Source organism: Dryobates pubescens, chromosome Z (assembly GCF_014839835.1).
Source record: "Dryobates pubescens isolate bDryPub1 chromosome Z, bDryPub1.pri, whole genome shotgun sequence".
In the NCBI taxonomy this organism is placed as follows: Eukaryota; Metazoa; Chordata; class Aves; order Piciformes; family Picidae; genus Dryobates; species Dryobates pubescens.
The window spans coordinates 39,161,671-39,232,877 of record NC_071657.1 but is presented as its reverse complement, the minus strand read 5'-3'; the positions used below and the strand labels follow the sequence as shown (position 1 = coordinate 39,232,877).

The following is a 71,207-nucleotide window of genomic DNA, read 5'->3' as shown; positions in this document are numbered from 1 at the left end:
TCAACCCACAGTGCAACATAGGAAAATGATCTAGGAGAGCATTCAGCTCATGTATTGTACAAGGAATTAAATACCTGTGAAAACTGAAGTAAGCTACTTTAAAGGTTGTGTGTTCAACCCACAGTGCAACATAGGAAAATGATCTAGGAGAGCATTCAGCTCATGTATTGTACAAAGAATTAAATACATAGTGGCTACAAAATGCTTTGCATTATCTCTTGGAAATCAGCAAGTGGTAATCTTGTCCTGTTTTGATGTTACTTGCAAGAGCAGACATGCTTCTTCAAATTTTCTGTGGTTTTCTATTCATGTAAGGAGCATTGACAGTTATATATTCATACTGTATGAAAGAATTAACAGTGAATATTCCTGTTGCTGCTTTAGGATGATCTTACACTGCAAGTTGTATGTGCAAGCTGTCAAGAAAATTTAAGAGGATTTGACAGTTTTCAAGTCCTCAGTATTGTAACATCTGCATATAGCTTTTGCTTTTCTTTAGTTCTCCGGTATATAAGAATATCCATTTAGCAGCTTCCTGGGTGATTTTTAGCAGAATTAACTCTCTGGATGTGTGGACACTTTCTCTAGATTGGGCAACTGGAAAGTAGTTGCGCCACTTGTTTTTCTTCTAGTTAGTGATTTGGAGGAAGACTGTCCTGAATGTGGCTATTTTTCCTTTTTCTTACAAAGCAAAATTGTACAGGAATTCTACAGAGATTTTTTACTCTTGCCTAACATTCTGACTTTTCGCAAGGATTGATGAGGGAAATATTTTTGCACTCGAAGTCAGTTATGCAATGCTGACTTCTCATGGGTTTTTGCACATGCGTTTTTAGGTAGAATTTGGACTCTGTTTCACAGCAATATTGTATTGATAAACTCTAATATGTCCAAACAAATATATTGTGCAAATAAATAGCTAAGAGTGGTACTCTGTCAGGAAATACTTTCAAGTGGTGTTTTTTTCCTGTAAACCAAGTAATCATACTTTAGAGGTATCACCTACAGAGTAGTTGAGTAGCTGGATTATGATTGAAATGTGGTCTCAGGAAAGCAAGCACCTATAAAGAAACCTTTTCAGAAGACCTTACTTAGAACAGCTGTATTAGCTGGTAGTGTGACACATTTAGCATTCTGTTAAGATGAAGAGGCGAATAATTAAAACAACCTAAATGTAAAGATCAGGTAAGCAAGAAATTAAATGAGTAAGATTTTGAACATTACAAGAAGACACAGCCTTCCCAAACCTGAGCAGTCCAGGTCCCTTCTGTGTTGGCAAGAGCACTGTGTTTTGACTTTGTGCCTTGCATCAAGAGAAGGAAGTGAGATCTTGCATTATCTCATAAGCTGATGTAGGAGCAAGTAATAAATCTCACTTTCACTCAGAACATCTCCACAAGCAGAATCATATTACTTGCTTGTGGCAGATGTCAGATTCTGGGCAGGATCATAGCCATACTTCAGTTTGTCACTTTCAAGGAATAGAGAAAATATCCTGTCATAACTGATTGTATTGTCTTGCTCCTGTGATCTTCCCTTTGAAAGTCCAGAAAAAGAGCAGAAGGCTCCTTCATTAGATGGAAGGTGGAGGGTACAAGATGCAAGCAACTATTAAGTTCAGAAATCTGAGGAGCAGTATGTCTTTTGCCAGATGTCTTTTTGGTGTTAATTTTAAAGCAGTGAAACAGAACCCAAGATTTTAGAGCTTAATGTGGGGGTGGGGGGTGCTATTGATTTTGAGTTGCAGTTGACTAAGTATTAGAGGCTTTATGTATGTCAATAGACAGAAGCTGTCATTATTAGCCACAGCAGCCTCACATTTCTTCCATCTGGTATAGTGAATCCCTGGAGGTTTTGTCTGCCGCTAGCTTCATTCCACTATATTTGCAAATGTTGAGGACTTAACCTGTCTTTGTCCTCTATCTTTCTTTGACTTGATTTGTGTGGAATCATTGAACTATTGGTTCACAAAATGTATGGTTGGTTTTTTTTGTTGGTGTGTGTGTTGGGGTTTTTGTTTATTTTGTTGTTGTTACCTGTCAGCTCATTGAATTAGGTAATGAGTTATGTTGATGGAAGAGCTCTGGAGAACTTGACAAACCACAGTCCCATGGGACCTTGAAGCAACACTTGGCAGTATAGCCAAGGCAACTTCTCAGAGAGATTTTTCTGGTGTCAGATTGTAGTCAGTAGGTTGGTAGGAGCTCATGGTTACTGCTGTAATTGAAGTCCTCATCTATGGCCCAGATTCCAACATCTGCTTTTAGGTTTTGCCAAGGTAATGTAGGACTGTCATGAATTAGATCTTGTCAGTAGTTGGCTCTGATGGCAAATGAGGAATTTCCTCTCCTGCTGTTCATTTCCTCTGCTGTGTGTATCAAGTGATTTGGAGAGCTGCATATCCTTCAGTCTCCTTTGCTCTGCATGTTGTTTACAGAGTGAAAGCAGGTTCCATTTGTCAGATAAAAAATTCCTGCTGCTGTCTTGTTGCTTCAGATCTCAGACTGATCCATGCAACATGAAAAGCATTGCTAATAGACAGAAATCCAGGACAGCTGGGAAGCCTTTCCTGTCTGTTGGTGACTTTGTTCACAGTAGAGAGGACTTTTACTATCACAGGTGAAGTTAGAATATTGCTTCTCAGAGCAGCGTGGTTATTTTGATAGTTACAAAAGTGGTCATTTATCAGCACTTTGAAGAGCTGTTAGCTGCTGTAGCATGACACAGATCTGCAGTACTGCAAAAGCAAGTTTTTTCCACAGGCATAGGATAGTTTATTCTGCAAATGAAACTTCAATCTCTAATAATTATCCCTGACTTGAAGAGAAAATCAACATAAAGACCAATTCTTAGTCTGTTAACACGCTTGTGTTGTTAGCATGATCATGCAGATAAGCAGAATGTTAAGAGAAAATTCCAAATGGTGTAGTATTTATGGAGTTGTAGTAAGATCATCAGACTTTTGAGTTAGATTTTAATATAATACTTATCATGTAATTTAAATGTTTGTAAAGCAGAGATTATAAGATTCAGTCACCAAATATTGCTAAGAAGGAGACAAAATATATTTCATGAGGGTGTCAGTGGTTTTGAGAGATATTTAAGAACTTTTATTTCATATTATCAGTAAAATCCTGGAACAGATATGAACATGCCATTAAAAGCGCTGTAAGTGGTGTTATTGTAGTCTGCTTTCTATTCTCTGGTTGTACGAGTTACAGAAGTGCAAAGTGGTGTTACAGCAGCTCTGAGAAGTGATATGTTGAAAGGCTCCTTTGAAAAGCCTAAAGGAAATTCCATGGAGATGCAGAAAGAAAAACAATATTTAGCAGTAGAAGCCTGTAAGTTGTTAAGTTAGGGAAGCTGCAGGGAGAGAAATCTGGAGGTACTTATTTCAAGGCAGAAGCTTAGTTGAAATATTTGGGAACTTCAAATTTGAAACTGCATTGTTCTGATAGCTTTGGTGATTGTGTTACAAAGTACTGCTTACAGACAGCAGATTGTGGCTGCATAAAGCCTGGTCCGTTTGAGGACAAAATGTTCGGAACAGGAAAAAAGTTGTTACTCAGAGAGGACATGTTGCTGAGGTTGGTTGGTTTTGGTTTGTTGTTATTTTCACTGGATTTGACATGTGTGAGCATTGCTCTGAATTAAAAGTTCCTCAGTTGGTAGGTACCTCCAGAGCTGGCTGGGTTAGTGAAAAAGGTTGATACCCTTTCTCTGGCTTTGATGTTCTGGTTTGTCCTCAGTTCTATATCTTAAAAACCAGAAGTGGACAGTGAGAAGTTAAGGAATATTTTAAGGGACATAACCACTTGTAATGAAGTAGAGATAATAAGATTAGGCACTGAATATTGAAGGGAAATGCCTAAGAAATAATCCCCCAGGCCGGCAATGAGCCTTCACTTATAGATGGAATATTTTGGGCTGACAAGAGAAGGAAGAGAAAATCACTCCTATATAGATATGTCATCTGTTGCCTCTTTCTGAAGATGCTGCAGAAGAAACATGGGTTATGCTGAGTAAATTTACCTTCATATTGTGCATCTCTGTTGTTTTCTAAACTGTTGCTGCCTCAACAGATAGCTTTAAAATACATTGATTAATTGTGAGGGGTTTTCAAAGAGAAACAAATTGGCAGTTTAGGGTTTATTTTTTGTTGTTGTTTTGGGTTGGGTTGGGGGTGGGGGGGAGGGCTTGTTTGGTTTTAGAATAAGATTAGAATTTCTAGTCAGAAATGGCACTTTCAGATGAATTTGTTACATCCGTGAAAGAGAATATAGTGTTCTGAGTTTACAATACCTCTCAGTAGTAATGTTGACATAGAGAAACCTACAATGCCATTTCTGTTTGTGTGCAACAGGACTCTTGAAGGCATAGTAAGTAATAGACAGGTGGTACTAGAGAGGAAGGCTGAATTCGTTTATGCACAACAGGACAGATACATGCTTATGTAGCTTGAACTCTCTGTAGACTAACTACAGTGATCTCTCTGCTAGACATCATGAATGCTGTAGCATTATGTACCCAAGCAATGCCGAGCAAGCTTGGCAGACAATGATTACTCAAAATACACTCCTGAGGTCTGCTTTGAATGTGTTGAATGTATGTGGTTGTTTTTATGTTTTTTAATTTGTATTCCATTTGATTCCTGTCTCCATGCTTCTGGTTGGATTTCAACTGTAGTTAGCTCCCAGGATGGTGAATGACAAGGAAAGAAAGGAGGCTATGCAAGCTGCAGGACTTGTAGCATAAATACAGAGTCTTTGCAATAAGTCCTCAAGTTTAGTTATAAATGTCTTTCCTTATCCTACTTAATTTGGATTTTCCTGTCAAAGGAACTGTTCTTAGAATAATTTTTGACCAGTGCAATACTTAAAAGGAAGTGGGGAGAAAAACCATTTGCATCCTTTGTCAGTCAGGTGAAGTTGTTTTGCTCTACGTAACATCACAGTGAGTGCAGTGTGAAAATGAGAAGGAGCAGTTACTGCTGTGCCATGCTGTGTGGGGATATTTGTGTTACTTCACCACAGCTGTCTTAGAAATGCATTCAATCTATCTAGTTACACTTGCCAAGAAAGGGTGCCTCAGCAAAGATGGAGGAATATACCAACCTCCCTAGTTCTCTTCTGCACTTAGATGCACTTCCACAGCATTGTAACGTGATTTTTGGGCTGCTCAGAGGTTCATAATCAGCTCTTTGGCAATTAACAAGAACATGTATAATTTTCTTGCGATTCAAATATGTATTTGCATGCAATTAATAAAACTTGTAGTGTGGCGGTGGTGCTGTTGTAGCCTCATGGGCAGAATGAGCTTTAATGAAACATAAATGCTGAAAGCCTTTGGTGGTGCTCAGAGCTCAAACTCAGACATAGTCATCATGACCCTGATTGTCCTTTGCTGTGTAACCACAGGCAGTATGGGACAGTCACCTTTCACTTGCTTTGGTTTCTTAAACTGTTGTACTCGCAGCAGAAATGCCTTAGACATTTTCATTGCTGTGTAAGCTTAGTTGCCAGAGCTGTGTTAGTTAAGAAGAGCACCCTGGAGGTCTTCACTCAGAAGTGCTTAAATTTGTCTGAATTATGTGTAACTTTAAATAATGTGTAAGTCTGATTTTGTTGCTCTTTCCAATTATCAGCATGTAACCTTCCTGTTAATTTGAAGAGTTGCTTTGGCAAAGATGTTTTCCCCCTGAATTTGCACAACTCCAAGTAGAGAGAGCCTTACTAAACTGCTCTGAAAAATACCTGTTTTGTTCTTTTCTCTGGTTGTTTTATTTTTAACAGTGATATGTTATGTGCTTTTTAACTTTCTTCTTTATTCTTTTATTTGCAGTGATGTGGTTGCATGACCTGCAGCATTATTGTAACAGGGACTGTTCAGTGCATGACTTGCTTTTCTGTCCAGACTGCATAACCAAAACTTAACCAGTTCTACACTTAAGACTCATGGCCATCTGATTTCAAAGGGGATCTACTTGCAGAGAAGCCTGCCATCCTGGGGAGTGGCTTTCCCATTTCCTGCTTCTATTTACTCTTTCTCTTCACAAAAAGCCTCCTATGAGGCTAGGAGAGAGAAAATGCAGTGTTCAGAACTCGACAGGAGGTGTGCTGCAAACTGACAGAGCAGTGTCAGCTCTCCATTTTACCTCTGCCTAGCCACTCCTTTAATTCTGATTAACAGTATTAACTCACAGACTTCCTGCAACATTTTCATACACCGAACTATAAAATCCTAGCCTTGCTGAGTTCCTAAAAACACCTTTTGGTTGCTGTTAAACTCCTTCAGTTGCACCTGCACCCTTAATGGATCCACTTGGAGTCTTTAAATACTTTGAGTAAAGCACAGGAGGTGATTTAGCAGGAGAAATGACTAAGGAATTGCTGCTTGGCCATCCCAGGCAAGCTACCAGGCTGTCTTGTTCACAGACACTGCCTGCTTCCTTACTCTGTATATACACAGTAGATTGTGGCTGTTGTACTTTTTCTCTCTACACTATAGCTGTGTTGTCAGTTCCCTTCAGAAACTTTTCTTTTCAATCTGTGTGCAGCTGTTAAAACAATCTGAGGAAAGAACGTGAATGGAGATCCGTTCGAAAGCCGTCTACACTTTCACACAGACTGTCCTTGCCAGTTACTGATGTGGGTCATTTATCTTTTACCTGTGCTGTTTTATTAACATTTTTTTTCCTTCTTATCACAATCTTAGCTATTTAACTTCCAATTGCACTAGCTTGGCTGTTTCTTTGTATTACGAAGTTTAGCTCTAAGATTTGCCATATGTAGACAGTGTAACTCAACATGCTGTGTACTGCCTATATTAATTTAAATGTTACTTATTTAATATTCTTAAATATCTGCATATTTGTACTGCTGTATCTTTGTTTTGTATTGGATATCCAGTACTGGCAAGATTCAGAAGGTGAGGGAATGCTGTAGTGTTCTAAGTTAAGAGGTTTATTGTATCAGAGTTAGTATGTAACAGACAGGACAGGGGCTTTTAAGCTGTAGGGCTTGCTGGAACATCTGAAAGGGGTCTGAGTTAAGAGTACCATAACTGGTTTGGTTAAAGTCCAATGCTAGAGAAACCCCAATCTTGCTCACTTGGATCTTAATCCTGCAAAAATATAAACATTTGTGTACCCTGCTTGCTCCAAGGATGGCTTTGCTTTTCGGGACAGTATCATAACCACTGGCCCTGTTTTCCATATGACCTCCCCTATGCTGCAGAAATGTGTCCACTAGTCTCTGGAGTCACTTCTCATCACAAACCATGGTGCATGCCTTGTCCTGTCAAGTGGGGCTCTGTGCAAAGCTTCACCTTGTGCACTGAAATTTCTGAACGTGTTCAGTCCTCAGGGATCTGGATACCCACTGTGGGTGGCCTTGTGCCTGATGACTTGGAGAAAACACAGACCACATCCCCACCTCTGTTTCCAGCAAAGGGAAGGGCAGGCAGGAACAGGCTCCAAGTACACAGGAGAGGGAAGGACAAGCATTGACAATCTGGTGAGATGTGTGAAGTGTCCCTTTATGGGTACCATACCAGATGGGCGAGCCTGTGGCTGCCAGGTGCTCTGGCTGACAGCAGTCTGGAAAGACACCTGGAAGGGGATATAGCTTTCGTGGTCCACCAGGACCTGGGACAGTGAAGTCTAATGTGACCTTCAGGGAAGATCTGGGGTTTGGTGGTGACAAGTCAGGTATTCCTGCAGCAGCACTTCCATCAGACTGAGTCCAGTCGAGAGCTAACATTTTTGTGTCTTTCCAGACCCTAGCCATCGATCCCTTCCCTTATGTGTCCAGGCAAGTGTTACTAGAAATACCTGTTTCTGTTGGGTGTTAAAGGCATGAATTGTTTCTCATTTGCAAGTACTACTCCAGTGGGGATTGGACACTGCCACAAGTCAGGCTGGGTGTGGGATCCCTGAACCAGGGGCTCTGTGCGGGGTGGGAGGGGATGGCTTTTTTTGTGCACCCACCTGCTCAGGTGTCCCAAGGTGAAGCTGAGCAGTACCTCATTCCTCAAGTGGTCTGTGCAAATTAGGACTTAAGTAGCAGTTGTTCTTGAGCCTGAAGACATTTGTATGTGAGTGTGTTTAGCTAGACAAGACACTGAGCTCATTAATTCAAGAGAGATGTCAGGTGGTGCCAGTAACTTCCAGCAAGTGAGCTGGCTACTTTCATTAGATTAGTCTAGCACCTCTGCCATGAAGTGATTGTGAGTTCACAACCCAGAGGTGATCTCCAGCATGTCTCTGATCTACTAACTTCATTTGTGCTGCATAGGAAACTTTTACTTTAATAGCAGCTTGTTTGACAGTCCTGAATTAAGTGTCAACAAATTATCAAAGTAACTGTTTGTGAAGTTGCCAGTGATACATTTTCTGTAAAAGAATGGATTCCTAGAGTGTCAAAATGTTAATTTCCTATTTCAGTTAATCTATAAATTGTGTAACTGCCAGAGTGGTAGCAGTATTGATATACATATCTGTATATAGACACACGAAAAACACAAACCCAAAACCTCAGTAATGATCATTGGAATCAAAATGTTTAATTTTTTCCCCCTAGTCAAATACACTAAAGATCCAAGGTGACAAAAGAGTGTACAGTTGTTAAACAAGTTGTAAATAAATGCTTATATAAAAGGTGAATGTCTGCCTTCCCTTTATTTGGTATTTGGTTGTTAACTATGGCAAATTATGCGCACATTAAAGTCACTGGTTTGAGCCTATTCTGCTGAATGTGGCAATGGCTGCAGGTTGGGGGCTTTTGCAGGAAGTTGGTGATTAACAGGGCCCCCAGCAAAGTGGAGATAAGATGGGTTAGTACCCAACAGGGGCAATACTGACCTTGCCTTTAAGTGCACTTGGAACTATTCCCTGAGGAAGCTGTACAAAGCACCAGCTACATGGGGCCTGCTTCAGTAGTCCTGGATACAAAACAGGCATCTTGGAACTGCACCCTTCCTGGGGCTGTGCAAAGGAGGGGGGATGGCAGATAGGCAGCAACTGGGGTACACCAGAAACAACCAACCTGATTTTTGAGAGAAAGCATCTTACCTCCTTGCCCTGTCACAGCAAGCCCCAGGGAGTTTACCTCTGAAGGGGACAAGTGGCCCAAGTTTAGCTACAGAGGTAGTTAAATGTGTGGACAAAAAGACACTGCTGATAGAGACAGAAACAATTGTCCTTCCTTTCTGCACTGCTAAACTGCTTTGCCATCCACAGTGGGAGAAGGTGGCAGTGTGAGACAGGGGTAGGTGGCTTTAGTTGTGATATGGAAGGCAACAGGCACCAAGGGATATTAAGCCCTTGAGTGTCATGCCTGGTGCTGGAGCTGAGAGGGATACCTGAAGACCCTGATGCTGCCTTTCAGGGATGCTTTGCAGAAGGAAGAGGAGAGCAAAGTAGGAGCATCCCCTGGTGCCAGCTCAGCCCAGGTATCACTGTGGCACTAATGGAAGAGTGCTGGGGGGGAGGGTACGTGAGCCTCGTGAGTGGTGGACAGTGCTCTCCTGTGGCACAGGCAGTATAAGGGGGAGGCAGGGTTTTCAGACCTGCAGCAGCAGCAGTGATTTGCTTTGGTCATGTGCCTTCCATACTCTGACAGTCACTGATCTTCACCTCGATCATTAATTCAGCATCTCCTTTTTATAACCACCATCTCTGCTGTAGTGTTGTGCTCCCACTGCCACCCTCTCATTTTTTATGTACTTTTCCACCTTCCCAGTCTAACCACCCCAACCCTGCAGTGCAGTGGTCCTGCCTCTCCCATCCTCTGTCTCTCACTCCTTCACATCAACTACATGGCTGTGGTCACCTCAATACACGCTTTACTCCTTTATTCCCTACGGGGTGGGGTGAACTGTGGCCAGCTTGGTGGTGTCTCAACAAGGAGCAGGACTGCAGCTGGTCTTCCATTAGTACACCTGCACACCTGCAGCTGCAGAGCCCCCGACTTTACCATGCTATCCTGTGTGTAGCCTGGCATCATACCAGATGTTCTTGCAGGAGGTAACTGCCACTACTGTGGCAGAAGCGTGAGTTAGAAGCTGCAGTTTCCCTTGACAGTTCCTCTTTAATGTTTTTGGTTGGTGGGGTTTTTTGATTGGCAGGTAACTCTGAGTGCTTTCCTGTGCACACAAGCACCTACAAATACATCTTGGTGCACATGATCCTGTCTCAAGCGCCTTTTTACAACAAAACAGAGCCAAGTTCCTTGTATCCACTGTGCTCTGCAGGGAGGCTGGCACCAGCCTGGCTGAAAGGACTGCAGAGCCGCCAGGGTAGGCACAGGACACAGTGCAGCAGAGGGGTTTCCACCCATGCTTAGCACATGGACTTCATTATTTTTCCTTAGGAGCTGAAAGAATGGCCTCAAAACAGCAAGGTGTCCAATTTATTTGGCAAAGCAGACAGATCAATGAAGCAAAGGTCAGCTATATCTGAGAAGAGGAAAGAAAGGTGATGTGCTTGGCGGGGGGTGGGGGGGTGGGGTGGAGAGGGTGTGTTCACATACCAAATGAATGCATTGCTTCTGTATTTCAGGTCTTCTGAGCCCCAGAGGGCAGCAGAGCAGCTCTGCTTCCTGGGACTTGTGGCTGGTAACAGAGAATTGTCTTTGCTCCTTCCCAAGAAGCATCTCAAAACTGCAAAACGTGTGTGTATCTAGATGTTGGCTTCTGGGCAGTCTACCTGGCATCACCACTGAACACCACGAAGGAAGATCTTGCAAACCTTTCACTGGGCAAGAGCAGGGAAACAAAAAAAATCCCTTCTAAGAACTCAACCAGCCCCTATCCCCTAAACATCCCAGGAAACTGATGAAGTCAGTCACAACAGCCACATATAAAACTTAGAAGTAGATGGTAGTTATTGTGGTTCATTGTCTGTCATCTCATCTCATGGAAGTGATATTGACCCAAAGAGAAAAAAAACTAGCAATCGCAATGGACAGACAGTACACAGTGCACTTCCAAGTAAGCTTACCAGGGACAGGCTGGTGGGACTTGCTCCCAAACACCTTCTAAATAAGTCTGCATTTATCTTCAACTGCTATTAGACGCTGGCAACAAGCCTATGCCCTTCTGTCTGAAACCTCCCCCTGAGAGGATCTCTGGCATGCCTCACTAGCTGCAGACCGATGCCACAAAAGCTGGCAGGCATGCTGCTGACAGCACAGCAAGACGCTGTGTGCCAGCTCACACCAGTGCTACACCCTGCAAGCAGCCAGAGGCCTGTCCCAGCCCAGCTATGAACCCCCACAGCAAAGCTGGCATTCAGCATCACCACTTCTGTCGGGGCTCCCCCAAGCTGCATTAAGAATCTAGAAGCACACATCAGTATTTGGCACAGGTATCCTGGCACTCCAAGCTTTTTCCAAGTGCCAAATACTAAGGTTTCCCTTTTCTAAAATCATAGCATTTGTGTGTTGGGATGTGGTGCTAGGGGTGTTTTGGGGGTTTTCTTTTGTCCCCTTACAGGGTGAAGGCAATGACCCGCAAAGTTCCTGAAGGCTGCTTTCATTGTAGGCCAAAGTACCATCCTGACAAAGCTGACTCTGTAAAGGAAAAACCATCTTGCAGCAGGAATCAGCAAATTACTAAACACCTCTCTAGGAGCCACTTTGTGTTATTTCCAAACATGAAAAAAAAAACAACAAAACCCTAAACCAAACCTACTGAAAATTTCTAAGAGTTAATGTGACACTCCAGAACACCTGTAAATCCAAGCCATATTAGGTTCATTCTCTAAACAGAGATGGGCAAAGCCAGTTTGCATCATCTTCAAAACAAGTGGGGTTTGAAGGTCCTGTCATGCAAGTGTCCTCTGCAGAGCAGCCATAAACCAGTTCTTAATTGCATCTTACCCTGAAGAGCCCACATTTAATCCATCTTGCCCTAGAGCAACTTGAATCCACCTACCTGTGAGAGTGTCAGATTTCATCACCTGCTACAGCACATGGCTTTAAAACGTGTTTACTACAGGGACTGGTTTTGTATACGGTCCGAATTTAACGGGCTGCAGAAGTTCCTGGGATAAAACTGTCTGGATAATACATCACAACCAAAGAATATCAACAGAGCAACAGTCTTGAAAATGCTTTATTGAACTGCATGTCTTATTGTAATGTGCAGAAGATGTGTTCGTAAAGACTACAGCTTGAAAATTTTTCTGAAAATCCTCAACAATCAATAAAAAAAGTCCCTACTGGGGATAACTCTCAGGATAAGCAGAGGCCTCATGTAAAGTTTTCCCTTGAAGCATTTTCTGTTGCAGAGACTAGAAGAAAACAAAGCTAGTACTGCTGTGTGTGGAAACAACTGGGATTTGAGTTTTATTTATTTTTAAAAGGAAAAAAAAAAAAGAAGAGGAATGGAAGTGGAGTCCGTCGGGCTGCTGCTTTTGCTGCTGTCGTTTTGGATTAGCATAGATGTCAGTCCTGCTTAGAACACCACCTGGTGTTCAAGCCTGTGAATTTGCTCTAAAGCACTAGCAATGCTGCAAAGATGGAAGGAGAAAGAGAGAGTGGGCGTGAGGTGAAAAACATCTGGACAGACACCAATATGACATCACCCTAGTTTAAATTTTCATCAGAAGCTGTGTGCACTTTTATAATCCAGCTTTTCTTTCTTTAAAGCAAAACAACACAACACCAAAAAACCCAAACCCAAACATTCTGTCCTTGTCTTGGGGCTGTTACAGGCTTCTACGCACAGGAACACCATACTCCCCCTTTCCAAACTGGCAGGGTTAGCGGTGTAGGCATGTAGGTGGCTTTTTCAATTTCTTTCTGTACCAGCAAAAATAGCTCTAAGAAACAATAAATAGAAGGTGCTAACGTTAGCATTAAAAATTCCATTGTAATACACTGACAATCTGGGCATCCAACTCCTCAGGCTCCCCTGATAGTGAAAGGCATCTGCAGACTAGGAAGCAAATACATAAATAACTCAAAATACAACTGAGACCGTGAAAGGCTTTTTAAACTACGACAACATGATCCAAGTTAACTTGGTTCCTAAACAGTGATTATAATGAATTGCCTACAGCTGAATAAAACAGATCTAACAGTTTAAAAAAAAAATAAATAACAACCATGGGGAGGGGGGAACCAAAAGAGAGAAAAAACTTTAAACAAGTGAACACCGTTTGACTTCAGGGCACACAAAAGCCCCCTTCAGTAATTCCAGCCCTGGCCTTACTGTTGTGTCTCCTACAGACGCATAACATGAAGTTCAGCGCCACACCGAGGTGATGGCTAGCAGGGCGATATTAAGGTCACATACAGCAAAAGGCCGCCCCCTGGTCACCACAGCAGATCCATCCTGTGCAAGGACAGCTCAAAGGCGTCATTCTGTCACACAGTATTTGAAAGCTAGTGCTGACAAGCAATTTGTGGCCAGAAAGTAATGTTTCTCTCAACGTAACCTCTGAGTAATGGGAAAGCTTCGTCTCTTATAATTTTACTCTTTGCATTTAATTTTTTTTCCAAAGACAAGGTCACTAATAATTCATGCACGCTGCAAAAAACGTCATGCAGTAGTTAAGGTAAACCATCCAAGCAGTTTTTATTCATTAATATTCATAAATACACACAGCAGCTTCATTAGAGATTTTTCATTTTTTGTTTCCTCTTCAGTTTGAATGTGGAGTATTAAGAGAGCCTTTTGCATGTCAAGGTACAGGACACAGAGCTTTTTGCTCTGCACTGCAACCTACATTTACCTGCTTAAAGTAAAAATTAGTTAAGTGGAAATGATTATCATATATATCTTTTCTCTCTTTCTTTTGAATGTACACAATGTAACAAGAGTGACAGACCTGAAATTACAATCACCAAAACAAACCCAAGATAGTTGTTGTCCACTTTCATTGGCAAATACAGCACAGAGGACACTGTCTGCAAAGTGGGATGTCATCAAAGAGGAGGTGGAGGAGGCTCATTTCCTTTATTACTCTCTTTTAAGTTTAGGTTTTCTAAAGCAACATCTAGAGGCATAATATCTACACAGCCCATAGCACCAAAATCTGCAATCTCCCCCCGCTCATCCTCATCTGAGGAAGAACTTTCTTCCCGCATCAAAGTGGACAGTAGAAGCTCCTGAACAAACAGACTGCAGTCTGCCCGTTCACTTTCCATCGACTGACGCTCTGCTTCCGACATCTTCGGGTCATTCAACCTGCACAGCAGCAAGGGAAGAGAACACAGGCAGTTGGTGAAAGCCCATTTCACTGGTAACACTACTGACAAGTGCCAAAAGGCAGTAAAAATCCACTCCATCAGGACAGTCCTACTTGCCCTTTGGCAACCTCTGACACCTGAGCGCAGCAGTCCTGTATTGCTGAAACAGCGAACTGAAGCTTAAAGCTAAAGAACAATAATAAAAATCCCTATTTGTAAGATTTCCTGCTATCCAGGACTCTCTTAGGGAGGGCTGTTACAGCTTCCCAGACAATCACAATGTGCCCTTTTTTTTTTTTCCTCCTAGATCAGCCTCTAAGTTTGCACATGCTATTGTGTGAGGTTCACCCAGGACAGGGTGAGTTTGCTTCATGAGCAGTTGATAGGGGATGCACCCAGGACAGCTATTCCAGTGGGCTATTGCACACCATAGGTGCTGTGAGGGGGGCACTGGTGTGGGTGGGTGCATTAGGTGCTGGTGCTGTATTTCATGTTACTCGTTTTCACACATGGCTTCTTTACTGTTGTAATTCCTGCAGTTCCCTCTTGTGTTGTCCTGTTAAATTCTCCTTACCTCAACCTGCAGGATTTTGCATTTTGCTCCCGATTTCTCCTTCCCATTGTATCAGGGGGAGGGAGGCAGTTGTGTGAGTGGCTGCATGGGGCTTTAAACCACAACAGCCACAAAATGTGTTACTGCAGGCATAAAGCCTAGAGATTCCCAAAGTGTAACAGAGCCAGGTTTCCTGATAGACAAGGAGACTGCTTGTTCTGAAAGACTCCGAAAATCTGTAAACATTTGCAGGTACTTTAAGTTTTTGAAATAATGAGTTTCTGATTGAAAGATGTCACTTATTATAAGGCACATGGTAAAAAACACGTTGGCTGAAATCCAGGTCTATTGGCACAGCAGCTGTTCAAATGCCCAGACTCTTGCACAACATCAAAAAGAAAACCAAGACTAGGTACAGGGAATTAGAGCAGGGGGGTGTGTGATGTATTTTAGTTCAGGTCAACAGTAAACTTTCTAGAAGAACAGGGGGTGACTCCTCTTTAAAATAATCCTGGGACCTAAGCATAATTTCTAAGATAAAGGATGCCATTAACAGAATACTTATTGGCTTTGCTATCCAATCACAAAAAATAAGTAGTAAATAAAATAATTAGCATGTATAAATTCCTGTTCCACCTCCAGCTTTTACAAGACATATTTCCAGTTAATACTATTGTATGTCTTCCCCTCCATTACAGCTCAAATGTATATGCACTTCTTTTGTTGAAAGTAGTAGGGAAATCAAGCACAATTTAGTCAAGAAACATTCCCTTTGTTCCTAGGTACAGCAACTAATTTACCCATTTGCCCACTGCTTAGGAGCAAAAGACAGTAGGTTTGAAAAGATGTTACAAACACAAACAAAAGCACAGTGTGCTGGCTACAAACCTGATAAAGAATCTGGCAGAAGGCCCCTGCCTGGAGTCGAACCTTTTTCAGCCAAAACTCCAAACCAGCCCGCTTTTCAAGGTTGTCAGAAATCCATACTCAGGTCCAAACCTTTAAACGTGTTCCCAGGTGCAAACAACAATGCACAGCACGCTCGCCTCTCCTTTTTGCAAACACTATTCCACCACTGGATACTTCTGAAGCCAGGTCCTGGAGCTGGCTTCACAAAACCAGAATAACTCCCTTTTAAGCAGCTACAAACTGCTGCCCCTGGATACCAAATAACTGGTTCTCCTTTGGAGCTAGAAACGTGGATGAAGCAAGTTTTAAATACCATCACGTCTACCATGAGGATGTTCTATCATTCATTAGCTGGCTAACTTTGAGATGTATTTAATCAGACACTTGCCTGCTAGGGTGTGTGCCTAGTAGTTTGGTTCCATTGACCTTTATGTCTTTATCAAGACTAAGGCAAACCAGAAATAGTGAAAGGTAAAAGCACAGAACAAGTTACCTTGTAAGAAGAAACTGGGAGTTCTGGACAGTCTGCTGACTGTTTTCTGTGTTAGATGTGTTGGTGGTTGTTGTAGATTGTGTCATAGTGGTGTTGATATTGATCGTGTTAGTACGTCTAGTTGCATTGCGCGCAGTCTCCAGTTGTTGTCTTGCCGCTTGTGCATGTTGTCGTTCCAACTGCAGTTGCATCTGCAGCTGCTGTAACTGAGAAGCAGAAGGGCCCGAGGAGTTCAGCTGTCCTCCTGCAGAACGCCTCACGCCTGATAGCTGAGATAAAAGCTCTGCCAGAGAAAAGAAAGTTTCTATGATAAAAACCTCAAGTGAGCTCTACACAACAGAATGAATACACCCTGAATCCCAGTGCATCCATTCCTTTTTTCAGTGAATAGCTGAACAGCCCATGGAGATCCTGGAAGAAAGTTCTAGCATTCACTGTCTCACATGACAAAGACAACTGAGTCATCTATCCAGATGTATTCCAAGTAAGTCCAAGTTTAATTCCTCCAAAACAACAGAAGAGCCACTCTGTAAGGAACGCCTGTCCTCTGCTGCAATCCTCCTGAAGCTTTGAGTCAAAATAGCAATTTACTAAGGATCAACTTCATTTTGGCTTTGGTTGGTGACTTTTCCTCTCAGTGGAAGTTCCCTCGAAACACAGGCTTCACTTTCCCTACATCTCAGAGGGAAACTACTGCAGCAAAGAAGAATATAGTACTGTTGCTTTGAGTATTTCTACTAAATAAGCATGGCCTGTCATTCAAACTGAAATAGGCAAGCATTTTTACTGTAGGGGTTTTTTTTCCTCCAAAAGAACAGAGAAGGCCTACAAATAAAAAACCCTATCCATAAACCCTCCAGCTCAGAGGGATGGAATGCTTAAAGGATGTTTCATTCACTATTTTTTAAAATAAAAATTACTGCTCAGTGCATCAGTGCAGAATTTCTACTGCACCCTATGTAGCGGCAATTCTTACATCACTTCCTGCTGCAGGTGATGTAAAGGCAGAGAAAAAGGTGGACAGTATTGTTCCTGCCCCTCACCTCTACATGAAGTTACTCCATAGGTCATGACAATTTTCCTTTCATTGCATTGACAACATATAATCCTTCCAAACAGAGCTTTCTCTGAGGAATTAAAGCAAAATGCAGTTGTTTTCAGTGTCAGGAACTTGGTATGGTCAAATAATTTTTAACAGCACTGACAGCAATACCAAGATTAAATAACTTGTTCTCCATTGTAACTACTGGAACGTGCCACAGAAGGAAGAAAAAAGTAACAGATGCTATAATAATTTTAAACAGAAAAATTCTAGTGGACTTTCCTATTCATTACTCCAGTAAAATGGAAGATAAAAAGCTTGCAGACAGGATTTAGATGTATTTATTCCCACTGTAAGCTAAAGCTTAAGAGTATGGTGAAACATTATTTGGAAGATGTGAGCTTGAGACATAGTCTTGGTATTAAAAAGGACATCCAGCTCAGGGTGCAAGTGAACTCTAAATGCAAAACCAAAGTTTCTATCAGGAAAGATGCAGCAGAATGTCATTTTATTATCCCACATTTGATGCTGCTAGGTGAGGTCCTGTGAAGCTGAAAAACCTCAGCAGCCACTCCACATTCAACTGAGCTGAACTAGCTGCCCTTCTAAAAGAAAGGCAAGGTCTTCCAACTAGAGGCTTCACAAACATCCTCACTCCTTGAACAAATTCCAGTCCTTTTCAGACCGTCCTGTGACCTCACACTGTTTTCTTCTCTGGATTAAATACTTCTTCCTAGCTAATTTTAATGAGTTAAATCAGGTCACAGAAGGCCAGTGAGCACCAGAGCCAGAAGGTGGCAGGAAAGGGGACCATGATTAAGGAAGGCAGTGGAGCCAGAGCTCCCCTTTCAGAGGAAAGGCCTCATTAATCTGGCTGACTGACTACCTCCCTTTGAAGAAGTCACAACATGACAGTAGGAAGCTCCAGTTATGCCTTCCTGGCATCTGAAGTAAAGATGTATTATGCAGAAATTCAGGTTTCCTTAACATGCTGGGATGGTCAAAGACCACTACATAAAAACACTTTGATTTCTCCTTAGGTAAAGGCTATTTGCTTTCAGAATTGTCTTCATTCTCCATTTTTAATTTCCTGGGGGGGAAAAAAGTTATTTTCACATCAAAGCTAAACACAAGCAAAACAAGTTATTCCTGCGAATCCTAGTGACACAGCTTTATCACCTTCCGGTGTCGAAAATGGGACACCCTTCCCCATCTCACAGTGTTTTCTAAACTTGACCAAAATACCTAGCAAATACTTGCAGTAGTACACTCACACAAGAATTTAGAAGTACACCTAAACCAATAATAATTAGAAATCCACAATATTGGCAAATCTGGCATTTGAACAGAAGCCTGGATGCAAACCGAACACTTGAAATGTCCATTAACATGCAAATTCAGCTAATTTAACCTTGAGACAGATTGTCTCCTCTGTAAACCCCTGTATCCACGTGGCAAATTACAATGAGAGGTACTACTGCAGGTGATGGAAGCTGGACACCATTAGTGGTCAAAAATGTACAAGACCTGTGCGCAGATAAAGTTTGGGAATAAGCCTCACACTGTTTAGAATTAAAAGCACAAGCTGCAGGCAGTTGTTTCAGCATTTCCATGCAAAGGAGGTGCAACAACCCAGTGAAGTGTGCTGCTCAGCTGCAAGCAGCCACCAGCTACACTAGCATTGTGGGCTGTTACCTCTACATGCAGATTCATACAGCAGAAAGCAAGGCAATTATTATTGTCCTCAATTTTACTTCCTCTGTGCAAGAAGGACACTGAAGTAAAATCTGTGGTTACAGCTCTTACCAGCTATAGGATCCATGGCTTCTCTATTGCTTGGAGAATACGAACTCTGAGAAGACGAAAGACCAGCAGGGGAACTGCTAGTAAAGTGCATGTTTGATCTACGTGCGCGTGGGCCTCCCAGACCCCGGCCTGGGTGGAACATCCTACGTACATGCCGAACACCACTGGATTCATCGTAACCAGCAAGTTAAGAAAAAGGAACTGCATGGCAGCGAGTGTTTAACACTCAAGTGAAAGTGAACACTGTTCTTCATTCATGATTCACCCCCTGAAGCAAAGCTAAGGTACTACAACTTTGTACTGCAGTACAAAGTGTAAGGTAGTACAGCTAAGGCTGTGGCCATGATGCCAGTCAGACTTACCATTAGGAACTCAAGAGACCCAGTGCTGCATACATTAAACTCTGTTTCTCCAGCTTTTTGTGGTGCCTATGAAACATCAGGACTAATTTCTATAAGGGCCTTTTAGATCAGATTTTTTACTTGGTAATCTGAAAACACCAACAGACACATGCTTGGCCAAGCTTTTTACAGAGACCTAAGTATTTTATTCTCCCTTCCTAATTCTTAAGTACTGAAAAGAATTTTTAGAAGTGTATTGCCATAGTAATTGCTGTATCCACACTAACTTTTGTACTTCATGCTTTTATCCACAAAATTCACACCCTTTGCTTCATCTTTGCTCTCTTAGCCAAAGGGGAAATCTTAGCCATTTTCTTAACTAATTCCAGTTATGACGATGACACCTTTCATTTTCCTGTTTTCCTCCACTTCATATCAGACATTCACATTTCAAATCATACCTTCTGTACAATTTTCCACACAGGAGACTAATCAAATTTTTAGGTAATTTTTCTCATAAAGTTTTTAACACTCATTTGACCAAGTCAGTCAAGACTTTATTTTAAAAAGCACACTAACATAATCCATTAGTGCAAAATTAGTGTAGGCTTGTGTGTCTTACTGTCAGTAGACTTCTAGTTGAGATCCTCCTGTCTCCCATTTTCTTTACTTACTGTGTAAATAAAAGGTCCTGTGTACAACTCATAAAACACAGTTACAGTGCAGAACGTCAGGATATCATGGAAGTCAAGAACTGAAGATGGAAAACATTGACTTCTCATGGCAGGAAATACCTTCTGACTATTACAAAAAGACTTGACAGATCATTTGCCTCTCTCAAACTTACTAGCTACACAGCAAAATATCTAGTGTCTGTGGGGTAAAAGGACAGTTTCCCCTGGCACAGAACACACGATGTCTAGCATCTCTCTTAAGCATGCTAAATCTGGCTGCTGCTGGAAACAAATGCTGCATTAGATAGACCACTGCACCTATGCATCTTGGCAAGTTTTTCCTAACCAGACCTGGTAGGGAAGGCTAGTATCTGGGGATTTCTCAAGCAAAGGACTGTGGGGTAACTAACTGCAAGTGTTAAGGTATTTTGAGATAAACATGACTCTTCAAATGCTAGGTGAGCATGCATCCAAATCTTTCCAGCTATGCAAGAGTAAGGAAAGCCTTTATAAACCTTAACTTGTGACAAACAGATAAACTGAATAGCCACGTGAGAACTATTCATGTAATCCATGCTGAAAAGCTGCATTTGATAAATTTGCAAGTATTTTCCTGCTCAAGTAGGAAACTGGGCTTTAAAGACTGCAGAAACAAAGGGCACACCTTGCAATGGCAGCACACAATTCATAAAAAGATATAAGAAGCCTTCTGGGACAATTTAAAAAAAAAAAAAAAAAAAAGGCAACACACACCTCAGAACCAAAATAAACCACACATGTCCAGACAATACCTGGGACATGAACTCCAGCAGATCCTGCAATAAAAGCTTACCTCAGACTCTAACAGAAAATTTTAGTGCAGGATAAGTAAAAGCAAAGAGCCTTCACTATCCCTTTGTACGTGACCCCTGTTACAGAGCACAGAGAGTTGCTCTGTACAGCTCCAAGTTCATAGAACATCTGGGTTGGAAGGGACCTTTAAACTTCATCTAATCCTAGTTACCCTGCAGTAAGTAGAGACATCTTTAACTAGATCAGGTTGCTCAGAGTGCTGTCTGATCTGACCTTGAATGTTTCCAGGGACTGGGCATCTACCACCTCCCGGGGCAGCCTGGGTCAATGTTTCACCACCCTCAATGTAAAAAATGTCTTCCTTATATATAGCCTAGATCATAGGCTACAGTTTAAAACCACTGCCCCTTGTCCTGTCACAACAGCCCTTGCTAAAAAAAAAAGATTGTCTCCATGCTTCTTACAGGCCCCCTTTAAGTAAGGCCACTCCAACATCTCCCTGCAGCCCTCTCTTAACAACCCCCCAGCTCTCACCTTTTCTCATAGGAGAAGTGTTCTAGACTTCTGATCCATCAGGTTTACATCTCTTTTGTGCTGAGGACTCCAGAGACGGACACACAACTCCAGGAAGGGTCTCCCCGAAGTGGTGCAGAGGAACAGAAATACCTCCCTGCTGCCTAGGTTACAGTTTGCTTCCTGAGCTGCACACTGGCTCATGCTCAGCTCTTCACTCACTAGTACCCAAAAAGTCCTTCTCCACAGGGTTGCTCTCATTCCTGTCATCTCCCAGCCTGCACTGACAATGAGGACTACCCCAACGTATGTACAACACCTTGCACTTAGACTTCTTGAACCACATGAGGTTCACGCAGGCCCATTTCTCAAGCTTGTCCAGGTCCCTCCAGATGGCATCCTGTCCTTTGGGCATGTTAACTGTACCGCTCAGCCTGGTGTCACCTGCAAACTTGCTGATGGTGCACTCAATCCTATTGTCAATCTCTGTTGATGAAGATACTGAACAGTGCTGGACCCATATGGACCTAAGGGATCACGCTTGTCACAGATCTTCATCTGTACATTGACCTATTGATCACATTCCTCTGGACATGGCCATCCAGCCAATTCCTTATTCACTGGACAGTCCACATTTCTCAAATGCAGAAAAGAGGGCTGTGGGGATTATTCTAGATAGCTCTTCCCTTGTCCACTCAGAATCAGTCACTGCATCACAAAAGGACACTAGGCTGGTCAGGCAGGACCTTGCCCTTAGTGAAGCCACAGTGACTGTCTTGAATCACCTCTTTGCATTAGCATTGCTTCTAAGAGAATCTATTTCATGATCTTTCCCAGCACAGATGTGAGGCTGACAGCTCAGCAGTTCCTGGGATCCTCCTCTCTACCTTTTTTAGAAATGGGTGCAATGTTTCCCTTTCTCCAGTCTTGAAGGAATTCACCCGACTGCCAGGACTCTCCAAATGCCGTGGGAAGTGTCTTGGCAACTGTGTCAACCAATTCCCTCAGGACTCTGGGATGCATCTCATCAAGACCCACAGATATGGTCAGATTCCTCAGGTGGTCATGAACTTCATAAGAGAATGTTTAGAAAAACAATGTAACAGTATCAGCCAGCGGCTCCCCCATTTTGACAATTACTCTCCCCTACACTGCTGGACCTTGGATGAGAAGTGGCATCTCTTCTTTGTTTTTTCCTAATTCAGATCCACATGTTGCAGATAAGCTGTAGAGCCCCATGTAGAACAGCCACTTCAGGATATACTTGTTATCAGGTTTTGGAGACCTGACAACACTGATGATTGAAATGAACATACACGCAGAAAGTTCTATGTGCATTGTTGTCAATGCTGAATCACAGGCAACGGATATCACAGCCGTGAAAAATCCATCGCGGATCTGACACCAAAGCCCTACTCTGCATTTGAAGAGACTGATTTTCTGAAACAACACACATTAAAAGTCATCTGGTGGCACCTCTGATACTGGAGGGGAATTCAAAGTTGCAGAAGGATGAACTCTAATCAAACATTGTGCAAGGAGGCTGTGGATGCCCCCTCACCAGAGATGTTCAAGGTCAGGTTGGATGGGGCCTTGAGTAACCTGGTCTAGTTGAGAGGCGTCTCTGCCCACAGCAGAAAGGTTGGATGAGATGATCTATAAGGCCTCTTCCAGCCTAAACCTTTCTATGAGTCTGATTTTTTTCATTTCAGTAAGGGAATTTAAACTTCCTTGGCTACAGAGCAGTTAAGCCCACACTGGAGACCTGCAGTTTGACCTGCAGTACATTGTGATGCAGGGATGTAAGTTTTCTTAGACAAAGCATATTAGGCAGGTGCTATGAAGAACTCACAGGTCACAGAATCACCAAGGTTGGAAGAGACCTCAAAGATCATCAAGACCAACCCGTCACCCAAGACCTCATGACTAGACCATGGCACCAAGTGCCACGTCCAATCCCCTCTTGAACACCTCCATCACCTCCCTGGGCAGCCCATTCCAATGGCTAACAACTCTCTTGGTGAAGAACTTTCTCCTCACCTCGAGCCTAAACTTCCCCTGGCACAGCTTGAGACTGTGTCCCCTTGTTCTGGTGCTGGTTGCCTGGGAGAAGAGACCAACCCCCTCCTGGCTACACCCTTCCTTCAGGTAGTTGTAGAGAGCAATAAGGTCTCCCCTGAGCCTTCTCTTCTCCAGGCTAAGCAACCCCAGCTCCCTCAGCCTCTCCTTGTAGGGCTTGTGCTCAAGGCCTCTCACCAGCCTCGTTGCCCTTGTTGTAGAAAGAGCAGAACCAAACCAATACAAGAAAAATTACTCAGTGACTCACTACACCAGTCATCAAGCAAGAGCTCAGAGTGGTCCAAAGGCCAGGAAAGATCCAGGGGTCTTGAAGATTTCCCCCCCTGCCCTCTCAATCTCAACCTACCTTCACCCAAAAGGAAGGATGGCGTGACTCTGCTGTGGGGGACACTTGGCTGTGGAAGACCTCCCTAGACACCTGGGACTAAGCTCACATGGTCTGTACCCTGCTCTTGGGAACTGCTGGGATCTTTGCTCCTGTCTACAGGGAAAGATGAAATAAAGACACCTACTTTTATTAACTTTGTAGTGCTCTCTGCACTATTCATCAGTCCTTCATGGTGCAAATAACACTGAAAGTACTGTGTAGCAATTAAAATGTGCATTTACCTTGTCCTGATGCTAAACCACAATAAAACTAGCAAACTTGAATGCAATCAAACACAGAAATGAACTTACCTCCTAAATGCTCTCTCTCTTTTATTAGTGCAATAAGCCATAGTGCAAGGGCTTGGATTTTATCTTTTTTAACTCCAGTTGCTTACATATTCCTACTTTTTTTCCCATTTAAAAAACTTTAAACAAAACCCCCACTATCAAAATAATAATAATGCAGTCATTTTGTCTGTTTAAATGAGACACAAAGGGATACTTTGGAGAGCTTGCTTACTGTAGGCAGGCTACAGAGCCTCAGTATCACTACATAAAAAGAGTAAACAACAATATATTTTATCAGTTAGTCTTGGGGCAGGGGGAAGGAAGTAAATTGTTTCTAGAACAAGGATAAAATCCCAATAGTTCCAGCTCTACAGCCATTTGGCACAGATAAATATGCATAACCCACTGTTGAATTATCTACACTGAAACATCCTGTTTCCTAGGAAATCTGAAAGTCTTCCAAGTTATATTGCAAAATGCCAGTAATAGTATGAAATTATGTTACTAAAACATGGTGTTAAAGTAGTTAAGCAAGTTTAAAATCATTAATCTAAATCAGATAGGCTCAAATCACCCTCAGTCATCCTTTTTATGTCACAAGTAGATACAGCACACTACTGAACCTCTACACATAAAGCAGCATCAAGACTAATGATAATAAAGGATAAAACCACAAGTGCAAGTAAAAAAAACTCTGTGCCAAAGTTCTTTAAATGCTTTTGCTGTTAGAGCAAAAAGCAAACTGGCAAATAAACCTTTCTGACACACAGATCTTTATCCACTTAAGTCTGAAGAAAATCACAAGTATAAGGGTCATACTATAAAGGCCAATACATGCCATTGCAACAGTTTAGCCTCAACTTGAAAAGGATATTAAATCTCTAGGAGCTCTGTGTTCCAGTGTAAGATGAGCTGCAAAATCATCTGTGACGTGATTTGGATCCCCTCCAGGCAATGCTGCACATATTGGACAAATCTGAAATTACAAAGTGAGAAAAAGCTCCAGCTTTATGAACTGTACATAAACCAGAACTCCTGTAATTGAGTCAACCATTAGACATCGATTCTTTTGTATTAAAATCACATTCCAGGTAATCAGGGAGGGCAGCACGTTCAAAAATCCCCAGAAAACATACTCAAGTGCAGACACTGATTTTGGACATATTTTATTTTGATTTTCAGACTACTAAGAAAACCAGAGCTAGAATTTTCAAATTCAGTTTGCAGTGCCTTGAAAATTGGTCTTTGTATGCCAATCTGGCTATAGACAGCAGAGCCTGATTCAAAAGGATTACTACTTATCTGCTTGACACTTGTCTCAGCACAGGACTCAGAATGAAACCACACACAAGTTATTTGCTGAAGTTTCGAACTGAGACCATCCACCCAGGCAGTGCATAACTGCTACAAGTTTGTCAGAGAAGGGCTGAACTCCACACCCTTTCACAACAGTTTGGAAGAAGGCACTGTCTTCGGCTGAATTGTTTTTCAAACCAAAACATGCTAACCAAGCAGGCTAATAGTAACATTACAACTGCCCCAGTTATGATTTGCCTTTTTAATAACTCCACAACAGCTTGAAAAGCATCTTCCATTCCCCTTTACAGCAGTTTTGCAGACTGACTTTGAAGTTTTGCAGATGGCAGACAAGATTTACAGATGGTAAGGGAAAAAAAAAAAATCCATTCCACAAAATTCATCCCCAAATATTAAGAGCACAAACTAACAGCACTTTGACAGCTATCTTCAGCTGCTGTCTATGAATTTCTCTGTGTTCCACCCAAACAGTCTTGCCTTCATGGAGCAATTTTTGTCTGCAACAAAGACCAGGTCCCCAGTGCTTTTCATATATATTCTCAAGTTGTTGACAGTAGATTTCAAAAGACTGCAGGCACCAACACCTATATAGTAGCATACACATCTGTCTTACTCATATGTGAAGACACAGAAGTATATTTACTGTAAAATCGCAATTGCTTTTGACTGCAATTGCTGCACTGTTAAAGCCATTGTGACTTTAAGTCAGATCTGAGCAGAAATCCAAGCATGTTAAAAGCTTTTTGCTACAATGCCTTCCTCTATTTTTGATGATTAGCATTTGACTTCACAGCTCTCCTCTTCCCAGATTCTTGATCACCAGAGGTGCCATACCAACAGACACACTTCAGGGCAAAGACAACTTTCTGCAGTGTAAAATAGTAAGTACTCCACTATGTCAACTTGTCAGATACCTATCCTGTTAGGACATAGGAACAGATATATAGTGGACAGATAAGTTCATGGATTTCAGAACCACTTATAGCTGCTTAATCTCTGAGTGCTTCATACAGTAGCAAGAGACAACATCTTCGAAGCAATCTTTTTTCATTTAGGCTACTGAGGAAGCATAGGATTCTGGCATGAGAACACCACCATGCTTCTGAAAGAAAGGGTTTTTGCTAACAGGACAAAGGCATTACAAAGTGCCTATACTTGAAGAGATAAAGTCCTCAGAAAAACATTAGCTAAGAAAAAGTTATGAAGAACAATGAGAAAGAGGGAATCTAAGTATCCTAAACCCTTATCTCTAAACACGAACTAAACTTGCAAGAACTCTAACTGGGAAAAGTTACTGAAGGATTATTTAACAAAAATTTAGTCCAGCATAATATCTGGCAAAATCACAACAAAGCATCACTGATTAAGCATAACACAGCTAAAAACCATTGTTACCATAATGTGCAGAAACAAATGCTGCAGATGAAAGGAAAACATTACCTGATGCTTCTCCTGAAGCTATAAGAATTTGTATTTAAAAAAAAAAATTAAAAAAATCACTGTTACCCTGAACAATGCCTAAAGGATGGCTGGAAAGTCCTAAGTCAATCAAACCCACCTCCCAGCTTCTGAAGTGTGCTTATGCAACCGTTACCTCCCTATATAAAGGTAACCACTTTGACAACAGTTATGTAACCTCAAAAAGAGACACTCCAGTCTTCATGAATAAAACAGGAACCAATCAGACTGTCTCAGATTGTTCATTTCATTACTGTAAGAAACACTCAGTTTTATCAGCAATGTATTAACAACCTAATCCTTACCAATCCCATACAAGGAACCTAGTTACTGCGCTGTAGTTGGTTGCTACAGTGCCATGTAGTAGCATAAAAATTGTTGTCTCTGTTCTGAAACGAGATTCAAAGGTGACTGCTGATGAAGTTTCACAACATTTTTGAGTTTACCCCATTCTAGTTGAGTTCTGCAGTTTATTTGGAACACTCAGCTGACCTGAAATCCAATACCAACAGTAACAATCATCATAATGACAACCAGATTCTCCTGTAGCTGCCTTTTACTGCTTACTATTACTCTTGGGCATTTACTGGAGAAGAAATACTGGTCATCATTAAGGTCATAGCACTCGCTAAAATAATTTAATTTGTTCTTTTATTGTGTAACCTTAGAGGTCCTGGTCCTTATGGGGGACTTTAGCCACCCTGCTATCTCCTGAAGGGGTAACACAGCATGACAGCAATCCAGGAGGTTTCTAGTGCACTAATAACTTCCTTTTCCAAGTGACCGATGAGCCAATGAGGAGAGGTGCTCTGCTGAACTGCATACTTACCAACAAGAAGGGAGACATTTGGGATGTGAAGGTCAAAGGCTACACTGACCTTGAGATGGTGGAGTTCGGGATCCTGAGGGGATGGAGGAAGACAAAGAACAAGCTCACAGCCCTAAAATTCAGAAGAGCAGTTTGGACTCTTCAAGTATGTGCTTGGAGGAGTCTGTGGGATAAAGCCCTGGAATGTAAAGGGGCCCAAAGAAAGCTTTTTAGTATTCCACAATCGTCCCCGTCAAGTGTAAGAATGCTCCACCCCAATGAATGTATCCCCATGTATCAGTAGAAGTTGGGGGCTGCCCTGCTGGAAAGCAGTTCTGCAGAAAAGAGACCTGTGAATCCTGATGGACAACAGGATGACTATGAACCAGAAATGTGCCCTTGTGGCCAAAAGTATCCTGGGATGCATTCAAGAAGAGTGTGGGCAGCAGGTCAAGGAAGGCTCTTCTCCCTCTCTACTCTGCCCTGGTGAGGCCTCAGCTGGAGTAGCATTTCCAATTCTGGACTCTCCAGTTCAAGAAGGACAGGAATTGCTTGAGAGGCTACAGAAAAGGGCTACAAAGACAATTAGAGAACTAGAACAACTCTCTTATGAAGAAAGGCTGAGGGACTTGGGGATTTTTGGCCTGAGAAAACTGAGGGGAGATATTATGAATGCTTAAAAATAATTAAAGGATGGGTGTTGCAGTTTGAGCTGGGTGCCCCCCTGGTGTGTTCATTTCCTGTGTCCAGAAGTCCAGCCCAGAGGGATGGACACAGGAAATTGTGTGTATTTCCTACCATAATTCTTTGCACCACTATAAGATCCAGTGCGGAGTCTGGCACTGTCTCTCTTCTTCCTCCTCCGCCAGCCGGTAACTGGGGGAGATGTCTCCTGGCTTTGGGCCTGGCTAGGCCCAAGGCCACGGGGGGATGGGCAGTCTCAGGCCTGGCCAGCTGAGACTAGCCCAGCAGAGGGAGGGGGAAGAAGGAGCCCTGAGGGTCTCGGGTGTACCCTCAGGTGGGAATGGGATGCCTCTGGGTTTGCTTTGAGATCTTTCTTTGTCACTGCGCTTTGGGTTTTCTGTAACATTCACTGCTTTCTATTTAAACTTTCATCACTTTTGCAATCCGTTTGTCTGAGTGTTTTATTCCTGCCTGTGGTGGGGAGAGGGGGGGGCTACCTCAACCCAGCACATTCTTGGTAGCAGAGGATGGTTGTTGTGGGGAGGGGGTCTGCCTCTAAACCCACCACAATGGGTGTCAGGAGCATGAGGCCAGTCATTTTTCAGTGGTACTCAGTAACAGGATAAGAGGTAATGAACACAAAAGTGAATATAGGAAGTTCCATCTAAACATGAAGAAATTCTTTATCTTGGGGGTGGTGGTGCACTCAAACAGGCTGCCCAGAGAGGCAGTGGAATCTCCATCTCTGAATTAATCCAATGCCTGCCTGGACACCATCTGGTGCAACCTGCTCTTGGTCAACCTACTCTGGTGGAGGGGCTGGACTAAGTGATCTCCAGAGACTTCTTCCAACCCCTATCACTGTAATTCTGTGTAATATGAAATCAGACAAAACTACCGGGAGGCCAACGTGGATGAACAAGACTTTCCTAAGGAAATGCAAACACAGAAAGGAAGCACACAGTGGTTACTTTCCTAGGGTAACCCTGGAGGAATACAGAAACCTGAGCATCCCAGGATAAAGTACAGAAAGCTAAAGCCCAAACAAAATTGAATCCTGCAAGAAATGCCAGAAGTACCTAGGCAACAAAAAGGCAACCAAGTAAAGATGTGAGTCCGTTGGTCAAAAGATGGGGGACCCTGTTACAGAGAACACACAAAGGTTGAAGTCATTACCAGCAAGATCAGCCCCAGAGACCAGGGTAAAATTCTGGTGTAAGGAAGACATTGCCCTGGTGGAAGGTTAGAGAACACTTAAGTGAACTGGACATGGGATGAACCCACACGTGCTGAGGAAGCTGGCAGAGGCAGTAGCGAGGCTGCTCTTGGTCACCTTTGATCAATCATGGTGAATGGGAGAGGTGCCTTAGGACTGAAGTAAAGCAAAAGTCATTCCTGTCAAAGGGTGAAGAGAGTCTGTGGAACTACAGGCTGATCACCTCAGCTTGATTCCTAGGAAGGTGATGGGGCAGCTAATCATCTATTTCCAGGCATGTTAAAGGCAAGAAAATTATCAACAGTAGCCTGTATGACTTCACCAAGGGGAAGTCATGCTTGACCTCGATAAACTTCATCATAGAAATGACTGGCCTGGTAGATGACTGGAGAGCAGTGTGTATTGTCTACCAGTTCAGAAAGCCTCCCATAGGATCCTCATAGACAACCTGTTGATGCACAGGCTAGATAAGCATACAGCATGGAGTGAAAATTGGTATAATGGGTGGCCTCAGAGGGTGGTGGTGATGTGGGAAGTTTCCAGATGACAAAACTGGGAAGAAAGGCTGATGTGGCAGAGCACTACACTGCCATTCAGAAGGCCCACCAAGAGGCTGGAAAAATGGGCTAACAGAAACCTTTTTGCAGGAGTCAGTGGAATAGCAGGTGTCTAGAACCACAGATTAAGTGTCTTTGCACCAAGTTCTAGAAGTCAAAGCTGCAAACAAGGACATTTCAAATAAAAAAACCTGGAATCTTAAACATTCCGTGTCAAGAATAGATCACTGACATCAAGTGGTGCACATTAGAATTGCAATACTAAGCTGCCAAACAAAGTCATCCAAATGTGGCTGATGCTGTATTTTAAAGTTGTGAAGAATCTCTCAAGGAAATTATAAAAATTCCAGTATGTCAGTATGCTAAATCATGAGCTCAAAGCACAGATTATGATCCTGTATTTGTTTAAGAAATATCAGAACAGCTTTCACTCTCAAAAAGGTGGACAAACCACCTCCCTATCACTCCTTTGCACAACAGCCTCAATAGGTTTGGAAAGAAAAGGTGTGTTTTCTCCCACAGAATTCCATGAAAGTTAAGGAAACTGGAAGACAAAAAATGAAGAAATATTTAGAAGTAGCTTCTTCACAATGTATTGGCAAGTAATCTACTTCAAGCATTCAGATTTTTCTAGGAATCAGTTAATCTGAAGAGCACCCAGGATGCCATGCTAAGCTACTTTCTCTGACTTCTGAAAACAATTAGGGAAGAAGGCCTAACACCTCAGATAAACAAGTGTCAACAGAAATACTTCAAAGTAGTGCATTTTAACCCTGTCAAGTGTCCTAACGGTTAGAGATGGAGGAAAGACTCTGCTTTAACAGCAACAGTTTCAAAAGAATAGCAGTTTCCATTGCATAAATATTATCAGATTCATTACACAAGCTGTTTGAAAAACATACGCTGTCGACATGTCTTCATCTCCATCAGCTACAAAAGATTGGCTCAGCTGCAAGTTACAAGCAGGATAATTACAAACTGGTTGTGAAAAGGGAGATGTGGCTGCACTGAACAAACATGAGAACATTGCAGATTTTGTCTTACAGGATAACAGACTACTACATACAGCAACCATAAAAATAGAAAGCATTCCTATTATGATAGCCCTAAAACACAGAATTTTGATGTCACCCTCAAATGTAGATATATGTTTTAAACAGAATTTAAATGAAGTAATGCTTCCAGAAGGAACAGGAAGATACCAATTTTCCAGAACAGAGACTCTTCTTAATATACTTCCACCACAAGTGGAAGCCAATTCCAAAGCTTCTTACCACTTCTGTTGATGTTTCTGCATGCTCAGAAGTAACGTGTTCTTGAAGAGATGTTTCTGTATAACCCATTTTCCCACAATAAGGACAAGTGAAAGACTGTGGCTGCTCTACAGAGAAAGCTTCTCCACCATAGTACAAATCTGTAAGAAAAATTGTTTAAATAGAGGTTACTTCAAAGCAGTAGCATCATTTTGTTTTGTTCATGTGAACTTGTTTCCAAACATACTTCAATACAATCACTGCCAAACTAATTTTGTGTTTAATACAAATGGCTATTTTAATCTTCTATAAAGGTCATATTCAAGAAGTGTTCAATTACTGATGACAAAAAAAACCCAACAGAGACTACATTTTGTTTTCATTAGCAAACAGAATGCAATTTTCTAATACTCAATAGGAGCTAAGACTCCTATGATGATGCTGATACTGCCAAACCTTCACTTTTCTTCCACCCTTCTTATCCCAAGTACAGGGCCACCTAAGACACTTTTCAGACATGAGTTTTCGAAAGCTGAACTCTCAAAAGTACCTCAAAATTTTGAAGTGAAAATTTTATGTCCTCAGTGATGCCATATATCAATATTTATAGTACAGCTGAACCACTACTTCACAATAAGTAGCTTTTGAAATGTCTCAAATATGTAAGATTGAAAGTGAAAGAGGAATGTAATTAGTTACACACTAGCTGCATCTTTTAGATATGCTGAATGTAAGCACTTTTGCACTGACAAAAACCAGACACTTAAGTTGCTAACAATGAAGCTCCCCACCCTCAACACGACAATTTATCACACTATCCAAGGAAAGAATGCAAGATTTGTAGTAATTTCTGCATCTACTATCTAAAAAGAAAAACCTGTAAGTTTTCTCCTATTAATAACAGTTTTCATACTGTTGAATTAAACCCTGTTAAGAGTCAAAAGTAAACGGTAAGCTACAATTCACACATCTACCTATATCAACAGCCTTCTGTTCTCTGTTTCTAATGAAGTTTTGCTTACGTAACAGAAATCATCACACAACAGCTTGAATTGGAAAGGACCTTAAAGGTCCTCTAGTTACAAACCCCTGCCACAGGCAGGGACATCTTTGACTAGATCCTTTTGCTAAAAGCCTCATCCAGCCTGGTCTTACATGCTTCCAGGGGTAAGGCATCGACCACTTCTCTGGGCGACTTGTTCCAGTATCTCACCACCCTCACAAGTAAAGAACTTCTTCCTAATGTCCAATGTAATTAAACCCTGCTTTAGCTTAAAACCACTGCCCTTTGTCCTATCAGCAGAGGCCCTTATATATAGTCCCTATCCAGCTCTCCTGTAGGCCCCCTTCAGGTACTGGAAGGCCACTATGAGGTCTCCCTGGAGCCTTACCTTCCTCTGTCTGTGGGACAAATGTTGTGATATCAACCAAATGAAATTTCTACAGCTTATTTTCTTATTCTGATTTAAAGAAGCCACAATAGCATAATAACCAAGCAATGCAGAAGTAGCCCTCAGAATCCTATTACTGTTATTGAAGTACTGCCTCAGTACTTCACTGTGAACCTTCTTCCAATTTGCTATCTATATTGTTCACGAAGACTTAAAAAGCACAAAACAACCCCTCCACCCCCACAACAAACAAAATCTTCTAATCCAAAAGATACATTTATCAAAGACTTCCAAAATAGAAATATCCAAGTTGCATGAAAAAAATACACTTCTTAGACATGATTCTTTGATTCTCTGAAGATAGGCATTTAAGGGAGTAGTACTGCAGTACATTGAAAGCTCTAACATTCAGCGCTGGTTTAAGGCTTCAGTCCTCCCACCTCCATGAGCATTTAATGTTTACAGCAATGTAGTCCTTTTAGTTTATGTGAACATTCAAGAATAACTGTTGCTAACAGGCTAGGAAGTTTGAACTCTTATCTCAGTAATGACCAGACATACCCACCAGCAAGCAACACTCTTGTAAAAATCTCAGGAAGATTTTGCAACTTGTGTGGCACTGAAGCACTTAAACAAAGCATACCTGCAGAGAAGGTTGCAGCAGCTTCTAAACGTGAAGCTGATTAGAAGCAGCAATTGTTTCAAAGCATATTTATTATTCTAATAACCTGGTGTTATCAGACCAAAGATTATTTTCATATATATAGATATGCCAATTAAAAAAACATTCAGTTCTTGCATGCTAAATCAAAGAAATCTTGCCCAGTTTTTAGAGAATGAGTACCTACTCTTATCTTCAGTGTGCTAATACTGTTACTTGTAAGTAGAAGCATGAAAATCCATATGGTGATTGAAGACAGACATTATACTGGTGTTTGAAATGGTCACTTACCAAAATCTACTCTTGTTAATATGCACTGCATTGGGTGATCAGTTGTATGCCTCGTTGTTGTTGCACCACTTTCATAACAAGTTGCACACAGATCGTAATCGTAGCAAATTAAACACTTGTATCGGCGACCTCGAAAATTTCCTTTTAAACATGCATCACAGCTGACACCTGTAAACAAATAAAACTGCTTTGAGACACTAATAGATGCACTTTGAATTTTTTAAATAAAAGGCAGATTTGTTGTGATTTCCTCTCAGCTAAAAGGAGCCAGCAATCTCTGACATACACAGCTGACAAGACTCAATATTTAAACGCATTCATGTCTTCACAAGACATTGCACCTATTTTACTGTAAGAATTCAAGATTCTAATTTTGGGAGAGCAAACTCAAGCACCTGAAATAAGAGTAGATGATAAATTATAAATTCTCTTCATATGCACATTTCTACATGCACATTTACATAGCAGTATTGACTGGTATTTTGACTTTTCTGCTAGGAATCTCAGGGCAAGCATTCTTAAAAGAATAAATGGTGTAACAGCTAATCAAGATAAAAAAAGAAAACAAGCCAAAACCACCACCAACAACAAGCATAATAAGCAAACCAACCACTGACAAAAATCTACTACCTTTTCAGCTTTTATTTTCACACTCTGCAGTACTGTGAACTCTGAAGAACACCATGAACACCCCCTGACACCCCTGAGGTAGAAACTAGGGCTTTTTCCCAATTTTAAATAACAGAAAACAGTGAAGCTGGTTTTTCAAAGTAAGACTACAATCCCTCCCTTCACCCTCTTTTTCTCAAGCTCAGTCTTTGTACTGTAAAGTAGTCACACTGCACATGTCAGAGAAAGGTTTTACATCTTCCAAAGGTTTTATTTTTCCTCTGTGTGGTCCCAGTTTCCTTTTGGTTACTTAGTTAAGTGCAGAAGTGTCAGCATCTTGTAATCTGTCTGCAACAAATCAAGGGCCTCCACAAAAGCAGCCAGTATATACACTTAAGGCAGGAGATTTTGATCAATGTCCTCCTTTCAGCATCAGCTAAGCCACGTTCTTCCTAGTTTGGTACAAGCATAGCAAACCTTAGAGAAAAAAACCTGACAGAACAAAGTAGTCACATTAGCCAACTCCCTATTTTAAACCTAACTTCCATAGGACTGCTATTAATTGCAGAAACAAATTCCGTGCCTTCCTGCTGTGTTACTCCACTCTGATCTGAACAGAAGCTTCACCATATGTATTACATATACAGGAATGCAACAGTAAGAGATTTCTTTAACATTTCTGTTACTTGCTCAATCTATTACATCATCACATTCAGATGAACAGGGGGTAAAATTTTATTATTTTTCCCTTTAGTTTCTTTACCTACAGGGGTACCTTAAGGCATCATCTAATGATTTCTAAAATGTAAGCACTGTCCTTACATGAATGCCGAACCTATTTTTGAAGTTGCCTCTTTCTCCTTTGAAACATCACTCTACGTGAAATGAGAAGAAAATACATCAAGAATCTCAGTTAATAGCATCAAATAACTACATTTTGAGGATAGCCTTGTTATCCTGTCCAAAGTTTTGGTGTGTTGGGGTTTTTTAATCTCTCACCAGACACCTTTCCTGATGTTTCATTCAAACTCTGAAGGTTCTGTAACAATCTGAAGATTGAGACACCACGAACAACCTAACTTCTGAGAATACCTGCTTGTCAACTTTGTAGAATGAATTTTGACAGTTTGTTGGCTTTTTTCCCATATACAGATCTACAAACTTTTACCTATGTACCACCCATATGTCCCCAATAATCTAAGCTATACACAAAAGACTTAGCAGTCATTGACAGTACTGCAAGTCTTTTACTTGCCTACTACATTTTCTAGAAAACAGCTGATCAGCAAGTCAAACAACACACTGAAGCTATCTAGTATCTAGATAAAGTATTAAAAATCGTATTTTCTTCCTTTCCCCACATTAAGCCCAAAACAGTTAATTTAATGCAGAAATAAGTCTCTCTGCAATAAATTGCTTCTGTCGCGTTTTCTCAAACTTCCAGATCATTCCTACCAAAGACAGACATGTTATTAAGAAGTTTTCTTCATGAAAATATTTCTCCATTATCATCCTATGCTGCAAACACCAAAAATATTAGCTTTGGAGAAATTCTGCTACACACAAATCACCACAGTGTTTGTACTTAAAACTTAAGAACACTTCCAGTGGAAATATACTCCAAGATCTTCACACAACAGATGAATTCTGCTTCTTACTGATCAATTATCCAGAAGTCTACAATAAGATTTGAGCAGAAAAAATAACATTAGCGTAAATTGTGACTACGGCTGCTGAAGTCAAGTCCTACCAAGGCAATAACAGTTAAGGACAGCATGCTTTCTTCAACTCCCAAGGTTAACACTTTGCTACAACTACCACATCCTTCCCTTTGAGAAACAGGACAACAGCAGGAGGTATACTATGTAAATTTTATATCCCTTTGTGCAACAGAGAATGAAAACATCAAAAGGGAAAATCATGATTAAAAGCCTCAGCTTGGAAGATAAACCCATGCTCAATTCCCCAAACCTACCCCTGAACCCAGAAGGATCTCTTTTCCAGGAGTTACATCACTTATTTCTCCCTTTTCACAACAGTCTTACTAAAGACAGGTCAGTTACAACTTTTGAGCTCATTTTTAAGCCTACTACTTAGCTGCCAAAATCTCACCTATGTATCCAGCCTGGGATTTGGAAACTGAAATACCCAGGCATGTTATCTCCTCCCACCCTATCATTTCTCCTATAGGAATCAAGCCCTGCAAAAACACAAGCATTTAAAAGTAACGTATGTAATATATCCTTCACCACATGCTTATCCAACATTTCCTTGCATTTACCTCCCATTTGCAAACACAGCACATACGTTAGATTCAAGAACATAAGATTAAAATGGATGCACCCATATTGATCTCAGGTGTTGAGGAGAAAGCATGGTCTGGGCAAGTTTACGTTGAAGCTGGGAACAAAAGCAAGCAACCAACCAAATGAAAAGCCTAAGTGGTGTGTGACAACTGGCTATGCAGGATACACTTCTGAGTTGCATGAAGTGCTACTTTTAGGAGAATCCTTGAGTGAAATCCTGCTAACTCAAATTGATTGCTGTTTTGCAAAGCAATGATTTTACAATGATCAGAGGAAGAAACCCATTTAGTTACAGGTTACATTTGCATCACAGATGTTACAATTGGCTTTCTCAAATTTTCTTTTATTTCGTTATTGCTATACAAGTACCCACATAATATTGCATGTCATGTTTAGACTCGAGGTGAGGAAAAAGTTCTTCACTGAGCGCATCATTCTTCATTGGAATGTGCTGCCCAGGGAGGTGGTGGAGTCACCGTCCCTGGAGGTGTTCAAGGGGAGATTGGACGTGGCACTTGGTGCCATGGCCTAGTTGTGAGGTCTGTTGGAACAGGTTGGACTTGATGATCCTTGGGGTCTCTTCCAACCTTAGTTACTGTGATACTGTGATGTCTAATTAGAACCTTGTTGAAAGACTAATACTACTCTGTTCCACTAGAGGGCAGCATTGTGCTAAAAGCCTAAGAAGTTGGTTTCACTTTACCACTAATTATCGAACTTCAGGTTCTGAAAGTTTCTTCACCAGCATCCAGTCATGGTATTACCAGTTCCAGTCTCTCCAGTTTCACATTTTCAGTGAAAAGAATCAGTAGATACCTAACAGTCTCAATAACACAGTATTTCACTCCCTCAATACAAAACTTACTACTTTTACATCAAGTCATCCAAACCCTTCACTTAATAAAGTGCTTGGCCAATGATTTCAGGGAAGATTATCCTAGAATCATTTTACATGTAGGAAACATTTTGGTAATGAGATTCAGTGCTAGGGGGGTGGGCTTTTTTTGCTTGTTTTTGATGGTTGCTTCATTTTGTTTCATTGTTGGTTTTTTTGGTGGGTGGGTGGTTGGTTTGGGCAGTTTTTTTAGTTTTGTTTGTTTTAGTCTGGGTTATATGTTTTTGTTTGGGCTTTTTGGTTTTAAGAAACAAAGCAAAAACAAAACCACACAAAATAAAACCCGAAACAATCTCCTCCCTGACATCTTCCATACTTTGATTCTGATAGACAATGCAATTTTCTCTTAGAGCACAATTTCACTAGGAATTAACTAAAGTAAAGGCAACTTCTCATAGGGTTAAATAGGAGGACTAGACAGAGTACGTAATTTGCTTGCAAAAGGGAGAGAGCAATAATGGACAGACTTGTGGTTCAAATATGACATATGACAGGATTAATTTATTTTACAATTCCAATCAAAGCTAAGGTGTAACAACAACTAAATCCACTACCACCTCTGTAGGAGAGAACACCTCACTTACCTCCTCAGATACTATGAGCAATTAAAATATTAAAAGCCCAATAATCTAGCCCAGGGGAAAAAAGAAAAAAAAAGACCCATGAAACTGTGGAGAGGTCAGCAGTATTTAGCTGTATCTGACACTGGAATCTAAATCCTGTCTCAAACAAGGTGCACTGCTAAACTTCATTGATAATTTGCATTTACCATTTAAGGTTTTAGAAGTTTCAGAGAATATGCTATTCAAAAGCCACAAGAAAACATTTTAAACATATGAAGCCTGCATCTGAAATATGCAAAGAGTAAACAGTGGTACTTAACTCCTGAGATCAGCATCTACTGTCCCTTGGAATGAAGCCATCTTTGTTTTAACACTTTGAACAGAGCAGGTTCATGGTTATTCTCACCATTTAACATTCCTGTAAGCAGCTACAGGTCCTCATTGATAGGGCTTTAAACTAGATTTGAAAGGGGGGGGGGGGGGGGGGCCTGAAACCAGTACCCCCAGACAGGAGTCTGAGAGTGGTAAGCTGGAGTAAGGGGTGAAACCAGCAGCCCACCTGAAGTGCATGTACACTCATGCACGAAGTATGGGCAACAAACAAGAGGAGCTGGAAGCCTTGTTGCAGCAGGAAAGTTATGATGTAGTTGCCATCACAGAGACGTGGTGGGACGACTCACATGACTGGAGCACTGCAGTTGATGGCTACAGGCTCTTCAGGAGAGACAGGCAAGGAAGAAGGGGTGGAGGGGTGGCCCTGTACATCAGGGAGGCACTAGATACCATTGAGATGGAGATCAGGGATCATCAGGTTGAGTGCTTGTGGGTGAGTAAAATTAGAGGGAAGACCAGCAGGACAGACATCCTGGTTGGAGTCTGTTATAGACCACCCAACCAGGAGGAAGATGTTGATGAAGCATTCTATAAGCAGCTTCAGGCTGTCTCAAGGATCGCCTGACCTTGTTCTCATGGGCGACTTCAATCTGCCTGATACCTGCTGGGATCTCAACACAGCTGAGAGGAGGCAGTCTAGAAGGTTCTTAGAGTGCATGGAGGACAGCTTCTTATCCCAGGTGCTGCGTGAGCCTACCAGGGGCAAGGCTATGCTTGACCTCCTCTTCACCAACAGGGAAGGGCTGGTGGGTGATGTGGTGGTCGGAGGCTGTTTAGGGGCCAGCGACCATGAGATAATTGAATTTTCGGTATTTGGTCAAACTAAGAAGGGCAGCAAGAAGACCTCCACTCTGGACTTCCAGAAGGCAGACTTCAGGTTGCTCAAGGAAATAATTCAGAGGGTTCCTTGGGAAAATGCCCTTAAAAATAAAGGGGTCCAGGAGGGCTGGACCTGCTTCAAGAAAGAACTGATGAAGGCGCAGGAACAGGCTGTGCCGATGTGCCAGAAGATGAGCCGCCAGGGCAGACAGCCAGCCTGGATGGGCAATGACCTTCTAAAAGAACCAAGGGAAAAAAAGAGGGTGTATCAACACTTATGTATATACTGGTGATTCTGTGATTTGTGTTAAAGGTAGAGAATTCAGAGTGCACTGGGACTGGGGGTCGGGAGCTTGCAGGAGCCTGTTTTGACGACAAAGTGGGAGCTGCATATTTTACAGACTTAAACAGAGACAGTGTGTTTGGCTAATTGGAGCCACCAAGGCTGAGGGGAAGAACTGAGAATTTGTTTTCTTTAGATAAGAAGCCTGGACAATTGAGCATGCGTGAAAGTAGATGCTTTGACCCTTACCACACCAAATGTAGGGAGAAGGGATTTGATCGTCTGTTCTGAAAACTCATTATCATATGCCTGCCTTCTATTTCGCATAAGCTTGTTTATGTAGATGATGTAACTATATAAGATGAAGAAAGGTACTGTAAAGCTGCTGTGGGGCAAAATTTTGTACCCTCGCATGCCCAACTGATTGCTTTGCCTGCTTTCATTGCCTTTTATTACCTTTTTAAGATCTTTTAGTGCCAATAAAACTGTTACCAAAAACTTTTACCAGGAGTCATCTATAACATCATCTTCGGAAGAAAGGTGAGACAACCCATGGAATGCTTAAGGATGTTGCTAGGTCTTGAGGGAAGAAAATCAGGGAGTCTACCTGGACCTCAGCAAGGCCTTTGACACCGTCCTCCATAGCAAATTCCTGGCCAAACTGTCAGCCCATGGCTTGGATGGGAGCACACTGCGATGGGTTAGGAACTGGCTGGAGGGCCGAGCCCAGAGAGTGGTGGTGAATGGTGCCACATCCAGCTGGCAGCCAGTCACTAGTGGTGTGCCCCAAGGATCAGTGCTGGGCCTCATCCTCTTTAACATCTTCATTGATGATCTGGACGAGGACATTGAGTCCATCATCAGTAAATTTGATGACAACACCAAGCTGGGGGCAGGAGTTGATCTGCTGGAGGGTAGAGAGGCTTTGCAGAGGGATCTTGACAGGCTGGACAGGTGGGCAGAATCCAACGGCATGAGATTTAACACATCCAAGTACCAGGTTCTGCACGTTGGCCACGACAACCCCATGCAGTGCTACAGGCTGGGGTCAGAGTGGCTGGAGAGCGGCCAGGCAGAGAGGGACCTGGGGGTACTGGTCGATGGTAGGCTGAGCATGAGCCTGCAGTGTGCCCAGGCAGCCAGGAGAGCGAATGGCATCCTGGCCTGCATCAGGAACAGTGTGGCCAGCAGGAGCAGGGAGGTCATTCTGCCCCTGTACACTGCACTGGTTAGACTGCACCTCGAGTACTGTGTCCAGTTCTGGGCCCCTCAGTTTAGGAAGGATGTTGACTTGCTGGAGAGTGTCCAGAGAAGGGCAACAAAGTTGGTGAGTGGCTTGGAACACAAGCCCTAGGAGGAGATGCTGAGGAAGCTGGGGTTGCTTAGCCTGGAGAAGAGGAGACTCAGGGGTGACCTGATTGTCTACAACTACATTAAGGGAGGTTGTAGAAAGGCAGAGGTTGGTCTCTTCTCCCAGGCCGCCAGCACCAGAACAAGAGGACACAGTCTCAGGCTGCACCAGGGCAGGTTTAGGTTGGATGTTAGGAAAAAGTTCTATACAGAGAGAGTGATTGCCCATTGTAATGGGCTGCCTGGGGAGGTGGTGGAGTCACCATCACTGGATGTGTTCATGAGACTTGATAGGGTGCTTGGCTGCATGGTTTAGTTAATTAGGTGGTGTTGGATGATAGGTTGGACACAATGATCTTGAAGGTCTCTTCTAACCTGGTCTATTCTATTCATTTGCCCCTGGGTTTGGGTTCTGTTGGTGGTTGGGGTTTTTTTGTTTGGTAGGTGGTTTGTTTTGGTTTTGTTTGTTGTGGGATTGTTTGTGGGTTTTTGTTGGGTTTTTTTGGGTGGGGGTGGGTGCTTGTTTGGGGGGTTGTTTTTTTAGTTCTTGGTTTGGGGTTTTTGGTTGGCTTTGGTTTAGTTGTTATTGGGGTTTCTTTCATTAAATTTGCTTGACATCAACTATCTATCTTAGTGATAGTCTGCATGTGACATGGCAACCCCAGGTTAAGTGGCTCATTTGTATTTGACTGAAGGTAGGAAAATACACACCATTTGATAACACTTTAAAAAAAAGTATTTCTTACTAGCCTCATCTCTTAATGCAGACTGCTGCCTAATTTGAGAGGGTAATTTCTGGAAACCAAAACTACTACTGCTGTTCTTGAAAATTTAACCAGAAACTTAGCCCAACCATAAAACTTCTTTAATTTTGGGATGGGCTTTTTATTATTTTTTTTTCCTCATACCTACCACAGCAGATTGTGAAAACTAAGACAACCTACAATACTGAACATACTCCATCACCCTTGCAGCCACAAGTAGTGAACAGAAAATTCACACCCCGTACCTCTGAAGTAACTGAAAACATTCTGTTCTCTTACACATCTGCTGTTCAACAGAGCTGAACATCCAACTTCCTATACAGAGTGGAAGCAGCAGCAACCATATAAGCATGTTCACAAAAAAAGGGACTAGCAGAATTAAAGCTGCAGGCAGAGATCATGTTGACTTGGAACTGGTGAGAAAAGGGGTTGTATAGTGCAGGAATCAGGCCTATGATAAACCAGAAAGGTAAAAAGGCTTTTGTTTTCATAACAGTACTCCTTCCTCTCAAGACTCTGTAGTAGAAACAGACCCCTAAATCTTATCTCCCCAACATCAACAAGTTTTATGAAGCATACTTGCACAGTGTCTGGTACTTCTCTAGTGCTGGTCTTAAAAAGAAATAATTGAAGAGTAGAGCTGGCCCAGAAAGTTCTAGCTGTGGTCCCAACACATAAGTATCACTCCACCAGCTACCAGCCTGCCAGCTACCAAAAGCACTTTTCCTATTTTTGATTTCACATCCCAAGTTGTGGGAGTTATGCACAAAATAGTTTTAGTCATCTAGGACATCAGGAACAAGCAGCTAGCAAGCACTGCAAAAACACTGTGGAGGAATTATGCAGGAGAGGGAAACACACAGCTTTACACTGCTACAGTCACCTTTCTTTCCCATTAAACTGCCTTTTTCTCACTGGAATTTCCCAATGCATTTATACATCATGCCTTCCAACACAACAAGAACCTTATTTACAAAATAAAAGTCTATTTTGTTCTCAGGGCAGACCTTCCTGTACACAGAAGTAGCCAGTGAGGAGCATCCCGGACACTGGCCACGTAATTAAACTTAACTATCTGTGTATAATAACTTAATATCTGTGTATAAGGGATGAAATAAAGCTGTGCTAGTTCACTTCATTCTACTGCTTACTAACATGAATTTGTAAAATCTGTAAGTCAGCCAAAACATTTTCATTTGATTACAGAAATTATTTTATTAATCACAGAATGGCTTGGATAGGAAAGGACCTTAATGATCATCTAGTTCCAACACCCCCTGCCAGGGGCAGGAACATCTTCCACTAGACCGGGTTGCTCAAAGCCTTGAACATCTCCAGGGCAGGGGCATCCACTACCTCCCTATTCCAACGTCTCACCACCCCTAAAGAGTTTCTTTCCAACATCCAGCCTAAATCTGCTCTCCTCAAGCTTCAATCCATTCCCTCGCATCCTATCACAAGCCCCTTTCTGGTACTGGAAGGCTGCTGTAAGGTCTCCCCTGAGTCTTCTTTTCACCAGGCTGAACAGCCCCAACTCCCACAGCCTATCCCCATAGGGCAGGTGCTTCAGGCCTCTGATCATCCTCATGGCCCCCCTCTGGACCATCTCCAACAGATCCATACCCCTTTTACACTGGAGACACCAGAACTGGGTGCAGTACTTCAGCCAGGGTCTCAAAAGAGCAGAGCAGAGGGCCAGAATCATATCCCTTGTCCTGCTGGTCACTTTCAATGCAGCCCAAGACATGGTTGGTCTTCTAGGGTGCAAATGCACACAGCTCTCATGTTGAGATTTCCATCAACTAACACCCCCAAATCCTTGTCCTCAAGGCTGTTCTCAAGCCACTCCTCATCGAGCCTGTATTTTTGCTTGGGGTTGCCCCATGCCAGATTTGGCCTTGCTGAACATCATTAAGATTGACTTGGGCTCACCTCTCAAGCTTGTCCATATCCCTCTGGATGGCATCCCTTCCCTCCAGTCTCTCAACTGGACCAATCTAATACTAAAATCAGCCAAAGAATAAGGCAGCTATTACACCCCTTAAAAACTACCAAAATTCACTGAATACCAAAAGTCGCTCAGCATCTCTTCTCCAGATCCAACTTAGAGACCAGGGTCATAATATCTAAGCATAATAAGCAGGGCTGATTTTACGCCTTCAAAGAACATCAAATCATAGAACACACTGGATTGGAAAGGACCTTACAAGGTTATCTAGTCCAACCCCCTACAGTAAAAGAAAGGACATCCCCAACTAGACAAGGTTGCTTAGAGCCCCATCCAGCCTGGCCTTGAATATTTCCAAAGATGGAGCCTCCACCACCTCTCTGGGCAACTGTTCCAGTGCTCCATCACCCTTATAGTGAAGAACAACTTCTTAATGTCCAATCTAAACTTATCCTGCTCTAGTCTAAAACTACTGCCCCTTGTACTATTGCTACATGTAAACAGTCTCTCCCCAACTTTCTGGTAGATCCCCTTCAGGTACCAGGAGGCTGTTACAAGGTCTCCTCAGAGTCTTCTCCAAACCTGTTCTCAAGGGAGAGGTGCTCCAGCCCTCTGACCATTTTTGCTGTCCTCCTCTTGACCCTCTCTGTCAGGTTTCACCAGAGTGGAGGGACAGAATCACCTTTTCCAATCGGCTAGCCACACTCCTTTTGATGCAGCCCAGGATGCAACTGGCCTTCCAGGCTGAAGTGAAGTGCACACTGCTGTCTCATGTTTCACCCACCAGTACCCCCAAGACCTTTTGTGCAGGGCTGTTCTCTATTACATCATCCCCCAGCCTGTATTGATAACAAGGATTGTCCCAACCCAGGTGCAGGACATTACACCTGGCCTTGTTGAACATTGTAAGGTTTACCTGCACCCACTTCTCCAGGTCCCTCTGGATGTCAAACTACCCCACTGGAATATCAATTGCACTCTCACCTTGGTGTCATTTGAAGAGTAGCTGAGGTTGGACTCAATCCCACTTTCTATATAATTGATGATGATATTAAACAGCAATATTCCCAATATGGACCCTCAGGGGACACTACTGGTCAGCCTTCTCCATCTGGACATTGACCATTGAGCACTACCCTCTGAATGCGACCATCCAGCCAATTTCTTATCCGCCAAACAATCCACCCATTGAATCCATATCTCTCCACCCTAAAGAGACGGATCTTGTGAGGGATTGCATCAAAGGTCTTGTAGAAGTCCAGACAGATGACATCCATTGCCCTTCCCTCATTCATTGATGTAGTCACTACATTGCAGAAAGCCACCAGGTTGGTCAGGCAGGACTTCACAGAATCCTAGAAACATTCAGGGCGGAAAAGACCCTCAGGATCACAAAGTCCAACCAATAACCCTACTCTACAAAGTTCACCCCTAAACCATATCCTCAAGCACCGCATCCAAACAACCTTTAAACACATCCAGGGTTGCTGACTCAACCACCACCCTGAGCAGCCCATTCCAATACCTGACCTCTCATTCTCTGAAAAACTTCTTCCTAATGTCCAGTCTAAACCTACCCAGTCATAGCTTGGGGCCATTCCCTCTTGTTCTACCACTAATCACCTGTGAGAAAAGACCAGCACCAGCCTCTCTACAATGTCCTTTCAGGCAGTTATACAGAGCAATGAGGTCTCCCTATAGCCTCCTCTTTTTCAAACTAAACAGCCCCACCTCCCTCAGTTGATCCTCATAAGATTTATTCTCCAGGCCCTTCACCAGCTTCATTACCCTCCTCTAAACTTGCTCCATCACGTCAACATCTCTCTTGTATCAAGGTGCCCAAAACTGGACACTCAAGGTGTGGCCTCACCAGAGCCGAGTACAAGGGGACAATCACCTCTCTAATCCTGCTGGACACAGCATTTCTGATACAGGCCAGGATGCCATTGGCTTTCTTGGCCATCTGGGCACACTGCTTGCTCATATTCAGCTGCTTGCCAATTAGAACCTCCAGGTCCCTTTCTGCCAGACAGCTTTCCAGCCATGCTTCCCCAAGCCTGTAGCATTGCTTGGGTTGTTGTAACCCAAGTGCAAGACCTGGCATTTTGCCTTGTTGAAGCTCATCCTGTTAATGTTGTCCCACTGATCCAGTCTATCAAAGTCCCTCTGTAGAGCCTCCCCGTCCTCATGAAGATCAACACTGCCATCTAACTTGGTGTCATCTGCAAACTTAGTGATGACAAAGCCTATGTCTTCATCAAGGTCATCAAGAAAGATATTAAACCAAAGTGGTCCCAACACTGAGCCCTGAGGAACACTACTTGCGACTGGCTGCCAGCTGGATTTAACTCCATTGGCCACCACTCTTTGGGCCTGTTCACCCAGCCAGTGCTTTATCCAGCAGAGCTTGTGCTCATCCAAGCCATGAGCAGCCTTTCCTCAAAAGCACTGATTTGTGAATAAGGACATTAGAGGAAAGGAAAATAGGTTTGAAAGATAATCACAAAGTCTAATGCAAGTAATACAAACATCAGTATTCATCAGTTGGTGATATGAAATATTTGCTCTGGAAAAAAGTATCACAATATCAGTTAAAACTAGAATACAAAGTCCTGCATCTCAATCAATTATCACCCCAAAGTACTTCATCCTTTGACAGAAAATTGTATTCTGACATTTCATTCTCAAAAATTGCTCTTTTAACTTTCTGATCAGTTTCCAGAACAAAATACTAGCTGAACTTTGAACGGAACTACATCTCCCAGTAATTTACTACAAAACAATCCCAAAAGCTATTAAAAGCCTCCATTTATATTGTTTTTTTAATGTGATATCACCAATTAATCTTGAGAATTACTGTACCCTGCAGATCTTCTAGCTCAAAACAAACTTCAGACAGCAACACAAGAATATCAGCATTAATTTCTACCACTACAAATTTCACTAATAACAGCCAATTATCCTAAGGAATCTTCAGTTAAAGCTACTGCTAAATAGCAAAATCTCACGCTGTTTACTCAGATCCTCACAAAAGCCTTCCAGAGTAAGGAACATTTAGTACACGGTCAGATCCTGCCTGGCAATTCACAGACCTTATGCCAAAACAACTAGAAGATATTTGCAGATCATACCATCCATTCTTTTTGCATTCCGGAGGGTAAATAAGTTTATTCACCTTTGCAGTTTGCCAAAATTTAAGATAATCATGGGAGAAGAGAGTGGGAAAATGTATCTGACCTCCTCCAGAGTGAAGATACTCTGCACAGTTTCTACCATCTTAAATCTGTAAGGCATCTAATTCATATAATTAACAAACAAGCCTAATCAAACAAAACAAAATCAACAAAGAATTGGTCATGGTTCACAGCAGAAGTAACCAACATGTATCTGCACAGTTAAGAGATCAAACTACACTCACTGGAAGCTTCATCTTACCAGAAGAGCACAAACAATAGTAGACACAAGTACAAAATTAAGATGACATAAGCTATCCTATGCACATGCAGATTGAAGAGTTTACTCAATGACACAGAAAGCTCCACATTCGCTACAGCTTACTTTTGCAAAGCACACGTATCTTTCTTCAAGGGCATCCTGTATTCTCCATTCCAATCTTATCTCATTTTTCACAGCTAGGTTCAGGGATAGAGAGTCCACTCTGAACACATGAAGTTAGTGGCCTTATTTAGTTTTGCAGAGTAAAGTGATAAAGTCAGAAGAAATTTTAGAAAGTGCAGTGCTAGAACTATGCCTGTCCAGTTATGATCTATGTTTACTACTATTACTCTTGGTGAAGCTGCTCTCACAGACCCATTTCATTGGTGCATCGCAAAATGCTTCTCACTACAGAAATTTTACACTTGCAGAGAAAATGCACATCTCAGCCAGCATTCTGATATACACATAATACCTGTGCATTGAACACCATTTGTGTTATGCACATCTCATCATTACTGCCTATATTTAAAGCACATATGTATATTGTAAAGCATATTTACAGTAACTCAAATATTTGCTTTATTGAAGCGGAAGTGAAGTGATGATATCCAAATGACACTCGAGCCTTATTTCCCAAACCAGAGATTTCTTCAGAGCTTATTCCATTCTAACTCTCAATCACAAAAGTCCAGCCAACAAAAGTTAAGTCAGACTCTCTGCAGTTTAAAATTCATTCCAGGTGAACACTAACTTCTACTTATGCACAGCTAACACACACACACACATCAACTGATAAATTATGCAAAGAATACACTACTAAAACTAAACATTGCTTCTTATCAGAATTATTCCTTTGGAACCAAAGACAGAATTTACTAACAATTACAGAAGTCCTTACATGCATATCATTTGATCTTGAGAAACTATGACTTATTCCTCTAGAGCTAGGATATTTGAGATACATACATAGAATAAACTGGGTTGGAAGAGACCTTCAACCCATCAACCAATCCAACCCACCTAAACAACTAACCCACGGCACCAAGCACCCCATCAAGTCTCCTCCTGAAAACCTTCAATGACAGCAACTCCACTACCTTCCCCGGCAGCCCATTCCAATGGGCAATCACTCTCTCTGTATAGAACTTTTTCCTAACATCCAACCTAAACCTGCCCTGGCGCAGCCTGAGACTGTGTCCTCTTGTTCTGGTACTGGCGGCCTGGGAGAAGAGACCAACATCTGTCTGCCTACAACCTCCCTTCAGGTAGTTGTGGATAGTAATAAGGTCACCCCTGAGTCTCCTCTTCTCCAGGCTAAGCAACCCCAGCTTCCTCAGCATCTCCTCCTAGGGATTGTGTTCCAAGCCCCTCACCAACTTCGTTGCTCTTCTCTGGACACGCTCCAGCAAGTCAACATCCTTCCTAAACTGAGGGGCCCAGAACTGGACACAGTACTCGAGGTGCAGTCTAACCAGTGCAGTGTACAGGGGCAGAATGATCTCCCTGCTCCTGCTGGCCACACTGTTCCTGATGCAGGCCAGGATGCCATTGGCCCTCCTGGCTGCCTGGGCACACTGCAGGCTCATGCTCAGCCTACCATCGACCAGCACCCCCAGGTCCCTCTCTGCCTGGCCGCTCTCCAGCCACTCTGACCCCAGCCTGTAGCTCTGCATGGGGTTGTTGTGGCCAATGTGCAGAACCTGGCACTTGGATGTGTTAAATCTCATGCCGTTGGACTCTGCCCATCTGTCCAGCCTTTCGAGGTCCCTCTGCAAAGCCTCTCTACCCTCCAGCAGATCAACTCCTGCCCCCAGCTTGGTGTCGTCAGCAAATTTACTGATAATGGACTCAATGCCCTCATCCACATCATCAATAAAGATGTTAAAGAGCATGGGGCCCAGTACTGATCCCTGGGACACACCACTAATACCACTCTCTGGGCTCGGCCCTCCAGCCAGTTCCTAACCCATCGCAGTGTGCTCCCATCCAAGCCATGGGCTGATAGCTTGTCCAGGAGTTTGCTATGGGGAATGGTGTCAAAGGCCTTGCTGAGGTCCAGGTAGACTACATCCACAGGCCTCCCCACATCCACCAGGTGGGTCACCTGATCATAGAAGGAGATCAGGTTGGTCAGGCATGACCTGCCCTTCCTAAATCCATGCTGGCTGGGCCTGATCCCTTGGCCATCCTGTAAATGCTGTGTGATTGCACTCAAGATGACCTGATCTTGCCTGGCACTGAGGTCAGGCTGACAGGCCTGTAATTCCCTGGCTCATCCAACTGGCCCTTCTTGTGGATGGGTACCACGTTGGATAGGTATCCAGAGATTAACAGTTCACAACACTGTTCTTCAACCAGCCACCTCCAGGATTCCTCCAATTCTAATGTGGTTCTACGCACACCCCCAAGTGTTTACTTCCAGAACCTGGTATGAAATTCCAGCCATACTATCAAGCATCAAGAACACAACTATTTTGGACCTGCAGACGTGCAGAACCTGTCCATATATTATCTTAGAACTACAATCCTAATATGAATGTTGATATTCTCAAATTGCTTTATCCCATCTGTCACATCAATTCATGCTAATTTAACTTTATACATAAGGACTTCATCCTTTCAATTTTTTAGGGTAAATACAGTCTAAGAACTAATCAACAGCAATCACCTTCAGGCAGAATATTGGCTGCTTTAGTATGAATAAGCTAACAGAAGTCAGGCCTCAGACACTATTTACACTAGCAATCAACTGTTACTGAAAAGTTTTGTAAGCAATGACTTTCCTCTGTTGTAACAGACTAGAGAGTAAAATTTTCACTAGTAAAGCCACTACTTTTCACCTAAACCTAAAACAAAAAAGAAATCCATCTGTGTAACAGGTCAGACAAATGCTGCCTAAAAAACATTTCAGCCATAGCTATTTTCTGAATTAAGTGAAGACTTGTTGTGCTGCGCAGAAATACCAGAGCTTTGCTTTTGAAAGAGGCTTACAGGTGCAGGTATTAAACTTCTACTGCACTCAACATGGGTCTATAGCTTCCCCATGTTTTTGAAAATCCCACACTAGAGCACTCCAAGGATGCAAGCAGGAAAGGGAAAGCATAGCAAAGAGAAGGAAGAACAATGACAAAGAAATAAGAGGGTGAAAGATATCAAAAAGAAGGAAACCAAAGATAATTTATCCTACCAGAGACAGCACCTCTTGTCAGTCAAGACAAGAAACATTGCCTCCCAAAAAGAATCTGGCACCAGGAAGTGGCAGAAGTGATGGGGGAAGACCGAATCTGACCTGAGGTAAGGAGAAAAAAAAAAAGGGAAAAAAAAAAAAAAAAGGGAGTTATGATTTTTTTTTTTAAGTGTTACTTCCTCTTACTTTTGCAATTTTTTTAACTGTGATTTCTTTTAAAATGTCTTCAGTTGGATTTTGTTAATGATTATGGTGCTGACATGGAAATCAAGTGCAGAACAGGATCCACAGAATCTAGTATTTTTATCAAAACACTACGTGAATACTGAAATTAAAACTAAAAATGCTACAAGGGAAGGTGTACGAAGTGATAAGCTTCAAAAAGTATATACCACTGAAATGTCCCAATGAGTCAAAAATTGTAAATAGTGGACTTGCAAACTACAAAACTCACTGCCATGGGGTTCAAGACCACTAGTTCCTGTCTATAGGAGATTTTCAAATGCCTCCTAGTAAGACAAAAATCTCTACCTGATAGCCACGTGCAAATGGTCTCTAGTGTCTACATTCCTTGTTTACCAAAAACGTTTTACCCAGGTCTCCAACTTAAAATGGAGCAACTGAGAAAGTCTCCTAGACTCTCAAGTAATCACAATAGAAAGAATTAACACACTTACGAAATTCACTACAGGGTGACAAATGGGCAAGAAAAAGAGGAATTAATTTACAAAGGCAAATCATAGCCTAAGCTTTTAAAAAAAGTATTTAAATATGTTAAGACTAAAAATTAGAAAGAAATCAGATAAAGCTATCCTTCCTCTAGAATTCATTTACATCCTCATAACAAATCTAAGGGGGGAAATCATTTCCAAATGTCAGAGGCTCCAATGACTTCTATCCATACTGAAAAATTTATTCCAAATTAGAACCAATGACCTCAAGTGGCAGAAATCAAGACATCACCTGCATACACCTCTGAAATACAATACTGAGACCTATGGATAGTGAGCACTTATGTAAACAATACCAATCATATAACAATTGAGGACACCTGTATGATGACACCACTCAACTTTCACTTAGTACAGACCTCACTTACCAACTTAATGTCAGTATTTTTTTAAGGTGTTGGGTTTACACATATATTCCAAAACAGTGAAACAAATGAGCTTGTTTCTCTGCTCCACACCGAATTCAAACAGTCTTACTTCATTGCATCAAAATGAATTGTAATAATGCTACACAGATATAAAAATGTGAATAACTGGAAGAACCATATGTATGAAAAATGACTAAGTGATGTTTCAGGTAAAGACCTATATCAAATGGGACTTATTTGAGATACTCAGCCGCCACATTTGACTCCGGAATAGTGAAGAGACCTGAAGTATAAAGTTTAAGATAAACCCCCTAGATTTAATTTTTTAATCTGGATAACTAAGTAGCCTCAAAAATTTCCAGTGAAAAATTCTCAACAATTTCATTACATGCTGTACAAAGAAGCACTTAATTTTCAATCACTCTTGAATTAATGAAATATCTTCTTTTTTTATTCAGAAAAAAAGATTACAGAGTCTAACACAGATGATGCCTTTCACATTCCCTCTCCACATCAGCTTGAGGTAAACACCTTCCCAGTTTCCATCCACGCAATAATTCTCCCTCACATGTTAGTGACATGAGTCACTAACAGCACTCTTTTTCAATTCTCTGAACTCAACAGGTCCAAGCTGCTCACAGTGTCTTATAATGTTGCTTCTGTACAAGTCAGATATACTGCTGCATATAATTAGTTTACGTATCTCTTCTCCATTGAGATTCCATTTTCAGAACCTACAGCTATCAAATCCACTCATCTTCTCTAAATCCTACAGGGAAAAATGCATTTTATATCAAGAATCTGGCACAAATTATTCCAAGGACAAAACCTATGAAAACTACATCCTTTCTCATGCTAAAATATATGTTTCTTAGCACCAATCCATTGTCAGAATCCACAGGAAATGCAATCTAACACAATCATATACAATTATATTCCTGTCTAGAAAAATACCACCTCACTCAGTGTACCAAGGCATATAGTTTTGAGTAAACAAACAGAAAAATCTGGTTTATCATCACTGGTCAATCTGAGCATTTACTACACACTTTGGAAAACCCTGACTCACTTTGAATTTTATACATGCTTTTTCCATGCAAGCATTTCTTCACAGCATTCTGTTGCACCACAAATATCAATGAATTAACTCGAACACCCCTTCTAATCAGTATTTTCCTTCTCTTTAAAGACAGAAATCAAAGCATGTAGAAATTGAAACTGCAAATCCACTGAACCAAATTGCCCAATCTGAGATGCCAAAGGATAGATTTTCCTGGATTTTCTTCCCCCAAAGCTTATCACTCATTCCAGTTTCTTTCATAAATGTGCAAACCTCAAATGAAGTATTTAATTAAGTAATTTGCCTAGCAGTTCACATGAACTCTGCAGAAAACAGGAGCATCAACTCCAGAGCTCTAGAACACTTCGACTGGAAAAGACCAACCACAAACCTAATACTGACAAGTCTCTAAATATGCTTACAAATCTTTTAACTCCTCCTGTGACAGTGACTCAGTCACTCCCCTGAATTCCCAGTTTCCAACCCTCTCTGTGAAGAAATTTTTCCTAATATCCAATATATCCAATTTAAACGTCTCCATGCACATCTTGAGACTGTTTCCTCTTGTCCTCTAGTGTGTTATTTTGGAGGAGAGACTGACACCCACCTCACAACTATCTGCTTTCATGTAGCTGTAGAGAGGAATAAGGTGTCCCCCTCAGCCTCCTTTTCTCCAGACTAAACCACCCCAGTTTCCTCAGCCACTCCTCATAAGACTTGTTCTATAAAGCCTTCAGCAGCTTCATTAACCTTCTTTGGATATCATCAGCCTCAACGTTTTTCTTGTAGTAAGAGGCCCAAAACTGAACACAGTATTTGACGTGCAGCCCACAAGTGCTGGAGAACAGTGGGACAATCACTTCCATAATCCTGCTGACCACACTATTTTTGATATAAGCCAAGACACCCTTGGCCTTCTTGGCCACCTGGGCATGCTGCTGGCTCACATTTAGCCAGTTGTTGACCAACACACCCAGAGTCCTTTCCTGCCAGGCAGCCTTCCAGCTGCTCTTCCCCAAGCCTATATTGTTGCATAGGGTTGCTGAGACCCAAGTCTGCACCCAGCAGCTGCCCTTGTTGGTCCATCAATCCAGCCTGCCTGGATCACTCTGCAGAGCCTTCCTACCCTCAAGCAGATCAACACTCCTCCTCAACTTAAGAGTCACCTCTAAACTTACTGAGAGTGCACTCATTTCACTCAAATAGATCACTGACAAAGAAAACCTGCCCCAGTACTGACCCCTGCAGAACACCACTTGTGACCAATTAATTCTATTCACCACCACTCCTGGGGGCCAGCCACCCAGCAATTTTTTTCACCCAGAGTATGCATGTCCAAGCCATGGGCAGCCAGCTTCCCCCAAGAGAATGCTGTGGGAAGCAGTTTTCCACAAAACTCCACTGTTGACACCTCAACCATCCTTTCTTCCTTCCTTCCTTCAACGACTACCTGGTCAATTTTTATATACTCACAAACATAGACCAGTAGTCTAACATGCAAAAAACACCCTTAGGTGTGGTATGGAGCCGATTATATGCTACTATGTAATTACACAATGCAGATACATGAAGAAAGTTGAATTAATGCTATCTGTGTAACCACATTCTGGCACATACCAACTACTCAGTGCAGTTCTTCAAATCTACTGTTCTGTCCAGAAGCTTCCTGAACATAGTAACACTTTTTTGTATTAATCACCATTCCATTTTTCTATTTCTTAACAGTAACTGAAACAAAACCAACTAAGAACAGTGGCACCCACATCTCTTCCTTAAATGTTATCAGCAATGTAAACATGCAACAGTATTTGAAAGACTTTTTTCTTTTTATTTAACGAGTACAAATTTTATTTGTCCAGTACTGCTACAGTAGTTTGTATGGTTTTCTCAACCTCTCCTGAACCCTTCCAGTCGCCACTTCAGAAATATGAGTTATTTCTCCATTGCATTCTTCTTTCTTTACAACTGTGTTCCAGTTTTTCTGGTTTAGATACTGGTTATCAACTTTTCAACACTGATCATTTACATCTAAGACTTTTCTCCAGTATCCCAAAGAGTATTCCACCCATGGCATTATCACGAAACTTGAGAGAAAAAATGGTCTTTGAAGACCACCAAGTGTTTTTTCAGATCCATGTTCACAGATTCAGCAGGCACCATAGTATATTGTTTCATATGTTTGCTAAAGCATGAGAGCCAGAAACCTTTTTTTAAGAAGAAAATATAGCTTCCTCAACACCAGTATCTTGCCAGTTAAAGTATCACTGTTGAGTCCAGCTCTTTTACTATTAAACTGTTATTTGCTTTCAGCAAGAAACTGAACAATCGTTTAATAATAAAAGCAAATTACTGTGTTCCAGTATTTCTAATCACTTTTGCAGCTATTTAACATTTTTGTGCCTTAAACATAACTCTTACTAGTTAAATGATCAGATTTTCAGACACTATATTAGACATGTAATTATGTGCTCTAACATGCCACCACAGAGTGAAACACTACGAAATACTTTACATATACAACTAGAAAATGTTTTGTCAGAATCAAATATAATTGCCAACTTAAAAAACAAACAAACAAAAAAACACACAAAAAAACAACACCTCACTGGTGTGGATTTACTTTCTACGAAACACAAGTAGCCACAGCCTATCAAAAACTTTGTGATTTTTGTGTCTCAAGGAATAGGAAAATTCTGTGTTTGAAAAATAATTAAGCAAAGTATTAAAACACATCAGAAGGCAGCAGGTCTCACAGAAGCACTTTTCATTATTAAATGCAATACCTCACTGTGGTAGGTTGAGAGAGGGCTTAGCTCTCCCTCCTCCACAGAGTAAGAAACCACAGCTAACCCAGTCGAAGAGCAAAGCTATACATTTACAAGCATATATGGAAAGCAGGTTATATATAACACAATATATACAGGTATTTACAATATATACACAGAAATACACAGTAAAGAGAAATAACACAACAAAAATCCCTCCCCAAGGAGGGATCCCCTCCCTGTAACTCCCTCTCTCCCCAACTACCTCCCTTTTTTCCCCAAAAAGGGGTTAGAGAGAAAGAAAGGCAAGTTATTAAGGAAAAGAATTGCTAGTAAGCTTCAAAAGCCCATGCAGGATTAGTTTTTGCTTATATGAAGGCCAACTCCAGCAGTTCGCAGAGAAGCAGGCAGGGAGAACAGGCTGAAACCCACACTCCCCCAACTCCCAAACCAAACTGAAGAAAAAAAAATTCCAACTGCTCCACAATCTAAAGTTGCATTTTATCCATCCACCAATGAAATTCGTTTAGAATATCAGAATGTTTTTGTTCTAGTACCGAAAACATTCAGCCAGAGTGTCCCAGCACTGTTTTGTCTTAAAGGCACAGCCTCAAATGATCACACTCACCAACAGTACTTTGTATGAATGATACGTAGTGTTGTTACCCCAGTTAAAAGCTTCACATGCAAAACCAGATTAATTCTGCATTTAGTGGCAATTCTATAACTAATACTACATGAAATGTTAAAAGTTATGCAAGTCATCATTCCCACTCTCCTCATTTGTTCATTATATAGCTGTAAGACTGGAGCTAACATTACTCTTACAAACTACTTGAAGACACCTAATGTATGTATTCAAGTGTAACTTTAAGGTTTCTTCAACCTCAAAGATCTGCACATTTCTTTTTAAGATGTACTTATTTACCCTCCTATTACAAATAAGCACTTGCTTCAAAGATCTCTACACAAAACATTTAGGAGGAGCATTGTGACTTCATCTGCCTTGAATACAAGGAGCTTGCAGCCAGCAGAGTACATCTGGGAAGTCATGGTCCTGACAGTCACTGCTCTTCATTCCTCATTTTGTTACCATTATCCATTCAAAACTTCACGTGGGACTAGGATTTATTGCAGAGCTTTGCCAGTTTGTAAGAAATGGTGACACAAGGGCACCCTCAAAACCAACCACCACTTGCATTGCTGCTAGTTCTTTGATGCTTTAAGAATACATCATTTATCATTTTCACTAAGTGAAGCACAGGACTGGGGCTGGGAGTTGGGTGCAGACAGCGTGGTACTGAGAAGCCTCTGGACCTGCCAGGTGCAGGGAACCTTGAAGCCAGATCCACCCAAGAGAAGTGGTCTTCTATTCCTTGCAAATGTGATTTTCTATTTCTCTGCCATCCTGGATGGTGTATACTGCTGTACAAGACAATCACTGCCAGTGCATGTCCACTGAGAGAAGATGTGGAAAATGAAAAGTACCCTTTGGTATACTTTCTAGAGTATTAATTTTTGGGTTTTTTTAAGTACCTACCTACTCTTTGTAGGCTGCTAAATATTACAGCACTGTATAGTCCTCAACAGAGGGACTAATCCACAGAAATACAACATGTTGCTCCTATAAAGGGAACAACATGAAATCCAAGAGACCTCAAGTCACACTCTTAAAGGCAGGGATAGCTAGTTTCTTAATATTAAATCACAGAACAAAAATGGTTTTGAAAAAATAGAAGCAATGAACAACAGCAAGAGGTGGATAAACACTAACAGCTATTCCTTATAGTATTACTAACAGTCTCAGAAAACACAAATTAACATTTCCAAAGCCTTGAATTGCTTTTTCTTGAATTACAACTTCTCTAGCATTTCCTCTTCCAAAGACACCCCTTCCCTCCATAAAGCAGCATCCAAACGCTGTCAGAAGCAATCAACAGATCTCATTTCTAGTGTTGAGGATGGACTGTTTTAAAGCAAATGCACAGAAAAGGTTACTTACTAAACATGATAAAATCTTGCTTCTTGCTCATACCAATTTTTTCAAAGACAGCCCTTCCAAAACTAGTCACCCTAGGTTTAAAACTGTCAGCTGTGAATGAAACAGTGAAGGTCTGAAACAACAATTACTTTCCCCCCCCCCCCCCCTTTGCTTCCATGGATTTACAGATTGCTCACAAAATTAAGTCTGCAAGCTTCCATGAAGTCAGAAAATTATGCCTCCCATTCTGAGTTATTCTAACCCCATAACTGAAGTTAACTAAATCAAAACATCATTAAAGTGTGAAGCAAGAGGACAAAGCCTGAGAAATTAAGACACTGACTAGATTTTTTAAATTAAAATACATCACAAGGATACAGTGACAGACACAATTTTTCTCAGCTCAGTGTTCTCATGGTTTCACTCACATGTGCATATGTGCATGCACACCTCAGGAGTCCACATCCACAATACAAGATTACCAAATCTCACATGCACTGATCAGGAGTGAGGGGGTTTTGGTGTTTTTTGTTGTCTTGTTTGGTTTTTGGGGGGTTTTGTTTGTTTTCTAACAGACCATAGGTACAAAGACCTAAAAACAACCTGCTTCAGACCTAGAATATCAAGTTTAGTCTCATCAACAATCACTTCTATATATACCAACAAACATCCAAGCAAGGGAAGGAAGATTTCTCTGCTACAAGCAGAATCTAAGAAACAGCACAAAAATTTTGTGATATAGCCACCATCGGAAACACACTTAGGAGGAAATCTACTTCAAAATTTTTTATCTTAACAAAAAGGCTGCTCCAGGGCAGAAATACCTTTTTAGCAAACGTCACCACCTTTACTTACAGTTCATGCATTTGCCACTGAAAAACACTGAAGAACAAAACACAGTATTATCACTCCTGCAGTTTTAAGCTGTTCAAGCTAAACAAGCTTGTATTCTGCTACTGTACTTAAAAAGAGCATTGTGGAAATCCGCATCACAGTGGAGACTTCCACACTGCAAAATCCCACCACGTCACCAGCAACAACTTTGTGATCAATGCTTGTTTCATTCACTACTGTTGCAAAACTCAATCATAACGAAATTTAACACCTTCACATTCCCTCTTGGCTTTGAAAAAGGTAGGGAGAGTGGGGAAAGACAGAGGGAGACAAAGAATTTGGTACCCCTACTCCTACATTTAATTGGGAAAAAAAAAAGCAAGCTAGTGGATTCAGGGAAGACAATTCTTTAATACAGGCGTATGCATACTTGCACAAAAAGCAAGTCTGCAAAGCACTGTGAAGACACACAAAAAATACATCATACATACCATTGTCCCGTACCAAGCTACAAACTAGAAACCCGCATTATTGACCATAAATATGGCATTCTATAATGTTTCTGTCAAATTTTAAGATGAGATAAAACAGTGAAATATGAAATAAGGCAACACAGAAGAGATGGAGACAGGTGCTGAATTAAGTTTCTAACATGGCAGAAAGTTATCTTTCAGGTGACAAACCTCGGTTTTATACAGAGTATTTTATTACTAGTCCGACCAAGCACCTTAACCGCTGATAAGAAAGGACAGAAAAATCAAGCCACTCTCATTTTCACATTCCTACCTTCCTTCTATAGAAATCCCTTTCTCAGCTTCCAGCTCTCACTCCATCCTGCTCTTTTTGATTAATTCTGAACTGTTCACCGAACTCAACCATGGAGGTAAACACAGCGAGACCAGCGCAAATACACAAAACATGTTTCTCTGATGGCCCCTCAAATGCCTCAGAACATGCCACTACATCAGCACAGGTTTCCTCTGCCACAAACCAGAAAAAAAAAGAGACAGCACCCGGGGCCATCAGCACAGAAGCTACCCCTTAACAGAGCCACGCAGGCTGCCCGCACATCTCTTCCACCAGGGTCCGTGCCGGAGCTCCAATACTCTTCCCGCCCGGGACCCCACGGGACTAAGTGGGGCCCCGTACCCAGCCCGCTCCCTCTCGGGGTGCTAGGTGCCCTCACGGCGCGGGCCCCTGCTGCACCACAGTCCCCCCGGGGCGCCGTGCGTGCCCGGCCTGACCCGCCGCGGCAGCCGACACGTCGGCAGGCCGTCCCGCGCCGCCGCCCACCCCAGCCAGGCCCTCCGGGGGCTCCCCGCACTCACGCCCGGCCCACCTGTCTCCACCCGCCCTTCAGGCGGAGGAGCGCGAAGGGAGGGATGGTTAGCCCCCTGCTGCCTCCTCGCCCGTGCCCGCTGGCGGGTCACTCTCAGCCCTGCGCGCCGGCAAGGCCCGGCTCCGTGCCTTGGAGTGACGGCAGGGGAGGCAGCCAGGCCCGCCGTAGGCCGTGCGGAGAGACGGGCCGTAACGGCCGCGGCCGACTCCCTCCCATGACACTGCAGAGCGGGGCCCGGCCGCCGCCCTCCGCCGCCGAGGCCTCCTTCCGCCGGCGGCTCCGCGGGCCCCCTCCCAGCGGCGGCGACGCCATGATGATCCGCCCGAGAGGGCGCCGCGCCAGGCCCTAATGCCGGGCCGGGCCCGGCCGCGCCTCCGCCGCCGCGGCCTGGCGCCCCGCGCCACTCACCTTCATGTCGGGACATCCTAGTCCAGAGGCGGTGGCCCAGGCCTGTCTCGGGGCTCCCGCGGCCTCCTCGGGCGCCGCTGCGGCCTGGTCCCCTGTCGCCGCGGCACGCACGGAAACCTACTGGGAAAGAACAGGGGCTAGGAGCAAGGCCGGGAAGGGGGCAAAAATATATGAGAAGGCAAGGAGCCGGCCTCCCCTCTTCCCCTGCTCGCCCTGCGGGGGGCGGATCCAGCGGCAGCGGCTTCCCGGGCGTCGTGACACGGTGACTCTGGGCCCGGCCGACTGCTGGCGCCGCCTCCCGCTCTGCTCCGCCCGCTGCCGCAGCGACAGCCGCTGCGAGGCCGCCCGCCGCGCTGGAGTGCTCCCGGCCCCTTCCTCCTCCTACCGCCCCGGCCTCATCGAGAGGAAGAGGAAATACCCAGCCGGGGCGGCAGCCCTCCCGCGCGGGTTGCTGGGCCGGGGGTTTGAGTGCGGCGGCGGGCCACGACAGAGGAGTGTCCCGGAAGGGCTGGCAGCTGCGAGAGGCGAGGGAGCAGACTCCAGAAGAGGAAGTGGCCAAGATAACGAAGCCCACCACTCTTGACCCACGGAACGCGCGTTAATCAGCATTTCATGCAGAAGGAGGGGAGTGTCAGGGGTCAGTGCGCATGCCTCGAACAGGTTTTTCAATCAGTGATAGCTTTCTTCATTGTGCCAGCTTTGGGAACAGTTCGCTTCGAACTCCAGAACAGACACAGGGTTCTTATTTTTCCTACTTTTTTTACCCTTCTCTTTTTGTCAGGCCTCCAGAGTGCCCCCGCCGGAAGTGTCCTCCAGTCAGGCTCCAGCTCAGTAAAGAGAAGAGCCACGTGCTGTCTGTCATCACACTCCAGACAAGTGTTATGGTTTCTCCACACCAGGAGAACTTTTAATCCCTTCATGGCTGCTTCCTGCTCAGCCATGAAAGCCGAGTAGTCTTGAGATGAAAGAAAAACCTGCAGTATGGCTATGTTCTCTCGTGGGGTACACATATTCAGCATCTTGATTCTGTGCTACCTTTCTTACTATGACTTTCAGGCCTTTCCCTAGTTTCCATCTGCACCATCTGCCTCACCTTCTCTGACCGTGCTGTTCCCACCTGCCTTCATTTTCCTTTTAATTTTTCATCTGTGATGTTAATGGCATTCTCTTTTATCTCTGCCACTTTGCCCACTACGTTGCACCACAGCCCATATATATCTGCAATTCTTGTACATTCACCATGAAGTACCTTCTCATTAGCCTGTTTCAAAGATCATGAGGGCCGATGTGCCAGAGGTGCCTAGGTGTGAAGTCATGGTGAAAAACAGGGGTGAACAGTAAGTGCTGAAAGGAGAAAGCACCACCCTCATTTCCTGCACCACCTCTTCCCATCCCAATTGTATTATATAGCCTTTGCTTTTCACTCGTACGTGCATGTACACACTTCTGTCACTGGCCACCTGCTTAATTTTTATCCTTCCCTTGGCTGCACCCAGTTTCATAATAACAGTGCTACTGAGAGGGTAACCTGCAACCAGTCAGTGGGGTTTGGGGCATCTTCCCTGGAAGTATCTGCACACTGCTTAAGTTATAGGAGAAAATGAAGATAATTTCAACTCACTGGAGATAATCAGGGGGAAAGTCGGTGACCATGGTAGGAGTTTGCAAGAAGCACACTATAGATGACATGAAATTGAAGAGAAACCTGTAACTCATAAAACTTAACTACCAGGTTACAAAAGTGGTACCACTAAGATGGTTCTGGAGGCAAAGCTGTGCCCGTCTTGCTACCATTTCACTGCAACAGTGCACAGTGGATATTTATGTCCTAGTACTTTATTTTAGCACCAACGTTTTAACAAGGACATGGCAATTGTCTCACGCAGGCACAAAATATACACAATTGCATGCTTTTGGCTGGTGCTATCTTTCAGTTCCTAGAAAAGCAAGCCAGCTAGCAAGCTATTAACTTGGATGACTAGCAATGTTTTGTCTCTGTATGAGGCTGTGTGCTCAAGGGCACTGCAATGCTGTGTTAGCCTGTGCTTGTTTTCATCCTGGTTTTGACAGTAGCCTTTCTAATTTTTTCATGGAAAAATACAGACTGCAACCCAGAAATTTCACTGGAACTTGAAAGATTCAGGTTTTTGTCATGGGAGACCTTGGGCTAATCCTGCTTTAGTTACAAAATAGTTTAACAATGTTTCCTGCCTCTATTAAGTGTTCTTCTCACTGGAGTGCATGTCCTCTAGCACATACTGGTGAGCTCCCCAGCCTATGATTTTTCTGAGACATCCCTGGTGCCTATGATAACCAAGCAGAATTCCATGGCCTCTTCTCCCATCTTTTCAGGCTCATGTACAAAAGTAAACCTATAATTCTGTTAGGATACACTATTTTCTTGCCTTAAAGCCAGTACATATACCCAATGAAATGGTCGATAAAAGCCTTGGTACTTTTGGAACCACATCAGAACACACCTGCAAGTGCAATCATCTGGAAAACACATCTGCATTCTATCCTTCAGTGGGAATTTTGCTGATTACCTCCTCTGTGAATCTAGCAAGTACTGAAAATGTAAGACACCCAAGCTCCCAGAGATGAGCATATGGCACTTCTGGGTGAGTGTGAAAAGAGGTGCATAACAGAATTTGAAGGTTCTTTACAAGATCATGGTCACTAGTAGAAAATATTCTTACTATCTTATCATCAACCTGATAATTAGTAATTCATAATGTCCTTGATGAACACTGTTGTTCTCAAACTTACTGTTTGGCTTTTGTTGTTTGGGTTTGTTTGGGTTTTTAATATTTCTGGTTGTAAGAGGCATTAAAGGTCATCTAGTCCTTCCCCACTGCAGTGAGCAGGGACACTTTCAACTAAATCAAGTTTCTCAGAGCTCTGTTGAACCTATCTTGAATGTTTCCGGGAACAGGGCATCTACCACCACTCTGAGCAAGCAGTGCCAGTGTTTCACCACCCTCACTATAAAAAATATATTTCTTCTATATAGGCTAAATCTGCCCTTTTTAGTTTAGAACCATCACAACTGGTCCTGCTAAAAAGACTGGGATGTGAGGACATTTTATTGTAGGACCCTTTTAAGTCATGAAAGATTTCCATAAGAGTGTCCTGGAGCCTGCTATTCTCCAATTGAACAACTTCAACTCTCTCAGACTTCATTCACAGGAGAGGTATTCCAGACCTCTCATTTTTGTGGCCCTCCTCTGAACCTGATCCATCAGATTCATGTCTTTCTGGCTAAGGATTCCAGAGCTGGACACAGTACTCCAGGTAGGGTCTCACCAGGGTGGAGTGGAACAGCAAAATCATCTCCCTCAATCCACTGGCCACTTTTGATGTGAACACACATTGCTAGCTCATGCTTAACTTTTCATCCACCAGTACCCCCAAGTCCTCCACAGGGTTGCTTCTAATCCTGTCATCTCCCAGCCTGTATCAATACCAAAGTCTGCACTAACCCAGGTGTGCAACCTTGCACTTGGCCCTGTTGAACCTCCTGAAGTTGACGGAGGACCACTTTCTAAGTAAGTCTAAGTACCTCTGGATGACATCCCATCCCTTGGGTGTGTCTACATCACTGATGAAGATACTTAAGAGTACTGGTGGTTCCAATATGGACTGGGTCCACTGGACAGACCACCACCAAATCCACATCTTCCCAGTTTAGAAAAAAAATGTAATGGGGGGACCAAATCAAAGGCTTTATGGAAATACAGACAGATGACATTGATAGCCCTTCCTGTGTCCACTGATGTAGTCACTCCATCACAGAAGGTCAGTAGGTTGTTCAAAGCAGGACTTGCTTTCGGTGAAGCCATGCTGGCTGTCTCAAATAGCCTCCCTGTTTTCCATGTGCCTTAGCATAGCTTCCAGGCAAATCTATTCTGTGATCTTTCCAGGCACAAAGGTGAGGCTGACAGGTTGGTAGTTCCCAGGGTCTTCTTTTCTATACCTTTCCAAAATGTGTGCAGTGTTTCCCTTCTTCCAATTACCAGGGACTTCACTTGACTGCCAGGACTTTCCAAATATCATGGAGGGTGGCTTGGCAACTACATCAGCCAATTCCCTCAGGATTCTGGGATGCAAATCATCAGATTTCTCAGGCATTCATGAACCTTGTCTTCACTTAGAGTGGGAGGGACTTTGCCCACCCAGTCCTCATCTTGCAGACTGTTCACTTGGAATGTATAAGAGAAGTTGCCAGTGAAGACTGAGGCAAAAAAAGTTGTTAAGTACCCTCAGCCTTCTCCTCATCTGCTGTTACCAGCTTGCCATTTCAGCTTCAGCCACACCTTGGACTTCTTGACCCCATCTATACACAACTGGTCAGAAGGAGAAAGAAAGATTTTAGTGAGGTTTATAAAGTTCTGCTGTTGATGGTTCTTTCTGTTCATAAAAGAAGAGCCTGCCATAACTGGGTTTCTCACTCTTTCTCTCCCATGCAAAAGAATAATCCATAGATGAGACTTCCTGTAAAGCTGTGAGGGGAAAAAAAAATAATCAATTTTAGTATCTTCATGCTGGACAAATGCAAGCCAAGAAACAAAAATTTACTTACCCAAGGTCATTCACTGTCAGAGCCAGGCAAAGGATTAGAAACCCAGATCTCATAACTAAATAGGATATTGTATAAATGACAGTAAAAAACAGACAAAAAATAATGAATTTTCCTAACATGAAATTATAATATGGCAAAATCTGTGCCTTGAAGTATTAAAATAATCTGAAAGGGACAGAGATGTTGGTGTGGCCTTCTGTGCTTCCTTTCCCTGCCACTGTGAAAGGTACCAGTGTTCCAAACATGCTAAACTGAATGGTGACATCCTACAGCAAAGTTCCTGAGCGATAAAACTGTTATGTTAGGAGCCGCTTATTCCATTGGTGTCCTTGAAATCTTTCACTTAATTTATGGGCTACTGAAATCCCACAGAAACAGTGTTTTTACTTGTTTTGAGTGATATCCCTACTAGGTTTCATGCATTTGAGGAAGTGATCTCTGCTTTACTTAGCTTGGTCTTGCCATTACCAAGTTTGTGCACCCTACTACACTTGATACTAGCTTCTCAGTTTGATGGCTCAGCTTCACACTTGAAGGTAAGATCTGCTGTCACTACAGTGGTATATGTTACAAAAATCAATTAATTTGTCTGGTTATTGTAAGATAAATACGTAGTTCTGCATAGATGCTAAAATGTTACATTTGTACAGTGGTACATATCAAGGTCTTTCACTACACATTTTTCCCCCCTCTAACTACTGCTTTACTGCTTCCTCTTGCTCTGCAGTTATGCAGAATGATACAGAGCAGCTTGCTGGCTTTGTTCAGTGTGATCTGTGAAGAGAGCTTTTAAAAGCAGAAAGACAATCTCATTGCATTCTAATCTATAAGGAAATGCCTGAAGGCATTCTCTTTTTGCATGTATGTCAAGGACACCTGTTCTGCGTGATGATGTACCAGAAAACACAAAGGCTCTGGGACTCCTGTGACTAGGTACTAGAAAGGGTATTTTCGTGTAAACACTTCTGGTGAAGTGAATCCTTCCATATTCTCAAGCCTAATGATGGTGCCTTGTAATTCAGTTTAAAGTGTCCAAAGCACTGAGGAACAGCACAAGCAAACTCGGAGTCATCAGGAACATCAGGTGGCTTTGCCTATTTGGGCACTTTTAGAGCTTTTGCAATAGCATGCAGGCATCCTACTGGAAGAGAGGTGGGGGTTGAATTTTTAGCAAAGACATCCCTCCTGTGGGAATGTTATTAGGCCTTGGAGCTAAAATGAACTAAGTATGCTATAAAATGCATATAATCAGTTTAAACTTATATTAAAACTTGTTCTTTTGAATGCTGGACATTGCTAGAATATGCAATGCAAATGCTACGCTGCTCTATCCATACTTTACTGGCATCCAACTTTTTGAAATGCAGTCCAGGAGTAAAAGTCATGTCTGCCATCTTTCCTGAGTAGTGGCATCCCCATATTCAGCTGCATATGCCTTGAAACTAGTGTCTTCTGCTTAGGCCATCTGTAACACATTTTGCACATTCACAAAATCTTTTTGGAAGCCAGACAGGTGTCATGAAAAGGTTAACCTGATAGGTACTGTCAGGCATATGCACAGAATTCTAATACTGCTGCTCTTTTCTTTCTATCAGCAAATATATCGTCTTCAGCAAAACCAGGAACTGTCTCACAAATCTTCTCACCTTTCCAGATCACGCTACTTTGGAGTCAGCATTCAGAGATCATCCCAGATCTGTCCTTCACTACTGAGAGCTTTCATCCTTGAGTCCATCATCAATAAATTTGCAGACAACACCAAGCTGGGAGCAGGTGTTGGTCTGTTAGAGGGTAGAAGGGCTCTGCAGAGGGACCTTGGCAGGCTAGACAGATGGGCAGAGTCCAATGGCATGAGACTTAACACATCCGAGTGCTGGGTTCTACACATTGGCCACAGCAACCCCATGCAGTGCTACAGGCTGGGGTCAGAGTGGCTGGAGAGCAGCCAGGCAGAGAGGGACCTGGGGGTATTGATTGACAGTAGGCTGAACAAGAGCCAGCAGTGTGTCCAGGCAGCCAAGAAGGCCAATGGCATCCTGGCCTGTATCAGGAACAGTGTGGCCAGCAGGCACAAGAAGGTCATTCTGCCCCTGTATACTGCACTGGTTAGGCCACACCTTGAGTCCTGTGTCCAGTTTTGGGCCCGTCAGTTTAGGAAAGATGTTGAGTTGCTGGAACGTGTCCAGAGAAGGGCAACAAAGCTGGTGAGGGGTTTGGAGCACAAGGTCTATAAGGAGAGGCTGAAGGAGCTGGGGTTGCTTAGCCTGGAGAAGAGGAGGCTCACGGGAGACCTTACTGCTCTCTACAACAGCCTGAAGGGAGGTGGTATACAGGCAGGCGCTGGTCTCTTCTCCCAGGCAACCAGCACCAGAACAAGAGGACACAGTCTCAAGCTGTACCAGGGGAGATTTATACTGGATGTTAGGAAGAAATTCTTCACAGAGAGAGTGATTGCCCATTGGAATGGGCTGCCCAGGGAGATGGTGGAGTCACTCTCAATGGAGGTGTTTAGGAGACTTGATAGGGTGCCTGGGGCCATGGTTTAGTTGATTAAATGGTGTTGGATGATGAGTTGGACATGATGATCTTTGAGGTCTCTTCCAACCTGGTTTATTCTATTCTACTCTGAGCAGTCAGAGTTTTATGTTGGTTGAGACACCAGATGTTGATGTGTAGCTAAAAGTGGTCCAGCTACTGCTTTCTCTCGTACTTCACTGGGTAAATCTTTATGAAAATTTGCGCCAAATGAGAAAACTGAAAATTCATAACATCATTATATCCTTTTAGAAAAGTATTCTAAGATGACCAAATACCAGTTCCAGTAGGCACACTGTTCTGACAAGACCTCAGGTCTAGGAAATATGTACTAGGAAAAAATGTATGTACTAGGAAATATATGTACTAGGAAAAATGTACTAGGAAATACAAATAGCTTTAAAAAATTCTCCAAATTACAGCTTGGCTCTCTCTTAGAAGAAGATGAAATAAAAAGAATTTATCCTTTCTTTAAATTATTATTGCTGTTCATTTTGAGGTTACTGCTGAACCAGCTGATATTCCTCTACTTGATAACCACAGATGTTGCTGTGTTTTCTCCATTCTGTGTGAAAGAATCAGAAACACTGTGTATATAACCACTGCTGCAGCAAGGAGAAGGTATGATGTATCTTGTTTACCTACAAAACTTGTTTCAGGAAGCAGGAGGAGCAAATAAAACTGTATCTGCCCATTACTATAAGCACTCATGCAGATACATTTTATGCAGGTGTTTCTCAGGGCCATGCTACAATACTGGTTCAGGCTATGAGCTAGGTTTTTATCACCCTCTTTTTTTCTGCTTTTGTCTTCTCTACTATCCCTGTCCTCCTTCAGACCAATATCTCCAGTTATACAGGCTCCCTATTAATTTCAATTACTGAGTGACTCTATTTGGCCTTTTTGAATGTTGGTCTGTGACTGTTCTTACAGTGGATACTGCTATCTGATACAAGAGAGAAGCTGCTCTTTGCTCATAGTGGTTAATCTTTGGATCTATACTCTTCTATTTTAGCAAGATTTAAACCAACACTGCTTTATACCTAGACCTCTCAACTCACCTGATGGGATTCTGCAGTGGGTGGGTTGCTATGATGAGATACTACAATGGAGTCATACTCCAGTCTTCTCAAGAGGTGGGGAGTCACAGAGGGCCTTCACAGCCAGGTCCCTTTCCATGAGGACCCTAGTGATCAAAGAGCCTTCTAGAAGTCTCTGAAAAATCTCACCAGCTCCAGCACTACCTGGGCTGAGCACAGCATGGGAAAGCATTGCCCTACACTGTATCTGCTAGGCAGGCATGGAGCTGAGGAAATGAAGGTTGGTGAAATTCCTACTGTGACAGAGACTGCTAGCATTTCTTGGAGTGGAGGGGCATCTCTGTGTACACCAGACATTTTCAAACATGTAAGGACATGTGGATTCTAATGAAAAAAAAGCCCATGCTATAAAATAACAGCGGAACACTGGCAGCATGGGATATAAAAACCAGATGAGGGTTATGTCTTGGCCACGGCTGCTGACTAACTGTCCTGCAGTAACATGGGTTGTATCTCATCTTCTCCTTGTAAATTCAAATCTGTGTAGCTCAGACAAGCACAAAGACGCCAATGTATTAGCAATTAAAAAACCAAATGCAAACATTAACATGGACTAACCTACATGGAAGACATTATTCTTTGTAAATGTGCAGAATTGCTGGCTGTGCTGGGTGGCTCTTGTATGGTTCAGCAGTGAGCACCTATCCTGAAATCACTTCTGAACCTGCAACAGCATGCTTGGTTTCTTCAGTTAGGCCCAAGAGCTTGCCTGGCTTCCAAGAAGCAGTAGCAGGTCCCCTTGTTCCACAGATTCATAGAACAGTTTGAGTTGGAAAGGACCTTAAAGATCATCTATTTCCAACAACTCTTCCATGGGTAGGGACATATTCCACTAGACCAGGTTGCTCAAAGCCTCATCTAATCTGACCTTGAACACCTCCAGGGAGGGGGCATCCATGACCTCCCAGGGCAATCTGTTCCAATGTCTCACCACCTTCACTGTAAAGAATTTCATAGTATCAGTCAGTCAGGGCTGGAAGGGACCATAAGGATCATCTAGGTCCAACCCCCCTGCCATGGGCAGGGACACCCCACACTAGATCAGGCTGGCCAGAGCCTCATCCAGCCTGCTCTTAAACACCTCCAGGGACAGGGCCCCAACCACCTCCCTGGACAACCCATTCCAGGGCTTCACCACTCTCATGGTGAAGAACCTCCTCCTCACATCCAGCCTGAATCTCCCCACCTCCATCTTCATTCCATTCCCCCTAGTCCTATCACTAACTATCACTATCACTAACTATCTTTCTAACACCCAGTCTAAATATACCCTCCTCAAGCTTAAACCTGTCACTTCTTGTCCTATCACTACAAACCCTTGTAAAAAGTCCTTTCCCAGCTATTTTGTAGGCCTTCTTTGGGTACTGGAAGGCTGCTATAAGGTCTCCCCAGAGCCTTCTTTTCTCCTGGATGAACATCTCCAGTCTTCTGACCTTCTTTGTGGGCCTCCTCTGGCCTGGCTCCAGCAGTTTCACATTCTTTAACTTGTATTCATAGAAACAGCTAGCAATGCCCAGCCCTTCATTACAGAGAAACCAGAGAAACATTGTAACAAGACTAGCTTTAGGGGACCTATAGGATTTGGAGGTACTGGTGGATTAAAAACTGGATATGAGTCAGCAAAGTGAGTTTGCAACCCAAAAAGCTTATGCTGCATCAAAAGAAGCATGGCCAGCAGGTCAAGGGAGGTGACTCTTTGCTCATACTGTTCAGCGGTCCCCAGTGCAGGAAAGACATGGCCCTGTTCAAGTGGGGCAGATGAGGGCCACAAAGATGATCAGGGGGCTGGAACACTTTTGCTATGACAGGCTGAGAGAATTGAGATTGTTCAGCCCAGAGAAGAGAAGGCTCCATAGGGACTTTATAGTGGTCTTCTAATGCTTAAATGGGGCCTATAGGAAAGATGAGGAGGGTCTCTTTTTCAGGGAGTGTAACAACAGCTAGATTTTAAACTGAAAGTAGATTTAGATATTAGGAATAAATTCTTTACTGTAAGGATGGTGAGACACTGGAAGAGATTGCAGAGAGAAGTTGTGGATATCCTCCCCCTGGAAATGTTCAAGGCCAGACTTGATGGGGCTTTGAGGAACCTGGTCTAGTTGGTAGGTGCCTATGCCCATGGCAGGAGGTTGTAACTAGATCTTTGAGGTCCTTTTAAACCCAATCCATTCTATGATTCTATGGCGCTTTAGCTTCCCTGAGAATGTTTGTGCTTGAGTCCTCTGTCGTGCCATGTATTGATTTACCAAACACTTGCTCTTCCACGTAGCAGCTGTGACATTAATGTTGCACGGAGAGTCGCCCTAGTTACACCCCTGCTCTCCTGCACTTAACTCACACCAGTAAACTCTGGGAGAGTTTCACACTGCCATCTAGTGATTAAGGTCCGCTTTCCCTGCTCTGCAGCAGCTGTAAAAGGATGCAAGAAAGATACTAATTGCACAAAGCTGAGATAATAGGTAGCTTTATATTCCACGGCTCCTCAAGGAATAGCAATGGGTGACACGCAATGGAGAACAGTCACAGCCCTAAGCAGTTTACACAGGACAGCTAATGGAGACGTTCTAAGGTAGGGTTCTCAGCTAAATTTGCTGAAGTTTCTATTAGCTTCTCTTGCCAAGTACTTGTAGAAACCAAATTAAGTGCATGCACCCTCGATTTCTTGTTCTGAATTTTCACCTGTAGGCACTAGTGCTCCTCTTTACATACTATCATGCTTTCTCAAACACCCCCCCCCCTCTCCCCCCTCCCCCTTTTTTTTTCCCTTCTCTCCTCTCTTCTGGAAATTCAGTGCCCACCCCTTCAAGAGAAGATCAGTTATCTTTTCAAAAACACACAAAAGGAGGTCCAGGACTTGTAAACATTCTCCTCTCTAAACAATGTGAACAGCATTATTTCTGATCCAAGAATAGGTTCCCCATTTTCAAATTCCTCATTCCAAAGGGTGTATGTTCTTAAGCCAAATGATGCAGCAAGATAAAAGGATGCTATGAGCAGAGAAGGCATGAACAGAGAAAATGACCATGTAATTTGTTAATGATTTCTGCTTGGTACAGATCATCCTATTTGAACACATAAGCATTAGATAACATATCACAAAACCCAAATTATTACCTACTTTACAGTATATTTCTATTCTCTGCTTCAGATTTCATCCACTGTTTCTATCAAATAGGCACTTATACAGAGGGTACACTGTACACAGAGTACTTTAAAATGCAACATTATTCATGGCCAGAATCAAACAGACAAGTCTAGA

At 42.6% G+C, this 71,207-nt stretch overlaps 1 protein-coding gene across 1 annotated transcript; it reads right to left on the bottom strand.

Annotated features, from left to right (window-relative positions):
* Window positions 1–13,156: 13,156 nt before the first annotated feature.
* On the bottom strand, window positions 13,157–61,384 carry LOC104307679 (E3 ubiquitin-protein ligase KCMF1). Its single transcript, XM_054177761.1, is given in 11 exon segments — window positions 13,157–14,193; window positions 16,151–16,433; window positions 18,999–19,173; window positions 24,929–25,030; window positions 31,369–31,508; window positions 33,691–33,858; window positions 59,732–59,937; window positions 59,939–60,045; window positions 60,047–60,134; window positions 60,136–60,309; window positions 61,353–61,384. Coding segments are annotated over 11 exon segments (1,737 nt in total). The 3' UTR covers window positions 13,157–13,931.
* Between the last annotated feature and the right edge of the window lie 9,823 nt (window positions 61,385–71,207).